We start from the raw sequence: 72,089 nt of genomic DNA, 5'->3' as shown, positions 1-72,089 counted from the left end.
TCACTTGTTTAAGTCACTAAACAGGTGAAGGGCATTTATAAAGTGCTCTAATAATACTACCCAATGGGAAAAAATGAAGCAGTCCCAATGAGAAAATATAATACACTGCCCAGTTCGCTATATACGTTAGTAACAAGTGCCCGGAGGGCACTGAACATCAGACTCACTGGGACAAAATAACCCCTTGACATATTCTCTATTCAGGCATATGGATGTGCAGAAAGCCGCTGAGGAACCAATGCAGAGCATGGGAGTGGTAGTGGCCCTAGTGAGATCATGTATCACGGTGTAATCCCTCAGGCCCTTGCTCCCTGAGGTGAAAAGGTGGTATAAGGGATCAGGCCAGAAGTAGAAGAAAAAAAGTCTCTCTTTACTAAGTGCAAAACAGAATCTGTAATACTGTACATCTAGCAGTAGTTTGTACACAGTACAGTTTCCTTTCCCAGATGATGAGGTATGGTGACTGGCAAAGTGGCAGACAATGGCACACGTCTCTTCCCTGAACTTCCGTCTAACAGCTGTAAGCTGGCACATGTGGCTGTAAGTATCCACTTGGTGAAAAAATACAGGCTTGTATGAGTTGGTCTGGCCTGGATGTGATCTAGGTAATGGGTGACTGAGCCATAGTCCATCACCTGCAGCAGGGTCTGTGTAGCTATGGTAGCGGGTCATTCTGCTTAATGTAAATGCTGTCGTTTGTGGATCATTCAGTCTTTCTGGAGTAGTGGTCTCACATATGAGCTAGTTCTCTGGCCCTAGGAGCATGTGCTTCCTCACGCCTCACTTCATAGCTAAGACTCCCCTCTCCTGGCAGGAAGTAGGGCCAACCCACTCCTACCAGGGAGAGAGGGATGTGGTGGTTAGCTCCATCCCTGGTGTACAGTGCAAACATTACATAACAAACAAAACTTTGCAGATAGCCACCAGGACTGGGGTACTGCAGATGTCATAGATGAGGTCCCTGCTCAGTTGGAGACTGTCACTACGCTTTTGAACTATTATCTGCAGGACTATATGAGTAGTACTGCAGAGAAGGAATCTAGATTGCTAGTTTTAATCTTAGTATTTTTCCTATCACAGGGCTTTTAAACTTAAAAAAGCCACAACAAATAGTGTCATATTAGGACAATTGAAAAAAGTCAAGTTAGGCTGGTTTCACTGTGTCATTTTCTGTTAAGACCTCATTCACATGACCGTAGCATTTCCGTGCTCGTATTGCAGCTCGCAAAAAGTGGGTCCACAATATACGGGCACCGCCTTATGTGCACACCGTATAATGGGTGCCGACCCATTCACTTGAATGGATCCGCAGTCCAGAAGATACGGTGCGGTGCAGAACAGAGGAGCAGATCAGAAGCCCACGGAAGCACTACAGAGTGCTTCCGTGGGTTTTCTCTCCACGCCTCTGCACCGCCAAAAAGTAGTGTATGCAGGACTTTTTGTCTAAAAAAAATGGATCTCAGATGGAAATGGCTAAAATGGATGCAATAGGATCCGTTTATTAACAGGATCAGAAGAATGGAAAATGAAACTGTGATGTGAGACCAGCCTTGGAGGGTCTGTAATACGGTAGATGGGTCAGTACACTGTCTGTTGCATAGTTAGTATGGTTGAAAAAAGATGTAAGTCCATCAAGTTCAACCACAAGATGGAAGACATGAGCCAAGTATCCCTAAAAGGGAAAAAAATTCCCTCCTAATAGTGCATGTCGATGAGACTGGATCAACATTCTCAACCAATGAGTCCTGTCTCCTCTCGGCTACTTTCACATTTGTGGCACCAATTCCTGGCAGGCTGCTCTGGCAGAGAACATCCTGCTGGAGTTCTCCAGATCCTCGGAAGGCGGTTTCAGCAGCCTACCCGAGTTCTCCGGATCCGGCACTGCTGGTTGCAACCGGAATGCCCGCTGACCCCATTAACTGTAATAAAGTCTGGTGGAGATGCTTTGTGTGATGTGCTTTGTGTCCGGCTGATTCCGGCCATTCTCTGCCAGAACTGGCGGTTGGATCACCCTGCTGCAGATGTGAAAGTAGTCTAAGATGCCTCTTCTCCAAACTAGATCATGCTTTTAATTTTCCTTATTTCACACGGGCCGACAGAGTAGGCAATGATTAGGAATGAAGACCATTCTTTCTAGATCATTGCCCACTCTACATGCAGCAAAGATCACTTCAGTATGGGGATGAATGATCGTTACTACATTTTTAGTTCCCTATGCAGTTTCCTTGTATGTCAGCAGCACATCCCTATTAACACAGGTCAATGGGAGTCATATACTAATGTACTATGCCAGTTTTTGGCATAGGAAAGTCGCACATTTTGTTAAAAATGCCATTTTGTGACAAAACATGTGACTTTTTTTGCTTTTTCAGACACTCTCGCCACTTTTCCAAAAAATAGGTGGGGTGTGGGTGGGAGGAGGTGGGCCTCAGGCAGAAGATCTGCGACCCGACTCATTTAACAACATGTCATTCGGTTTGCATATTTCAGCAGAAATCTATTCCAGCGATAAGAAATTTTTTGGGAACTAGCATTTGTATGAACATTTGCTCCTGAGAATTGGCCAAGTCTTCAGCCTGTGGACAAGAACCCTGAGATCCTCTGTACATCTAATCAGTTTAGTTATTCCTCTTTGTATCTCTTCTAACTCCAGGTCCTCCGTTCTGTAAATCAAACTGCATATTCCCGATGAGGCGGCACCAAAGCTTTGTGAAGTGGCGATATTACATCCCTGTCCCGCGGGTCCATGCCTCCTTTAATTTACAACAGTATCCTGATTTTCTTAGAAGCAGCTGATTGACATTGTGCTGGTATTTAGTCTATGATCTACAAATACACCCAGATCCTTCTCTACCTGTAGAGATTTAGCAGTTCTAAACTTCAGCGTGAAATCACATGTCACCATGATATCTTGGCCAGGGGTGCACCTCCAATGAGGCCAGGTGAGGCGGCTGCCTCAGGCAGCGAGACCTAGAGACAGGCGGGGCAGTGTCATGGCAATGAGAAATGAGCGCTTCCATTGTTCTCCATATTCACCTGTATCACTTTAACAGTAGGGCCGGGGGGGAGGGCGTTCTTTCCATTTTCGCCTCAGGCAGCAGAAAGGCTAGGTGCACCCTAATCATGAATGACACAAATGCCATTGTTTACTTAAAGGGGTTGTGCAGGGCTTTTATATTGATGTCCTATCCTCAGGATAGGTCATCAATATCTGATCGGAAGGGGTCTCACACCCAGCACCCCCACCGATCAGCTGTTTGAAGAGGAGGTGGCGCTTCATCCAAGCTGTGCTTCCTCTTCATTACACTGCCCGTTGTCTCCATGTAGCGCCGGTGCAGTGTAATTACAAGTACTTGCTCCATTCAAGCAAAAAGAGCGAGTACTTGTAATTACACTACGCTTCCAAGATGACGCGCAGTGCAATAAAGAGGAAGCAGAGCTCGCATGGAGCGTCACCTCCTCTTCAAACAGCTGATAGCTGGGGTTGTATATTGGATATTGGTGACCTATCCCTCACACTGTTTAGTCTGTCTGCGCGGTTAATGGCGGTGCGGCATTCGCCATCCCATGCCGCCATTAACAATGCAGACCTACTAAACAGTGCGACCGTGCCATGTGGTCCCACTCTAACTCTCCCAGTTTTACTAACATAGACAATGCATGCAAATTATAAGTATTCTGGTTTCATAAACTGGTTTTGACAACTGGTTTAAAAAATTTCAATTTTTGAGGGATTACATAAGACCATAGAGTCGATATTAGGAATATTTGTTAAAACGTTAAGTATTGCCTCCTTTAGTTGATGATTTATTTTTGCATACACATATGGCACCCACTTGTCATGACTGCTGTACAAGCCAGGGCGACAAGAGGTTTATTTATTCCTCTCCATATTGGCAAACAGTTTTATCTCTAGATATAGAGGCTGAATGATCTTACAAATTAGACAAATATTGGTTTAGGATAGCAAATGATTTTAATGTGCCCCTATCTGCTTGTATGTCAATTATCTTTTAGGCATGTATGCTGTCAATGAACTCATAACCTGTTCATAGGCACAATTCCATCCGAATGATCGGCCCTGCTCTTAGCTGGCTCATATTTTCTAATAACGACTTAGGCTACTTTCACACTTGCGCTTTTGCTAGATCCGGCAGGGTCCATCAAAAACGCTTCCGTTACTGATAATACAACCGTCTGCATCCGTTATAAACGGACCCGGTTGTATTATCTTTAACATAGCCAAGACGGATCCGTCATGAACTCTATTGAAAGTCAATGGGCGACGGATCCGTTTTCTATTGTCAAAGCAAGGAAAATAAAAAAAATGGAGACAGCACGTCCAAGGTGAAAGTTTAATCCAGATGCAACGTTTCGACCAGTGGCGCCTTTGTCAAGCATGCACTTGGATTAAACTTCCACCTTGGACGTGCTGGCTCCATTTTTTTTATTTTCCTTGCTTTGATTGTTATACTATCTTGGGGAACTTACCTATCCCCAGTGAGACGTGCACCCAACTCTGCCAAATCTAAGGAGTGCTGTTCATCTACTATTTGACCGTTTTCTATTGTGTCCCCATTGACTTGCATTGTGGGTGATGACGGATCCATCTTGTTCCGCATCCCAGGACGGAAAGCAAACCGCAGCATGCTGCAGTTTGCTCTTCGGTATGAGAAAGGAATGCATTTTGGAGCACTCCGTTCTGTTCAGTTACGTTTTGACAATGAATGGGGACAAAACGGAAGCGTTTTGTCCCTTATGATGGATCTCAATACCGGAAAATATTAACGCTAGTGTGAAAGTAGCCTTACTCTATGTAATAATTGGTGGTTTGCGGGTGAAATTATGTTAAATGTAGCAGTACTGGTAGGAGGAAAATGTCTCCATTTCTAATCAAGGATGAAGCAATCGCTCTAGCTTAAAGTGGACTTGTTCCATGATAAGAATTCTTTACGTGCAGCTTTTAAATGCATTTAAATGGCTTTTCCAGGAGTAAAATATTGATGACCTATCCTCAGGACTCCCAGCACCCCTACGATCAGCTCTGGCCAGCTCACAGCATACCAAGCACAGTGCCATACATTGTACAGCAGCTGTGCTTGGTATTTCATCCCGGGCCCATTCCCTTCAAAAGAACTGAGCTACATATAGCCCATGTGACAGATGAACCTGAAGTCACTGGTCTAGATGTAGACATAGGTGGTAGATATTGGGGAGAAAGAAGGATCGGGTTGGATTTCAACATACCTGATCCTTTTTATCAGTGTAGGTAGGATGATTATTCCTAATTTTCCAATGAGAACACATGCACTGTCGCATTTTTATGAAGGAGTTGGGAGGAATAGCTGACAACGATATGAAACGTATGGCCAGCTGGCCAACTGATAACTTAGAGATTAGACCTCCTAACTCCATTTAGTAAGAAGTTCAATAAACATGGATTATGTCCTGCGACTGGGACCACTGGTCTACCTGCATACACTAAATTGTACCCTCCATCCCATGATTTTAGAAGTTTGGGATCCTGGAAAGAAGGAATCCATGGAAATGGAGTGGGTTGTGGCTGGAGGGTCACTCTTCAGACAATACTTGGTTTTCACAACGTCATGTTTCTTAGATGGCACTTCAACCTTCTTCACTTGGTATCCCTGGTTTCATTATCAGACTTACTTTTATTCTCTAGGTCAATCACAAGTTTTTACATGTGACAACACTGAACAACAAAAAGGACATAGACTGTTCTGAATGACTAAAGGCCAAAATGTCTCGAAAGAGACTACTCTAGAAACTGTTCTTTTAGCCGTAGACCAACAGGGTCATTATTCTATATCACCATAGAACAAGTCTAAGTGTTTTAGCCAGCTAATCCATTTGGGCCACTATCATGTGGTGCCATAGAGAGTAAAGGGTCTTCAAAAAAACACGCTTCCATGAGTGAGTACGAGTTTCTACATGTAAGACTCATTCCATGGCATTTTAGCTAATATAATGATGAAATCAATTCGATATAGGTCAATGCTCAAAAACTGTTATGTAAACTGGTCACTATAAATTCGATAAAGGAGCCTTCCAGCAGGCTGATTTTGTGCTGTCACCTGACCATGTTGACCACAGCTGGTCCAAGTAGTCAATATAGTTTGGCAATCCTTTTCAAGTTGCAAAGTTGCGTAGATTTATAACTATATATAACATTCAGATAAACCAATATATGGATATTGCTTTATCATAGAATTATACTTATTAGGCATTATAATTATTCTAGTTTTAATGTAGTTGAAGATATACATCATCGATACATGTGAGAAGATCATATTGGTAAAGTCAGATTGACCACCATTGTTTTCCAGAGTGAAAGGACATTATAGAATCTCAAACACCTCACATCATTGTAAGCAGAGGACCAGAAATCCATTAAAGGGGTTCTCTGGGCTATATATATTGCTGACCTGAAACTACCAGTGTACGGAACAGAAGCAGTAGGCTCCGCACACTGTCAGCTCCCATTCACTTGAATGGGTGCTGAGCTGCAGTACTCCTGCACGGCCACCACACTGTGTATGGAGCTGTCTGGCTCCAGCTCTGTACACTATATAGTTCACAGCACTGCGGTAACCCAAAACAGCTTATCGGTGGGGTGCGGGGTGTTGGATGACCACCAATCTGATATTGATGTCCTCCTACCCTGTCGATAAACCATCATTATCTGTAGCTTGGATAACTCTTTTAATAGTAAACTCTGAACACTTAATGGAGCCTTCTAAATTTCAAAATGAATGATGATACAAGCTCACAGGATCATCAGTGTGATCTCCTCACATGTATCAATGACATATCAGAAGAACATTTTGTCTGGAATTCTCACCCTTCCATATCCTTGCCTGATCTTTGAGCCATGATGCAACCAATATCTGTTGACACCAGTAGTCAGTGAACAGGGGCTGAAGTAGATGTGGGGCGGTGAGGTGAGAAAGTCACACTACTACTGTTAAGTCCAGAAGTCTAGTTTGAAACTGTTAGGTCCTGGTCCCATCCCCTGACCAGAAGTGATTTACTCTATCATGGTATTTCATTGCATCACACTGTACAGCAGTGGTCTCCAACCGGTGGCTCTCCAGCTGTTGCAAAAACTACAACTCCCAGCATGCTTTGACGGCCTACAGCTGTCAGGGCATGCTAGGAGTCAGGCTCGGACTGGCCCACAGGGGTACAGGGGATTCCCCCGGTGGGGTCCTGGGCAAAGTGGGCCTCTAGTCTCCCACCCTCTGCACAAGTGGCACATAACACATTAGACATTTTGCACTACATACATGTAATCAATGTACAGCACCTCCACCAGCCTATGTTCATATAAAAAACTGGTTAGATTATTTATTATATTTGAATGTATCCGTATGGTGGGCCCCCAAAATAAGTTTTTCTGGTGGGCCCTAGGTACCCCATTCCGACACTGCTAGGAGTTGTCGTTTCATTCATTCATCCCTACAGCTAAATTCACAGAAATGTATAGCTATATTTCTCTCTAGACAGTGGAGAAAGACATTTTGAGGGGCATCACATACCATATGTATCTATAGGGGAACATGTGCAGGATTGTGATTATGATTATTATGATTAATTGTCTCATGTGAGCTACTGCCCACCCACAGAAAGGAAAGAAAGTTCGCCAGATGAGTGAGTAGAACCGTTTTAGAAAGAGTTTTACTTGGATAACCCTTCCATTTCAAGTGAATTCCCGCTGTGGATCTTTTTGTTTTGCAGCATGTGAATGAGGCTTTGCAAGATCTATTTCACTTTGTAATATGATGTAGATGTCAACCCCCCTCCCCCCCCCCCCCCCCACGGTGGAAAATCAGCATAGTATCCGCCACATGTGAATATACCCTAACAGCTGCCAAGAGAGAAGGCCGTATAAATCAAACAGAAAATAAATCATGGAATGTTCCATCAGATGCCGGATGTACAGAAGCATTGCTTCTAGGGTCGAGAGAGAGGTGGTGGGAGAGTGAGGAGGAGAGAAATAATTATTAAAACATTTTTTTTTTTTCTAAAGTGAGAGACTAAGAGAGAAAAACTATGGGGGGGATTTATCAAAACTGGTGTAACGGAAAACTGTCTTAGTTGCCCATAGCAACCAACTTGTCCTTTACACCAGTTTTGATAAATCTCCCCCTATGAGTCCTAGGTGCCCTCAGAGCATCAAACACAAATCTTCAGACTAAATGGAACACTTTCCATTGCATAGAGTCCATTTTGGCACAAATCAAGTCGGTCGCCCAACTCGAGCTGGAATTTAATTTTGAGTGATTTGCTCTTGTCTAGTTACTACAGCGCAATGCTATAATGGCCGTCCTAGACTACTTTCACATCTGCATTCTCGCTGTCCCGTTTTTAAAATCCGTAATACAACTGGCTGCATCAGTTCAGAATGGATCCGGTTGTATTATATCGAAAATGAAGAAATCGGATCCGGCACTAAAACTATTGTAAGTCAATGGGCGCCAGATCTGGCATGTCCAAAAAAAACAGATCCAGCATGTTTGGCTGGTCCACATCACGTTTAAAATAAAAAATCAACCTAACAGAGGTCTCAACTAAATCTAATTTGGCCTCTATTTCTGAAAAGTTTCTGGCGGGATTTGAACTCACAACCTTCTACATTACAGCCAGAAATAGAGGCTAAATTAAATTTATATATTTTAATTTTTTTTTTGTAATTGTAAAAAATGTATGGTACAAAATAAATGTGTAATTCCAAAAATAATAATATATATATAGATAGATAGATATGATATATATAAATGCATAATATGTGGGAAACTACTACTGATGTTTTAGCCATAATATATTTACATATATTATAATTTATTATATATTCTAAATATATAATAATATATGTAAATATATTTCGGCTACAAACGTATATATATATATATATATATATATATATATATATATTTAAATTTAATTTAGCCTCTATTTCTGAAAAGTTCTGACAAGATTTGAACTCAACCTTCTACATTACAGCCAAGAACCTTAACCACTACACTATAGAGCTGCATGGCCAGAACTTAAAAATATATATATATATATATGAGACTTCTGCTGTATAGGAATACTTACTAGTAGTAAGTATTACTATACAGCAGAAGTCTCATATTTTTTATTTATTTTTGTAACTGGCCATGCAGCTCTATATAAGACTTCTGCTGTATAGGAATACTTACTTCTAGTAAGTATTTCTTTACAGCAGAAGTCTCATATATTATTTTTTTTATTAACTGGCCATGCAGCTCTATAGTGTAGTGGTTAAGGTTCTTGGCTGTAATGTAGAAGGTTGTGAGTTCAAATCCTGCCAGAAACTTTTCAGAAATACAGGCTAAATTAGATTTAAATACACTGGGTGTTCCAAAGCACTGACTCAATATATGGACATATATGCAGCAGGTGCCTGGTTTAATGCTCAGGTTCTCCCATTGACTTCCATTTTGCCGAGCATCGCGAAGTGTTCTACTCGAGCACACGAGCACTTTGGTGCTCGATCAACACTAGTCTCAATGAATACAGTTTATTGCTGGTACTGGCAAGAGTCTTGGTGGTGAAAATGTCTCTTCTGTCTTATGAGACAAGACGTCTCCACCGTTCGCTTTCCTTACTAACAGCTACAGCAGGGGTCCTCAAACTACGGCCCGCGGGCCACATGCGGCCTGCCGAGGAATCTGATCCGGCCCGCCGGGTCTGTTTAACAGTTAACCTTTGAGCATGCTCAGGCTCTGCTCTCCTCCTCCTGCACCCTGGCTCCCTCCCTCCGATGTCAGCTCTGCTCCGGCGGTACGTGACTGCTCACTGACGTCACTCGCCTGCTCCTCTCAGGCGACGCAGGTGACGCTGGTGCGTGACCTACAGTGAGCGAGTTAGCGCCGCCGCCGCCCACCCGCTGTCTGCTTCTCATATCACCGCCCGGAGCAGAGAGAAGAAGCCTCAGGCTCAGGGACAGCCTGGACAACTGTGGGTGCGTCAGTGTGGCACTTAACATTTTAATATTAACAATGGGGAGACAGTGTGTGGTGGGCATTTTTTACAATGGGGGGGGGGGTGGCGGGGCCGATGCGGGGGACATGAAAATGGCGGCCACTTGTCTGTGGGGGCCATGAAAATGGTGGCCACTGTGACAGTGGAAAAAAAAAAAAAACGGGCAGTTAGCTGGGTTGGCATGCTCTCATTTCATACTCAAAGAGACTTGGATAACAAAATGCCAGTCTGCCTGTCAACAGGTCAGTCAGAGTGACACTTGGATAATGAAATATCAGGGTGCCAGTCTGCATTTCAATAGGTCAGAATCTGACCTATTGAAATGCAGACTGGCACCCTGATATTTCATTATCCAAGTCTCTTTGGGAAACAATTGAGAGCATGCCAATCCAGCCAACTGCCAGTTTTCTTTCCATGGGGCAACCATGATAATAAAATAGCATCCTACTTATATACGCATTTCCTTTTAGGCCCGTTATATAGGGAGAACCCCGTCCGTTATATAGGGAGAACCCCGTCAGGGACTGATCTTGTCTTCATAGAAAAGACTGCAAGAGGTAAGTGTCCACGTGGGGGGGGCAGAGGCCTGTAAGTGGGGGTTCTGGTTTGGAATGGCTATATAAGCAGGAAGATCCTATTTTAGTGTCATGGTTGTCCCATGGAAAGGATCTTCCTGCCTATATAGCTATTCCAAACCAGAACGTCAACTGAAGTGTAAAATAGATTACTGATTAAAGGGGTCTCCTTGATAGAAATACTAAGATTTGATAAGCGTTTCCTTTTCAGTGTTCGGATTTAGAACGTATCAATTTGGCCCGTTATATAGGGAGATATAACAGAACCCCATCAGGGACTGAGCTGGTCTGCATAGAAAAGCCTGCAAGAGGTAACTGTCCACACTACCCCCATTGTCCTATAGGTGCAGGTCCCACCGCTGGGACCCGCACTGATATAGAGAACAGAGCCCCGAAAGTGAAGGAGGGCGCATAAGCAGCCGCCGTCCATTCATTTCTATGGGGCTGCCGAAAATAGCTCGGCTATTTCCGCCAGCCTCATAGAAATGAATGGGAGCATGGGCAGTGCATGCGCAGTACACTCCCATTCACTTTCGGGGCTCTGTTCTCTATATAGGTGCGGGTCCCAGCAGTGGGACCTGCACCTAACGATATTCCCCTATTGTCCAAGATGGGAATACCCCTTTAAAAAATATAGTCCGGCCCTCCAATGGTCTGAGAGACAGTGAAGTGGCCCCCGGTTTAAAAAGTTTGAGGACCCCTGAGCTACAGGGACAAAACAGCTGCAGCCAATGAAGAACGTATTTGACCCCCCTTGTGGTATTCTAGTCCCCCCTATGATACACCGAAACACTTGTCATAAGTGTGAAAATGTTTTCATAGAAGTGAGGGATCAGTTACTGCACATGTATAACCTGCAGATCCTCTCCTCCTACAAAATAATTACTCGCCAATGGGTGAAATCTGCGGCAAATATCAGCAACAAAAGAAAAATCCTGCCAAATTCCGCACCGTTTGGAAATTTTGAGGAATGAGATTGATCAATCAACTATTTTGCTGCCGCAGATTTTCCACAAAAACAATTATGCCGTGTAGCCATTCCCTAAGGGTAAGTTGCTGAAACACTACGGATTTTCTACAGCCGACAGGGTAGGTTCAGAGAGAGGACTTTGGGCGTGGGTTTCGGAGCAGACTCTTTGCCGAAAACTGGTGCACAGTTTTTGCTGCACAGTTTTCAAGACCGCATCAAGAATGTGCAGGTCCATTCTTGGAACGGTTACCACCCAGACCCCTCGCAAATCCGAAGCAGGAGCATGCTCATGGCTTAGCCCCATTCAATGGAGCTAAACCTTGAGCGGGTCTGTATGAAAACTCATGGCAGAAACCAAACCTCCGTAAGAACCTACCCAAATTCCGGAAATCGGAAATCTGCAGCAGAAAAAAAAGGTGGTGATATATATCCTGCACTAATTCCGGAGGGTGTCCCAATATCCTGCACTAATTCCGGAGGGTGTCCCAATATCCTGCACTAATTCCGGAGGGTGTCCCAATATCCTGCACTAATTTCGGAGGGTGTCCCAATATCCTGCACTAATTTCGGAGGGTGTCCCAATATCCTGTACTAATTTCGGAGGGTGTCCCAATATCCTGCACTAATTTCGGAGGATGTCCCAATATCCTGCACTAATTTCGGAGGGTGTCCCAATGTCTTGTACTGTTTTTAGGGGATATCCCAATACCCTGCACTGTTTTGGGGGATATCCCAATGCCCTGCACTGTTTTTGTGTGTGGCGGGTATAAGAAGTACATACCATAAGACAGGGGTTAGGGGTTTTCCCTACAATGGATCGGGATAACGGACTGTGTGGATACACACATTACATTGTGTCCTTGTCACGTATACATATATGCAGAGGATATTTCTGATGGCTATTTCTCACCATAGACCTACAAGCGGTGAAGCCAACCTTCTGCTCAGCTGGTTCATGTTCTTAGCTGCAGATTCACCACCCTTCTCTGTATCCCTGTGGGCCCTGCAGGCAGATCATGTCACTGCTATTTCTCATCCCGCAGATCGCCATGACAACAGTATGTAATGGTGTAAGCAAAGCCTAACAGACAGCACTGGGAGCACTGGGCGGGAGGCAGCCGGCTCCTTCCCATAGGGATTGGATTGAAATGCTGTAATTCTAATTTAGAGTCATTCATTCATTTAAGTGCATGACTGTCATAGGGGACAGCATGTCCTTACTGTAATACAACCTCCATCCTCCATCCTCTAGCGCTGCTTTGCTTGTCCTACCAGCACGCACAGGGGCAAGGACGCCCGTAGCAGTCAGTCTTGTATGGACTCACAATTCCTTTCGGGGCGCTGTCATTTCTATGTGCATTGTTGCATTTTTATCCTGTTGTGGTCATTATTGGATTTTTATACTTTTTTATACTTTTTTATACTATTTTATACTATTTTATACTTTTTTGTACAACCAAAATGAAGGACTATATCCAGGGCGGGGTCGGACATGGAAAGAATCAGTGTATGATATCATAGACGTGATAATTACAGTATATGAATGCATGTCTAACGTATCCGCTATGCGCTGTTGCTCCCTGTTTTCATCCCCTTTTTGGGGGTTCTATATTGTTTTTTATTTACTCCCTATTTTTATATATATAGAGGCCTATTCATGTGACCAGATTGTGGTTTTGCGTTATTCCGTACTAGGGTCTCTAAGGGCCAGTTCATATAAAGTTTTTTTGGGCTTTTTTTTTTTTTTGCGCAATAACTGCACCACAAAATGCCTCTAAGCAGCCTCCTGTTCCTTTTTTCTGCAAGTGTAAAAAAGAAGCATCCACGCTGATTCCTCCATTGAAATGACACTGTACGTGTCTGCGCGCTTTTTGGGCGCTAAAAAAGCTGTTTTGTATTGAAGTAAACACCCATTGGTTTAAAAAAATGCGTTGAAAAACCGCAAGACTTTAAAACGCATTGAGAAAAAAACACGTGCCGATTCCGCGCTGAATTTTGTCGACGGATTTCAAAATCCGTCGTGTGAACATAGCCTTAATCTTGACGGCTGCGAGCAATTTCACGGATGACATCGTTATGGGTGCATAGCCGCACCCTATGGAGGTTTGCTAGGGGTACAGCCACACTGTCAGGTTTCTTGATGCGGTTTTGGAAGTCGCAATCGGGAGCGGATCCTAAAAGGAGAGGATGTATAGAGGGCGGATACAACTTCGCTTTTTTGAATTCACTCCTGGTTTTGGCTCAAGAAACTTGACCGTGCGCCGTACCCTAAGAAACTAGTATATTGTCCTTCAAGGAGCGGATGTCATCTTCCTATAGTCCATTCTTTCGATTCTCAAGGTCCCAGCGCAGGGATTTATGGCATTTATAGCTTTGTTTAACAAGATGTCATGTTTCCCCTTTAAGAAGTGAATTTAGGTTCTGCAGACGCCTACAGTCCCTCTACGGCGGAGAGAAGCAAGGGGACGCCGGCTTACAGATCCTACGCTACATGCTTTCCTACATGGTGTAGCTGGTTACAGCACTGCTGTACATGCTGATGTGGCAGAGGGGAGTTTGTCATTTGGCACGTCTTGATATTGTGTTACACAGGGCGGCAGCAGTTAGACCCGGGCTGTGTAAACTCAGTGAGTGAACATGATTACCAGAGAGTGACATGATTCCTTGGCTCTGCTACATCTGTTTAGAGCAGGCCCACTAGAGCAATGCTGAAGTCTCGCTTTCTAGTATAGCATTGTCATCTGCACGGGCTGAGCACTACGAGTATGAATGACAGGAGTAACAGAGCAACATCATACTGCACATTCACTGAACATAGTCATTAGAGGTGAGCGAATTTCATATTTTGAAATTCGTTCACGCTTCGTTTATTGGTAAAAGTGGAATTGCGTTATGGATTCCGATACCAAGGACCATAACGCAATTCTGTAACGGAATCCATAACGCAATTCACCTTTTACCACCAAACGAAGTGTGAACGAATTTCATAAGCGGAAATTCGCTCATCTCTAATAGTCATAACTAGTACATGTACAGTATATGTAGAATTATCTATCTATCTATTATCTATCTATTATCTATCTATTATCTATCATCTATCTATCTATTATCTATCTATTATCTATCATCTATCTATCTATCTATGAATTATCTATCTATCTATCTATGTCTGAATTATATATCTATCTATACCTCTATTAAATATCTATTATGAATTATCTATATATGGATCTATCTATTAATCTATGAAATATTAATCCAAGAACTATCTATCTATCTATCTATAGTCCATTTATCCATCAATGTATGATTTATCTATCTATCTATCTATCTATCTATCTATCTATTATATATATATCTATCTATCTATTATCTATCTATCTTCTATCTATCTATCTATCTATCTATCCATCAATGTATGATTTATTTATCTATCTATCTATCTATCTATCTATCCATCAATGTATGATTTATCTATCTATCTATCTATTATCTATCTATTATCTATCTATCCCTCTATGAAATATCTATCTATGAATTATCTATATATCAATTATCTCAATGGATCTATCTATTAATCTATGAATTATTAATCCAAGAACTATCTATCTATCTATCTATCTATCTCCATCATCCATCTTCTGACTAATACACAAGTGCAAACATACATAAAATCACCAGACGCAGCAGTGAACGTGTCATTTAACTCTTTACATATCACAATAAGATAAAATACCTTTACTAGATGAGGAAACCTAAATCACAAATGACAAACCCAGCTCTGCTGCCTCTGCACATACGCATAAAGTTGAGCCCATCGATGCACTGATGAGAGCACGCAGCACCATGCACAAAAAACAAATAAACCTTACAAATCCCTATAAAACGACACAAATTGTAAGAAAGCGGTCAGCAGCAGCGGCAGTGAGAGCGCCCTGGCAGTCCTTTCCCAGGGACAGATGTAATGCCCGGTAGCTCAGATAGAAATCCTGGAGAGGGGGCGATGTTTACAGCCCAGCATGCCTGGAGCAGCGTGCATGGCTATATTCAGCCGCAGGACAGCAGAATACACCGCAGTGCTGAATCCAGGGAGGGTGGCATGCCAGGCTGAGGAAGGGTGATTGCAGGAGTGAAATGAACTGATTCCTTGCATTCTATTCTTTTTTTCACAATGCACCTGCAGCCGGGGATCAGGGAGGAAAACGAATTGCATTTGTTTAGTGTCAATATTGGGTTTTTATTAGGGAAGGGAAGGGGTCTGTGTTGGGGGAGCGGTGACAGGCAGAGTGCTTACCTCCTGCTTCCCTGTGCTCTGCTCCTCCGCCCGGCCCTGTAGAATGAAATGCTGCTGTAAGGACTGTGGGGCTATTATCTGCTGTTTATTCCTGTATCCATAGAGACATCCTGTAAAACATCAAGGGAGTGTAATATAAATATAAGTGACCAAGGTCATTCACAGGCAACGTGCCCTCCTGGCTGCTGGAGATCCTCACTGCAAGTCCCTGGATGGGGATCTGCTCCAGAGGGTGTGTCAGAGCAAGACAAAGGCAGAGAAGTAGTCACAGACCTCCACTCATCAGCTGGCGAGCAGGTTCATCCCCGGGCTACTGACTGCGCCGCGCAGCCATGACGTCACAGCAAGACTGCATCAGTCTGTTTATTCCAGGCTTACCAGGGTGGGGTTTACAAATTGTAGATAGAGAGATAGATAGATAGATAGATAGATAGATAATAGATAGATAATAGATATATAGATAGATAATAGATAAATAGATAGATAGATAGATATATAATAGATAGATAGATATATAGATAGATAATAGATAGATAGATAGATAGATAGATATATATATAATAGATAGATAGATATATAGATAGATAATAGATAAATAGATAGATAGATAGATAGATAGATAATAGATATATAATAGAGAGATAGATAGATAGATAATAGATAGATAGATATATAATAGATAGATAGATAGATAGATAGATAGATAGATAATAGATAGATAATAGATAAATAGATAGATAGATAGATAGATAGATAGATAATAGATAGATAGATAGATAGATATATAGATAGATAATAGATAGATAGATAGATAGATAGATATATATATAATAGATAGATAGATAGATAGATATATAGATAGATAATAGATAGATAGATAGATAGATAGATAGATATATAGATAGATAATAGATAGATAGATAGATAGATATATAATAGATAGATAGATAGATAGATAATAGATATATAATAGATAGATAGATAGATAGATAGATAGATAGTCATAAAATAGATCTAAATAGATAGATAGACATTAGTTATATAGATCGTCATAATATAAAAATAAATAGATAGGCATGAGATGATAGGCAGGCAGAAATGATAGATAGATAGATAGATAGATAGATAGAAAGATAGATAGATAGATAGATAGATAGATAGATAGATCTAGGCAGCACAGCAGTAAGAAGAGTAAAAACGGAGTGCCCATTACTGTAGAGGTGATCCACCAACCATAGATAGAAATTGACTGAACTCCACGGCACTTCCAAAATCAAACTAGTGTTTATTCACCAAGTGACAGCGACGTTTCGGTCCACTCAATAGAACCTTTCTCAAGCAGTGATGATTGAGAAAGGTTCCATTGAGTGGACCAAAACGTCGCTGTCACTTGGTGAAAAAACACATGTTTTATTTTGGAAGTGCCGTGTTCAGTCAATTTCTATCTATGGTTGGTGGATCACCTCTACAGCCACTGGCACTCCGTTTTTACTCTTCTTACTGCTGTGCTGCCTGCCTTTTTGCTTTTTTTGTTTATTAGATAGATAGATAGATAGATAGATAGATAGATATTAGTAGATAGACCTGATAGATAGTCATAAGATACATATAAATAAACATGAGATAGATAGATGATAGACAGACACAGACAGAAAGATAGGAAGATAGATAGATAGATAGATGATTAGGTAGATGTGTAGATAGATAGATATAGATGTACATGAGGTAGACAGATAGATAGACCTACATGAGCATGATAGATAAATACATTTTGAACGACCCTTTCACTTTTTCACATTTTATTATTTTGCCGCCTTCTGCTAAAATAAAATAAAAAAGTTTCCCCCCATCAATCTGCACTCACTACTCTATAATAAGTTAAAACAAAATTTTATGAATTTTAAAATTTATTAAAAAGAAAAAAATTTGGACATAAATATTCAGATGCTTTGCTATGACACTTGACATTTACGTAGCTCTGGGGGCCTTCCATTTCTCTTAATCATCTTTGAGATGTTTCTACACCTTGACTGGAGTCACCTGCGGTAATTTCAGCTGATTAGACATAATTTGGAAAGGCACAGCCCTGTCTATATAAGGCCTCACAACTGACAATGCATTTCAGAGCAAAAACCAAGCCATAGGGAGGAAAGAGCTGCCTGTAGAGCCCAGAGATAGGATTGTGTGGAGGCTCAGATCTGGAGAAGGGGACAAAAACATTTCTTCTGCACTCAAAGTTCCCAAGAGCACACTGGCCAACATAATTATTATATGGAGGAAGTTTGGAACAACCAGGATTCTTCACAGAGCTGGCCACCCCAACAAGGGGAGGGGGGCCTTGGTAAGAAAGGTGACTAATAACCCAATGGTCGCTCTGGATGAGGTCCAAAGATCTTGTGTGAAGATGGGAGAAGGTCAACCATCATTGCAATACTCCACCAATCTAGGCTATGGCAGAGTGGCCATAAAGAAGACACATGAAAGTCCACCTAGAGTTTACAAAAAGCACCTAAAGGACTCTCAGACTGTGATAAACAAATGTTCTCATGTCCAAGAATGTTTAGTATATCCTTCTAAAAGTGGTCTTCTCAGTGTCTACCACAAGGGGCTCCCGTTATGGAAGACTGAAGCCATCTTTGTAATACAGCTAAATGGCTGCTATGTCATTCTACATTTTCCTTGCAGTGGCACCTGTCAAGATCAGCCGATTGCCCCAGAGTCCTCATATTGAAAGGGGATATCTCTGATGAAACAGCCACATTCATTCCTTATGGAAGGAAGCTGGAGTAGACTTAGACTGGCGGTGGATGCGCCGGAGTTATGTAGAGGCCAGCGCAGCGCATGGGTTATTAGAACCGGCATCTAAAACGACGGTCTTAATAATTGACCGCCTATGTCTATAAGCAATTTGGGACATCTGTTTTTCTAAAATCTGTGCCTTACATCTATAATGAAACCTCATACACAAGAAGTTCTAATATCCTTAAAAGGGTTTTCCAGGCTCCTGATACTGATATCTGTTTGGTGAAGGTCCAACACCCCACCCCCACCGATCAGCCGTTCTCTTCATCCTCCGGCACTAGAATTAGAGCTATCAGTGCCACAGGAAGAACAGCTCCGGTCAAAGTGTAGTGGCTGTGCTCAACTACTATTGAAGTGAACAGGATCTGTGCTGCAGTTACCCTGCATGGCCACTACACTTTGAACGGAGCCGTTTCCTCCTGAAGCACTGATAGCGCTAATTCTAGTGACGGAGGCTGCAGGGAATAGCTGATCGGTGGGGGTGCTGGGTATCAGACACTCACCAATCAGACTCTAAAGGGGTCGTCTCTCACTTCAGCAAATAGCATTTATTATCTAGAGAAAGTTAATACAAGGCACTTACTAATGTATTGTGATTCTCCATATTGCTTCCTTTGCTGGCTAGACTGATTTTTCTATCACATTATACACTGCTCGTTTCCATGGTTATGACCACCCTGCAATCCAGCATTGGTGGTCTTGCTTGCACACTATAGGAAAGAGCGCCGGCCTATGTGCACTCCCATGGTCCCGGCCACCATAAAAGGTCAGCGCTTTTTCTTATAGTGGGCAAGCACAGACACCGATGCTGGATTACAGAGGTCGTAACTATGGAAACAACCATAATGTGATGGAAAAACAAATCAAGACAGCAAAGGAGGCAATTCCACTTGCAGAAGTGAGAAAACCCCTTTAATGACCTTTCCTCGGTTCACTGCCTGACCCTGTCAATCAAAGCAGCAAGGTAGCGGCTGGCCACAGAAAAGAACGGAGGTTGGGTGCAACAAGAGCAATGGGGATACTCTCATTGCACCAAAAGCTTAATTTGCATATTAAGAGAAGGCATCCTACCTCCGGAGCAGAGCTTTGAATCAACAAAAGGAAAAACAGCGTTTTAATCAGGCAAACCACAGCTATGTTTCTATGCAGAAAGCTGGTGACAAATTCTCTTTAAATCATTGCAACCCCTTCCGGTATTACTGTATTAACCCCCCTTTGATGTTGTTTTAGTTATTTGTAATATTCTGTAATACTACCCCTAGTTGTGGCCTCTTTAAACATAGCCCCCCCCCCCCCCCCCCCCCAGTAGTAGTCTCTTTAAATATGATGTCAGTAGAAGTAATGTATGCCAATTTACATATATTGTTATCTACAAAAGCACAGCAGCATTGGCTGGACTACTGCTCATGCATACTACGAGGTCTCCCAAATGAGAAAGAGCACCACCGAAACCCCTACAAACCTCTCAGCTATCTAGGCCAATTTTATCTTGAGATCGGTTTTCTTTTCCTTTTGGAAGGACAACTGACTTGTACATCTTTTTTCCTCTCCTTTTGATTCGGGTGGAATCAATTCATACACAAATCAAATTTACTCATCTCTAGTATAAACTCATCTGATGACTACACTCACCTAAAGAATTATTAGGAACACCTGTTCTATTTCTCATTAATGTAATTATCTAGTCAACCAATCACATGGCAGTTGCTTCAATGCATTTAGGGGTGTGGTCCTGGTCAAGACAATCTCCTGAACTCCAAACTGAATGTCAGAATGGGAAAGAAAGGTGATTTAAGCAATTTTGAGCGTGGCATAGTTGTTGGTGCCAGACGGGCCGGTCTGAGTATTTCACAATCTGCTCAGTTACTGGGATTTTCACGCACAACCATTTCTAGGGTTTACAAAGAATGGTGTGAAAAGGGAAAAACATCCAGTATGCGGCAGTCCTGTGGGCAAAAATGCCTTGTGGATGCTGGAGGTCAGAGGAGAATGGGCCGACTGATTCAAGCTGATAGAAGAGCAACGTTGACTGAAATAACCACTCGTTACAACCGAGGTATGCAGCAAAGCATTTGTGAAGCCACAACACGCACAACCTTGAGGCGGATGGGCTACAACAGCAGAAGACCCCACCGGGTACCACTCATCTCCACTACAAATAGGAAAAAGAGGCTACAATTTGCACGAGCTCACCAAAATTGGACTGTTGAAGACTGGAAAAATGTTGCCTGGTCTGATGAGTCTCGATTTCTGTTGAGACATTCAAATGGTAGAGTCCGAATTTGGCGTAAACAGAATGAGAACATGTATCCATCCTCTGATGGCTACTTCCAGCAGGATAATGCACCATGTCACAAAGCTCGAATCATTTCAAATTGGTTTCTTGAACATGACAATGAGTTCACTGTACTAAAATGGCTCCCACAGTCACCAGATCTCAACCCAATAGAGCATCTTTGGGATGTGGTGGAATGGGAGCTTCGTGCCCTGGATGTGCATCCCTCAAATCTCCATCAACTGCAAGATGCTATCCTATCAATATGGGCCAACATGTCTAAAGAATGCTATCAGCACCTTGTTGAATCAATGCCACGTAGAATTAAGGCAGTTCTGAACTCAAAAGGGGGTCCAACACCGTATTAGTATGGTGCTCCTAATAATTCTTTAGGTGAGTGTATATGTCTATTGAGATAATATCGGTCAGCTTTTGTAAGTGCATTATATGTTACTATTGCCTCCTTTTTCTATCAGATTATTCTGGTAGCAGATCGGCATGATAACATTAGACATTCTCACAATGTGGATTGTTTAGGACGCTCAATGACTAATACGTGATCACAGTGGTAAACAGAAGTAGAATAAAAGAATATACAGGAAAGGCCTTGACGCAGCTGGTACCATTCATGTACCATGCAATGACGTTATTGTCACTTCTAGAACAATGCCTATGAACAAATTCGATGTCTGTCTATTCATCCTCTACTTATGACATACAGCCTGCTTGGTGTGATCCTGCTGTCATGATTCTGCCTGTCAATGGAGCTCTTCATTGTCTTGGCAAAGCAGAGGCTCTCCACCCATTGCTTGCTCAAGAATGATGTTACTTTTTGTATTAATTAAACCTCTAATAGCATTAATGTGACCCGCGGATATTTACTGTACAAGGGAAAAAAACATCTAAGACCCTCCTCGAGGCTCCAATCCATGCCTTCACACTAGACCAGAGAGGCCACTACCTACCTGTTGTCTCCTTCATTGACCTCAAATAGAAAGGTATTGGGATGGGACCCCTGGGATTCCCACCTTCACTTGTTATAATGTTGTGGTCCCTGTAGAAAGGGACATCATGATATATTTTTGGTCTTCCTGTATGGTAACTGAATTAGTACTTACAGGGGTTGGGTGGGTTTCGGAAGCCCTTTCCTCTTGTGCAGACCTGCGAAATGAAGGCTCCCTGCGCTCCCAATTAAACTTCCATTTTGACCCTGCTGCAGCAAATTGCTGGCTGCAGAGGTGACCTGCTCTGCTTGCATCATGTCAAATGGTCATGTGACACAAGAGGAGCAGGTCACGGAATCAAAACTGAGGTTTATATCCTTGGAAAGCAGCAGAGCCGAAGTGAGGAGAGAAGGAGCGGGGACCCAGTGGCAGGGAGCAGGCAAGTATGCTTCCCAAAGTTGCACAAGCCCTTTAATATCATTATGGGAACATGTCATACTAGAGACACTGGGATGAATTTGGTGCATCTTTACACTATTTGGTCTAACTTTTGCTGATAAAATGTTAGATAGAATTAGCAAATATTAGACAGGATTAGCATCTACCACTGTTTCTGCAAAATAATATTTTCTGGCATTACTTCTTACTTTACCCTGATCCCCTGTGCGCTGTTGGCAGCCATTTCCCAACATGGTATACTGTCATACATCGTACAAATAAGGCTGTGTTAACATCACGTATCCATATGCCCCTATTCACGCTTTATTTTTATTTTCTTTGCTGTATAGAATAGCAAAGATGGAAGACCATACTATTATATACAGGTAGACCAAGTAAAAAAACACATACCACATGTATTTGCAACGTACAGTACAGACCAAAAGTTTGGACACACCTTCTCATTCAAAGAGTTTTCTTTATTTTCATGACTATGAAGGCATCAAAACTATGAATTAACACATGTGGAATTATATACATAACAAACAAGTGTGAAACAACTGAAAATATGTCATATTCTAGGTTCTTCAAAGTAGCCACCTTTTGCTTTGATTACTGATTTGCACACTCTTGGCATTCTCTTGATGAGCTTCAAGAGGTAGTCCCCTGAAATGGTCTTCCAACAGTCTTGAAGGAGTTCCCAGAGATGCTTAGCACTTGTTGGCCCTTTTGCTTTCACTCTGCGGTCCAGCTCACCCCAAACCATCTCGATTGGGTTCAGGTCCGGTGACTGTGGAGGCCAGGTCATCTGGCGCAGCACCCCATCACTCTCCTTCATGGTCAAATAGCCCTTACTTTCAAAGTTTTCCCAATTTTTTGGCTGACTGACACCTTCATTTCTTAAAGTAATGATGGCCACTAGTTTTTCTTTACTTAGCTGCTTTTTTCTTGCCATAATACAAATTCTAACAGTCTATTCAGTAGGACTATCAGCTGTGTATCCACCTGACCTCTCCTCAACGCAACTGATGGTCCCAACCCCATTTATAAGGCAAGAAATCCCACTTATTAAACCTGACAGAGCACACCTGTGAAGTGAAAACCATTTCAGGTGACTACCTCTTGAAGCTCATCAAGAGAATGCCAAGAGTGTGCAAAGCAGTAATCAAAGCAAAAGGTGGCTACTTTGAAGAACCTAGAATATGACATATTTTCAGTTGTTTCACACTTGTTTGTTATGTATATAATTCCACATGTGTTAATTCATAGTTTTGATGCCTTCAGTGTGAATCTACAATTTTCATAGTCATGAAAATAAAGAAAACTCTTTGAATGAGAAGGTGTGTCCAAACTTTTGGTCTGTACTGTATGTCACTGTTTGCCTATATAGTGACATAAATACCAGCTTTCTATCCGAGGCATAGGTCGAGAAAATCTCCCAACATTGGACTGGGAGTTAAATTCAGCCCTGGGATTTTAAACATACAGGTAAATATGTTTGTGGGCCCCCACCTCAGTGATAATGGCATGTTTGTATGGACGTTACATTCTGCACTACCAGAAATACAGGAGAATACAGCACTACATGCCACTTATATCCAGTCATGTCTCCTCTGATGTAGATGTTCTCTTTCCTCATCTTCTCCATTGGAGGCAGACCCCTATGATGACATCTTCCAGCCACATCTCTTCTCTGCAGAGCTTACCACACAGAACATCTTAGATTTCTCACTTTTCCACCATACCCTCCTCCTGGTGCCCGAACAGTGTTATCCTACTGCTACCCCTAATACTGTGCCCGCTGTGCTCCCCAATGCCCGCAAACACACTTCAGAAAGAATAGTACCATACAGATAATCCCCCCTATACTAATAGTGCTCCCAGAGTACCCTTATTCCCTACAGTGATAATGCTCCCTGAAGCTGCCCATTAGTAGTGGTTCTCTTCCTATTGTGCCCAATAATAATAATCATTCCCCCACAGAGCCCTTGATAGCAATGCTCCACAGTGCCCTCAGTAGTGAAAAAGTTTCCCAAAGTACCCCCAGTAGTAATAAGACGCCCTAAAGTTTGTTCAGTGGTAATAAGGCCCCTAAAGTGCCCCTGTAGTAATAAGGCCCTCTAAAGTGTCCCCAGTAAAAAAAAAAAGGCCCCCTAAAGTGTGCCCAGTAGTAATAAGGCAATATTAGCAATAGTACCCCCTATAGTGCTCCCAATAGTTATGATTTCCGTTATAGTGCCCACATAGTTATAATGCCTTCTGTATTGTCCTCAGTAGCTATAATGTCTCCCTTTATTGCTCCTAGTAGTTATAATGTCCGCCTGTCGTGCCCCAAGTAGTTATCATGCCCCCCCTCCTTTAAGATTTATGGTGGTCACAAGCCTTGAGTGCCAGGATATCTGATACACCCCCTTCTCCGACCACACAAGACAGCTCTAGTAGAAGGTCCATTGACAGGGCCTCTTGTGTGATGCACATTTCTTCCTAGCTCCAGATATCTAATGCAGTAATTATGGCTTCCACTTCCACAGAGTTTAAAACATTAATATTCAACGATTGTTCTTTTAACTGGAACTCTACTTTCATTATTTTATAAAAATTGATAAATAGAAGGTACGAGGGGGGTGAGCTATGACTTATATGCTCTCAAACATCCTTCTCCCTTCTCCAGTGTCAGGATGGTGCCAGTTTGGCCTTGAGCTAAAGAGTTGAGTAATCTCAGACAGTTTGGTTGCTAGGAATACACTGTCTAACATTTGTTGTCAGGCAACTAATCTTCTGTGGAAACAGAAGTGACAAAGATGGTGGGCTGCACTCCAACCAATCAATTATATCTATTTCGTACTGCTTTAATTATCAGATTTTGGGCCCTGCCTTGGCCACCATATTATCAGGCAACTATTATTCACGTAGGGATTGTCCAATTTAAGTTGTCCAAAATACGGCTTGGCATGCAAGACTATCTTCACTTCATAGTAACATAGTAACATAGTACATAAGGCCGAAAAAAGACATTTGTCCATCCAGTTCGGCCTGTCATCCTACAAGTTGATCCAGAGGAAGGCAAAAAAAACCCTGTGAGGTAGAAGCCAATTTTCCTCACTTCGAAGTATTAATTCTTGCTCTGAATCTTCAATGCCTTGGGCCCATGTTGGCCCAATGTACACCAGCAATTTGGATGCAGAAATCACAATTTATTAATAAAGTCACTTAGAGTACATTCACTCGACAGTGAAAAACATCTGTGTGACCGTTTTAATGGCCGTCACATGGGCGTTTTTAGAACTATAGGGATATACACATGGCTGTTTTTTTTTTTTTTTTTAACAGCCGGTGAATAGTGGCCGTCAGAAAATAGGACATGTCCTATTTTTGGCTGTATTCATGGCCAGATAGACCCCATAGACATCAAATGGACAGTTTGTAACAGCTTCTGTTAATGGTTGTTAAAAAAGGGTATACTGTGAAAAAAGGGCCTTTCAGGGGTTAAACAAAATAATAATAATAATACCTTAACCACTTGCATGCACTGTAACACTTGCTCCTCACTGAAGGCAGCAGGACCCAATGCTCCACATGGTCATGCTGGGAGCGCAGGTCCTCCTGCCTCCAGTGAGGAGCAAGTATTCCGGTGAATGCAAGTGGTTGAGGTGAGTATTGTTTTTGGTCGGCACTATACTGGGGGCCACAAAGAGGAGCATTAACTATACTGGAGGCCAATTAGAGGAGCATTAACCAAACTAAGGGCACTAAGAGGAGCATTATATATACCTTGGCCACCAAGAGGGGCATTATTCATACTGGGATGCACTAAGAGGGGCATATGATTTTCAGAGGGTACTATGGGGCCATTTCGCGTCAGTGTGTGCATCCATTTTTTCGGCAATGTATCTGTTTTTAATGGCCATTAAAAACAGATACATCACCGAGAAAATGGATGCACACATTGATGCGAAATGGCCATGAAAAACTGAAAGTATGCCCATTTTTAATGACCATTTTTTTTCCACTTTCGTGTCAATGTAGCCTAAAACTAAGAACACTAAAATAAACGGAAGCTATAGCATATTTTTATGGAAATGTCGGTCTTTTAAACTTGCAGAGTCATCTGGCCTTTATCAGTAGTGACATTATTTCCTCTGGAAGTGGTATCAAATAAACATAGGACCACAGGAACCTGCTTGCATTTCCAATTGGCAATATTTAAAAAAAACTTTGAATTTTTTTCCTTCTATGTCCAAGAGATAGGGGTCATTTTACTTGTTTTACATTATAATAATATACAAACCACAGTCAGGTGCAATGGTGTATTGAGTTGTTTGTCGTTGAGGTCTGCTCTAGAGTCTTCTTCTAGACGGGCAAAACATAAGACCACAAAAACTTGGTTGGATTTCCAATTGGCAATAATTAAAAATATATATTTTCTGTCACTGTCCATGAGATAGGGGCCATGCAACTTAAACGTTTTACAATATGATGTTATACATACCGTAATCAAGGGTGATAGAAGTTTGTGTTATTTGTTTGTCATAGAGGTCTACTCTAGAGACTTCTTCTAGATGGTCAAAACATAGGACCACAGAAACCTGACTGCATTTCCAGTCGTCAATATCCATGAGATATGGGCCACCTTTTTGGAGGTTTTACCTTATAGTGATATATTGTACATACTGTAATCAGGGGTGAGTTTTAAGTTATTCATTTGTCATTCATCGTTGAGGTCTACTCTAGATTATTTTTCTAGATGGGCAAGCAGTTTCCTTTCTCCCTGAGAAAAAGGTCTACAACACAGAGAACAAATTTTTTATGGGAAAATGCCTTACCCATCACCATCTAGCTTTACACATTAGAAAAGTAGGCCAAATCCATGGACTTTGGCGGAATCAGCCAACCATCTAATATGTAAGCTCTTGTGAGCAGGGCCTTCTTGCCTGTTTGAATTATTGATTTGTTTGTAACTCTGTAATTTCTGATTTTGTTTGTACATGTACCCTTCTTATTGTAAAGTGCTGTGGAACATGTTGGCACTGCATCAATAAAGATTATTACTGTATTATGGGGGTGTTTAAAAGAAATGATCCATTGTTTGTGTGGAGAGGGAATGTAACAGCGGCGGTCCCGGGCGCCATGTTCAGCGGTGATCTGCTGCCAGTGTTTCCTTTCAGTCCTGGCCACAGCATGCTTGCTGCTTGTTTCCTGCAGCATTTCCTTAAAGGGGTTCTGCACTTTGTTTTAACTGATGATCTATCCTCCGACACCCGGGACCCCCGCCGATCAGCTGTTTGAGAAGGCAGCGGCGCTCCAGCAGCGCCTCGGCCTTCTCACTGTTTAGCGCTGGCCGAGTGACGTCACGACTAGTATCAACTAGTAGTTCACTTGAATGGAGCTTAGCCCCGCCCACGCTAGTTGATACTAGTCGTGACGTCACTGGGCCGGCGGTAAACAGTAAAAAGGCCGTGGCGCTGCTGGAGCGCCGCTGCCTTCTCAAACAGCTGATTGTCGGACCCCCGATCAGATGCTGATGATCTATCCAGAGGACCCCTTTAAGGGCTGGTGCGCGTCACTTCCTGTGTTTTATGGGTTGGATCATGTGACCTTGCCAACCAATCCTAGCCCTCCTGCACATATATAAGTGGCTCAGCCCCCTTTCCCAGATGCCTGTTAAGGTCCTTGTGTACTTCTAAGGTTCCTGATATCCGCTTGTGTTCCTGTGTTCCTGACTCGTACTTGTATTCCTGGACTCTGCTACCTGTTTGATCCCTGCCTGCTTGCCTTGACTCTCCTGTTGCCGACCAGGATTGCCTGACCTGTACCTGTGCCGCCTGCCCTGACCTATTGCCTGTCTTACTTCACCTTTGCCTCATCCTTCGGTCCTGCACTGTTGCTCCTGATTACGACTCTGCCTGCTGACAACGCCTGTACCTCTGGTACCTTTCACCTGGACCAGCTGCATCGTGTGCCTATCCTGCTCAAGAGGTAGCGACCTGGTGTTCCCCTCGGTAAAGTCTATCCCCACCATCAGGGGTACTGTAAAGATCCAGGGGTTCACTTAGACAACGCCCTTAGAGGAGGTAGGACACGTGGCACAGTGGGTTCACACCAACTGGTTCGTGACAGGGAAGGCTATGTTCACACTGGCATTATTACATTTCATTAGTGGTTAGACAGTTTTTTCTGTCACTTTTTAGAGTAAGAATAGCTAGTTATGCAGCAGTATTCTTGCCGTCAAAAACCCAGAATCTCAGTCATAACCCCAAACCAGGACAGGAATAGGTGACCTATATCTACTTAGATTTCTAATGCAAGGTTTCTTTAAAAAGCTTAAATCTTGATGGCCTGGGTTCTATGAAAAGTGTTTAGGTCACAACTGCGGCTAAAGCTCCTTCCAAAGCCAATTATGGCAAATTATTTGCAGTCAAAATGAAGAACACAGTGATGGAACCACGATGGAACTGACATATGATAGATAATAAGATAATAAGGGCTTCATGATGATGTATGAGTGCATATGGAAGTATGCTAGCTGTACGTTATATGATAATGTAAGAGAATGTTATAGGGTATACCAGTATATGGCTATGTGCCAATACTACAGATTTGTCCCTATGACACTGGCTGACCTGTTACATGTGCACTTGGCAGCTCAAGACATCTGTGTTGGTCCCATGTTCATATGTGCCCGCACTGCTGGGGAAAGTGATAAAATTAATACATGCAAATGAGCCATTACTTGCCCCCGTTGCTCCTAGAGGTTCATTTGCATATATTAAAACATGATTTTTCTCAGCAATACGGTCACATATGAACATGGGACTCTGCTCTCTCTGCAACTGCCGGACCCTTTGTACTTTAATTGACAAGGCCAGGCATGATAATGTTTTCACTGCCTGGCCCTGCCAATCAAAGTGCAGAGGGTGTGGCAGTTGCAGAAAGAGCTGAGCCCATTGGTGTAATGCCAACACCCCCGTTGCTCCTAGAGGCTCATTTGCATATATTAAAACATAATTTTTCTCAGTTATGTGGTCAAATATGAACATGGGACCAAGACAGATGTCTTCAGCTGCCAAGTGCACATGTAACAGGTCAGCCAGGGTCATAGGTACAAATCTGCTGACAGATGCCCTTTAACCATTGTACGGTATAAAGGGAAGTTTCACAAATTTCTGTTTTCCTCTTTGATTTACTTTTAAGATCTCCATAGACGAAAGAAAAGGTTATTTGGAGCATTTTTATGACTTTATATTGTATGTTGCAGGTCGTTTTGCAGGTTCCTTCAAGAAATGTGAAAACCAAATAATGACCAAAGTTTAAATTGGCCGAGGGGCAGGCAGAGCCCTGATGTCCACTGCGAATGGCAGAATTTACATCTCATTACAAATCACAGAGGTAAATGTCTTCACCAGCCTTGCCTCTTATCTGCTACTATACTTCACTGTTCACGTTGGCATCAATTCAGAGCTGCTTGTTCTATGACTCCGATTTGTTTGACATTTATAAAAATCTGTTTTATGGGTTGTTTGTTTCAGTCTCCTTCATTGTAATGGATGTCATTTCATGTACATCTCATTACAATGTCTGCCAGATCTAATGGAATATGGATTTTTATGTGCCTGATCTGCTGCACTAAAAGGTCTTTTCCGCTGTTAATATCTTTATAAGTCTTAGGTTGTGTTCACATGTAATTTAAGTAGAGGTAGAAAAATTAACAGCTGCCTCCAAAATCAGTGCCTTTTGTACAAAGATTTCAAAATACACGGGTTTTTTGATGCAGTCTTTGGCAGTTTTAATCGTCTTTTGGCTTGATTTTTCAAGCCATTTTTTTTCACATTGATTTAAAACTTAAAATCGTTATGAATGTTTTTTTGCATGGTTCTGCTTGCTTCTACTTTATGGTTCCACCTTATTAAGAAAAATCGTAAACAGAACTCTGGAACATTGACGCATGCATACTGGGAAACCGGGCCCAGATTAAATTTGGCTGTGGAGTCCTATGAGATCTGTGTAGCTAATAGTGTTTTACTCTCTCACAGTTACTGGATTCACATCTACACTGCTCAGTACTTCTATAATGTCTTCCATGCTGCTGCTTTTCTGTATATCAGAGATAATGATAGGGCAGTAGGATCTCATTTTCGATGTAGTGTTATTCTTCGTGTACACATGCATGACAACACCTGAAACAACAGGTAGGCTGGAAAATTTCTGTATTAGGGCTCTTTCACACTTGCGTTGTCCGGATCCGTTGTGTACTCCATTTGCCGGAATTACACGCCGGATCCGGAAAAACGCGTAAGAACGCATTATTTTTTATTTCCGGATGCGTCTTTCCGGCTTTTTTTGTAAGAGACTGATCTGGAAATCCTGAAGCCGGATCCGTACGAAAGATCCGGAAAAAAAAGTTGATGTTGGCTTCAGGATTTCCGGATCAGTCTCTTTTCGCGCCAGCCAAGTCCTTCCTACTTCCTGGCGCAGGCGCAGACGCAACTTCCGGATCCATCGTTGCGTCGTAACAACTGAAGATGTTAGGATGGATCCGGAATAATACATTTCAATGGGCTATTATTCCGGATCCGTCGATGCGGAAAGTGTTCAGGATTTTTGACCGGAGCAAAAATGATGACATCCTGATGCATCCTGAACGAATTTCTCTCCATTCAGAATGCATGGGGATAATCCTGATCAGGATTTTTCCAGCATAGAGCCCCGACGACGGAACTCTATGCCGGAAAACAAAAGCACAAGTGTGAAAGAGCCCTAAGAATGCAAGAATACATTTGGTGCAGTTTGAGTATAGACTGTATTCATACCTGCATATACACATAAAACACAGAGCGAGACATCTGTTGGGAAGCTAAGACTGCATTGATTGTCTGCCAAGAGACTCCCATTATCTTTGACCTTCTTTGTCCATGATGGTAACTGTTGGCCAGATAATATCTTAAAACTTCCTGGAAGAAGCTGCAGGATTAGAGCCATAAATCACTTCTAATTTAATATCACTCTGGTAGATTGGATATCTTATGCGGGGGCCAAAGTAAACCTTTTATGATATGGCTCTCTCTCTCTCTGCATGTGTTCAGTTGGAAATAGAGTAAGTGAATACATTTACATGAGTTAAGAATAGTGGAAAGCATTTCAAAATATCTCCTAAGTGTGCGGCCACATGGAGCAGCCGTGGTGCGGTTGGGATGCAGCTAAGTAACGGGCGACCGTACAAGCCACAGCGGCATCGTGTTATCTAACATTGTCCTGACAAAGAGGGCTATACGCCCTTGAAAAGCGTAGACAAATAAAAAAGGTTTTTACTGCACACCTCGCCTGATCCATCCAGCCCAGCAGCTGATAAAATGTTCCAGAATCTTATTTTTAACCTATCTGGACAACCGTACAAGCCACAGCGGCATTGTGTTATCTAAGGCGCACTTGTACAAGCATCACGACCCCTTCAAACAGCTGATTGGCGGGGGTTCCGATAGTCGGATCCCTGCCGATTTGAATTTGATGACCTATCTTGAGGATAGGTCATCAATATTATTCTACGGTAGAGTGGCAGCGAGAAGGCTCAGGAAAGTGAGGTAGCTAGCTGGATAACAGTTAGAAAGCGGGGTAGAGGGAAGAGTGCCATGGAGGCTAACCCTGATCTGACGCACCCCAACAAGTTTGCAAGGTTGGCAGATAAGGGGGATGTCAGTTCAGGGAGAGCACTGCTGCAGCCGGACTCTTCTTCTGCCAGTCAGGGGAATGTCAGCTCCAGTGAGCAGGGGACCAGGAGAGCAGGGCAGGCCAGACAGGTGCTGGTAGTGCAAGAATCAATTATTAGGGGTACAGATAGGGCGATCTGTCACAAAGACCGGGATCGTCGAACGGTGTGTGTTGTCTTCCTGGCACTTGAGTTCGACACATCGCGGATCAGGTTGACAGATTACTGGGAGGGGGCTGGAGAAGATCCAGCAGTCAAGGTCCATATCGTAACCAATGACAAAGTTAGAAGTAGGTGGAGCATCCTTAAAAATTATTTTAGGGATTTAGGTCACAAGCTTAGGACTTTAAAGGTAGTGTTTTCCGAAATACTACCTGTACCACGAGCCACACATAAAAAAGGTAGCAGAAGATTAGAGAGGTTAACAAGTGGCTCAGGAACTGGTGTAGGAAGGAGGGGTTTGGGTTCCTGGAGAACTGGTGTAGGAAGGAGGGGTTTGGGTTCCTGGGGAACTGGGCCGACTTCTCTGTCGGCTACAGGCTCTATCGTAGGGATGGGCTGCCCCTCAATGGGGAAGGGGCAGCTATGTTAGGGGAGAAGATGGCTAGAAGGTTGGAGGAGTGTTTAAACTAGTGACTGGGGGAGGGTAATTAAGTTATAGGATGGGAAGATATTGCAGATAGAGACCTGTGGCAAGGTAATGGGACTGGGAGAGTAATGGATGGAGAACAATTCAGAAGGAAAAGTGTAGGGTAAAGAATATACATAAACCTCTTAATTGTATGTATACTAATGCCAGAAGCCTGACTAAGAAAACTAGCGAATTGGAATTAGTAATGCGTGAGGAGGACTATGACATAGTGGGAATAACTGAGACATGGCTAGATGATAGCTATGACTGGGCCGTTAATGTACAGGGTTACAGTCTGTTTAGAAAGAATCGCCAAAACTGGAGAGAGGGAGGGGTCTGCCTTTATGTAAAGTCCTGTCTAAAGCCCCCAGTCCGAGAAGGTATACGTGAGGAACATGAACATGTGGAGTCACTGTGGGTAGACATACATGAAGGCAAAAACAATAATAAAATTCTAAAAGGAGTTTATTATAAACCACCTAATATACCAGAGTCCACAGAAAATCTGCTACCAAACAAGATAGATGAGGAGGCAGATCATAATGAGGTTGTTATTATGGGGGACTTTAACTACCCAGATATAGACTGGGAAACTGAAACCTGTATATCTCATAAAGGAAACAGGTTCTTGGCAATAACCAAAGACAATTACCTTTCCCAACTGGTTCAGAACCCGACTAGAAGGACGGCCATACTGGACTTGGGGACACCTGGGAAATAGTGATCATAAAGTAATAACCTTCCAATTGTCATTCAAAAGAGTATTTCTTCAGGGAAGAACCAAAATACCAAAGTTCAAAAAATTTTGCCAACTAAGAGAGACCATAGGTCTAACTAACTGGGATAAAGTCCTCAAAAATAAAAATACAGCCACAAAATGGGATATTTTTAAAAGCATCCTAAAATCCAATTGTGAGAGGTACATACCTTATGGGAATAAAAGGTTAAGGAACAAGAAGAAACCAATGTGGATAAATAGAACTCTAAAGAAAGCAATTAATGACAAAAAGAAAGCATTTAAATCACTAAAACAGGAGCGTAGCGAGGAAGCACTGAAAAACTAAGGAAAAAAATTGAATATGTAAAAAACTAATAAGAGCAGCTAAACTAGAGACAGAGAGAATAATTGCCAAAGAGAGCAAAACTAACCTTAAAATGTTCTTTAATTATATAAATGGTAAAAAGTATAAATCTGAAGGTGTCGGCTCTCTACAGAGTAATGAGGGGGGAGTTGCAGAGAGCGATGAGGAGAAAGCAAAGCTATTAAATATTTTTTTCTCCACTGTATTCACTGAAAAAGATAAACTGTCAGATGAAATACAGAAAGGAAAAGTAAATTCCCCATTAAAAGTGCCCTGTCTGACCCAGGAAGAAGTACAGCGGAGTCTTAAAAAGATTAAAATAGACAAATCACCAGGACCAGATGGCATACACCCTCGTATCCTAAGAGAATTAAGTAATGTCATAGCCAGACCCTTATTTCTGATATTTATGGACAATACTGACAGGGAGTGTTTCACAGGATTGGCGCATAGGAAATGTGGTGCCAATATTCAAAAAGGGTCCAAAAACAGAACCCGGAAACTATAGGCCAGTAAGTTTAACATCTGTCGTGGGTAAACGGTTTGAAGGTTTTCTAAGAGATGCTATCTGGGAGTACCTCAATGAAAATAAGCAAATAACACCATATCAGCATGGCTTCATGAGGGATCGGTCATGTCAAACTAATTTAATCAGTTTCTATGAGGAGGTAAGTTCTAGACTTGAAAGCGACAAATCAATGGATGTTGTATGTCTAGACTTCTCCAAAGCATTTGACACTGTACCGCATAAAAGGTTAGTATATAAAATGAGAATGCTTGGACTGGGAGAAAATATCTGTATGTGGGTAAATAACTGGCTCAGTGATAGAAAACAGAGAGGGGTTATTAATGATACACACTCAGATTGGGTCCCTGTCACTAATAAGGTACCACAGGGGTCAGTATTGGGCCCTATTCTCTTCAATATATTTATTAATGATCTTGTAGAAGGCTTGCACAGTAAAATATCAATTTTTTGCAGATGAAATTAAACTGTGTAAAGTAATTAACACGGAAGAGGACAGTATGCTGCTAAAGATGTAAGGTTATGCACATGGGAAGGAATAATGCAAGTCACCTGTACATAGTAAATGGTAAAACACTAGGTAACACTGACATGGAAAAGGACCTAGGAATTTTAGTGAACAGCAAACTAAGCTATAGAAACCAGTGTCAGGCAGCTGCTGCCAAGGACAATAAGATAATGGGTTGCATCAAATGGGGCATAGATGCCCGAGATGAGAACATAGTCCTACCACTTTACAAATCACTAGTCAGACTACACATGGAGTACTGTGTACAGTTCTGGGCTCCTGTGAACAAGGCAGACATAGCAGAGATGGAGAGGGTTCAGAGGAGGGCAACTAAAGTAATAATTGGAATGGGTGGACTACAGTACCCTGAAAGATTATCAAAATTAGGGTTATTCACTTTAGAAAAAAGACGACTGAGGGGAGATCTAATAATTATGTCTAAATATATCAGGGGTCAGTACAGAGATCTCTCCCATCATCTATTTATCCCCAGGACAGTGACTGTGATGAGGGGACATCCTCTGCGTCTGGAGGAAAGAAGGTTTGTACACAAACATAGAAGAGGATTCTTTACGGTAAGAGCAGTGAGACTATGGATCTCTATGCCTAAGGAGGTGGTGATGGTGAGTACAATAAAGGAATTCAAGAGGGGCCTGGATGTATTTCTGGAGTGTAATAATATTACAGGCTATAGCTACTAGAGAGGGGTCGTTGATCCAGGGAGTTATTCTGATTGCCTGATTGGAGTTGGGAAGGAATTTTTTCCCCTTAAGTGGGGAAAATTGGCTTCTACCTCCCAGTTTTTTTTTTGCCTTCCTCTGTATCAACTTGCAGGATAACAGTCCGAACTGGATGGACAACTGTCTTTTTTGGCCTTCTAATCTATGTTACTACTGCACAACCACTTTAATAGTAACATAGTATAATACCTGGTATTTTCCTAGTACTAGTGGGGCACTTGCGTTTATAGGTGTATGTGGTGTCAGTTATGTTTGCTCACTCTATACTGTCGTTATTAGTGATGGACGAACATCGGCCGTAACCTTTCACGAACGTGCGCTCGCGATCAAATGTTTGTGAACCGCGCGTTCGCGGCGGGCCCCATTCACTTTAATGGCAGTCGAACCTGAAAAACCTTCAGGTCATATTTGCAGCCACCAAATACTTACTAGAAGTGCACAAATAGTCCCACAACATGGACAGTGACATACCAGAGGGGGATCAATGGCAAAAATTCCCACAAAAAATTGGTATTTTAATCAGGGGCCATTTTTATGTGCCCTGATGGAGCCTAGAAATTTTTTATTTTAGGCCACGGGAGTACGGTCCCCAAAAATTATGCATTCACTGGACAGAAAAGAACAAGTGATTTTGTGGCTGGAGGTACATTAGACTGTCAGTGGATAACAATTTTACTGCAGGCCAGTGGAGTACAGGCCCCAAACATTAGGCATTCACCGGACAGAAAAGAACAAGTGATTATGTGGCTGGAGGTATATTAGGCGGTCAGTGGATACAGTTTTACTGTAGGCCAGTGGAGTACAGGCCCCAAACATTAGGCATTCACCGGACAGAAAAGAACAAGTGATTGTGTGGCTGGAGGTACGATATTAGATGGTCAGTGGATAACAATTTTACTGCAGGCCAGTGAAGTAGAGGCCCCAAAAATTAGGCATTTACCTGACAGAAAAGGCCTTTTATGCCGCTGTATATACATAATAAAAGGATCATTCTTTGTTCTGGGTGGTGGCGGATATGTGTGGGCTGGCATGAGCAAATTCAATTACATGTGGTCGTCACAGGTGTTGAATTCCTCCGAGATCTATGCCTCATTTATTTTTAGAAATGTGAGGTAGTCCACACTGTTGTGAGCTAGGCGAGTGCACTTATCGGTCATGATCCCCCCTGCTGTGCTGAGCGTCCTTTCGGTTAGGACACTGGACGAGGGGCAAGCCAAGAGTTCCATGGCAAATTGTGCCAGCTCTGGCTACAGGTCAAGCCTGCACACCCAGTAGTCCATGGGTTCCTCGCTTCTCAGAGTGTCCACAAGTGACCAACACATCTTCAAACCGCCCTCTTCTTGCAAGAGCGGTAGGATTGGTACCTGCACCTGTTTTGCTGTGGGTGGAAATTCCTCTGCCAGAGCTTGCAACAGCAGAATGCAGCATCTCTCGCAGCAAGGCCTGGAAATGCTGCATTCTGACAGCCCTCTGTGATGCTGGTAACATGTCTGCCCTTTTGTGTTTGTACCGGGGGTCTAAGTACGTTGCCACCCAGTACTAGTCCTTGACCTTTATGCTTTTTATACAGGGGTCCCTCTTCAAACACTGAAGCATGAAGGCCCCCATTTGCACTAAATTGGAAGCGGTGGAGCGCCCTGGCTCCTGCTCATTGCCCAGGATTGCCCAGGAGAATGTCATCCTCGGTCTCCTCCTCCAGCCATGGACAACACCATGGATCCCCGAAAAGTTTAAAGTCCCCCTCAAAGCCTGCTCTTCTTGCTCCTCCTCCTCCTCCCCCCAGCCACGATCCCCCACTGACTCCTCTTCTGACTTGTCTCAGATGGAGAAGCCCCCCTGGGAATTCATTCAGCATTGCGACTTCCTCATCTTCCAGCTCCTGCTCCTTGACTGCTTGATCAATGACACAACACAATGCACGCTCCAGAAAGAAGGCGTAAGATATGATGTCACTGATGGTGCCCGTGTCTGTGGTCAAATGTATCTTGGCACTGACACTGTGTGCCAGAGATATATTCAATTGCCGCTGAACGTGGCCATATAGCTCTGGGATTCTCTTCTGGAAGAGATATTTCCTTCCGGGGACCATCCATTGCGGTGTGCCAATGGCCACAAATTTTCCAAAGGCCTCAGAGTCCACTAGTTTATATGGCAGTAGTTGGCGAGCTAGCAGTTCCGACAAGCCAACAGTCAGCCGTTGGGCAAGAGGGTTATCCGGCGTCATCAACTTTTTAGCCTGCCTTCTGCCAGATGAACACGACGACGGCATGGTGGAAGCTGGAGTGGAGGAAAAATGGGAGGAGAGAGGAGAAGGAGAAGAGGCAGGACGTAGAGCGCCGGGAGTGTGGCTTTGTGGGTTCTGACGGCGTTGCTCTCACTGGGCTCAGTGATGGGAGGACAGGTGCCCTCTTAAGGCGGTCGTCCCTAGGTGAGTGTTGGGCTTACTGTGACTTATGCGTTGACAGCACAGGCTGCAGATGGCAACACTATTGTCAGCAGCCAGTGGCGTAGGGATCGCCATAGCAACCATAGCAGTGGCTATTGGGGCCCTACGCCACTGGGGGCCCGTCCGGATCGCATTCATTTATATATATATATATATTTTTTTATTAACACACACACAGGCACTGGCAGCCAGGCCCGACCGCCCGCCCAGTGTAGTGGGTGGGGCGTGGGCGGTCCGCGGCTCAGGCCTGGCTGGGGGGAAGCCGCGTCAAGTCAGGACTCAGGACTGGAGCAGGCGGGCCCGGGGCAGAAGATGAGGTAGGTGGTGGAGGGGGCCGGAACAGGTGCGTACCCATAGGTGTGCGCACGAGGTGTGCCTGGGCACAGCCTAATCACACCCCTGTGCTCCGCCTCCTGCACTGCCAGCCATGCACGTGCGGCGTGACGGAGTGAAGTGACGTCACGTTACGCTGCCGCCGGCTGCCTATTTTGAATGTGAAGAGCGGGAGCCTGCCTGCCCGCCCCCCCGCGCCCAGTGTGCCTAACTGGCCATGCCCAGTAGGCCAGAAGTGAATGGATTCTGATCTTTTGTGCACTGCCAGCAGTCTGCCACAGTAAAAAGAAAAAGTCTGGCGTGGAGAGGAGTCCTGACTGTCCCCAGTAAGTTAGTGAAGTGTCAAGTGATAGATAAGGATTATTAGATAGTAGTATACATACTAGTACATACTTTGCACAAGTTTATTATTTACAACTTAAAGGGAACCTGTCACCAAAAAATACTATTAACAGCTTAATAAGCGATTTTTTTGGTGACAGGTTCCCTTTAAGTTGTAAATAATAAACTTGTGCAAAGTATGTACTAGTATGTAGTACCTTATAGTGCTGCATAGTAGTTTCCTAATGCACTTTTTCTTCGTTTAGCCGCATCTAGCCTCCTTGAGAAATCGATGTTTTATTCAGCCGCTGCCCCCTGCTTCAAGTCAGGTTTGAAGTCAAGGGGGCAGCGGCCTAGGCGTCTCCAATCCTGCTCTCCCCGCCGCCTTTATTGACACGCCGGATCTCAGTGCCGGGACCGCGCTCTCAGCCCGCATGCGCAGTAAAGGGCTGCTGTAGCCTGTAGCGCGATCCCGGCTCCGGCTCGTACACTCAGCCGGCTTCAGTTTCGCTACTGCGCATGCGCCCAGCATCTTCTGTAACTGCGCTAGTATGTAAGGCTGGCGGGCGCATGCGCAGAGCGCAGTCCCGGCACTGAGATCCGGCGTGTCAATAAAGGCGGCGAGAGGCGGGGAGAGCAGGATTGGAGATGCCTAGGCCGCTGCCCCCTTGACTTCAAACCTGACTTGAAGCACGGGGCAGCGGCTGAATAAAACATCGATTTCTCAAGGAGGCTAAATGAAGAAAAAGTAAATTAGGAAACTACTATGCAGCACTATAAGGTACTATTAACAGCTTAATAAGTGATTTTTTTGGTGACAGGTTCCCTTTAAGCTCACTTACATAAGGAACGCGGGGTCCGTCTTACAATAGTTGTCGGCCTCCACCCCCTGTTGGGGGTCAGTCACTGTCAGGGACACTGTTATGGGGGGGGGCCCATAATTTTTTTTTGCTATGGGGCCCATGCATTTCTGGCTACGCCCCTGTCAGCAGCTGACACTTTAAAAAAGCTCACACTGTGGAGCCATGTGCCGGCGTCCTGGGAGCACAAGATGTGACCGTGCATGGTGGATGGCTCGCTCCAGATACATTTGCAGACTGCTTTTTGCCTCCTGTGCACTGAGAGTTCTGCCTGCTTCCTCTCCTTCTCCTTCCTATCTGCTGCTCTGTCTCTCACTCGGAACTCCCCTCCTCATCCTCTCTTGTGGACACCCACGTGATGTCCATCCACACGTCATCATCGTCACCTTCACCACCACTGACATTAGAGATCTCGGAGTAGGCAGCAACAAATGGGACCACCCTCCTTGGGCTGATCTGGGTAATGTTCTCAGACCGCTGGGTGGTGGCCGTTGCTACGTCCTCTTCCTCATCCGATGCCAAGAATGGCTGCACATCGGTAAGGTCTGGGAATGGATGGGAAAATAATTCCTCTGACTCGAGTGGAGGGGCTATGGTGGTGGTGGTGTCTTTGGGGGTGCACACAGTAGAGAGTGAGGAGGGTGCAGATACAGAGGATGAGAAGGGTGCAGAAGCGGAAGGCTGAGTGAACCACTCAACCAACTCTGGTGCATCCTTTGACGTAATCGCACATTCTCCAACTTCCCACTTAGGCAACAGCCTGGTGCACCCGCCCAACCCCTACCACCCCGCCTCTTCCTCTGCCTATCATTTTCAAAAATGACCCTGTGCCAAAGTCCCTAGAGAAGAGCAGTATTTGGTGGAAGTCGGTATATCGCACCCCTCAATAAGTATTTTGTGGAAGCAGGTATATAGAACCCCTTAATTAGTATTTTGTAGAAGCAGGTACTGTATATCGCACCCCTCAATCAGTATTTTGTGGAAACAGGTATATAGAACACCTGAATCACTATTTGGTGGAAGCAGGTATGGCGCACCCCTAAATCTGTATTTTATGGAAGCAGGTATATAGAACCCCTTAATCAGTATTTTGTAGAAGCAGGTGTATCGCACCCCTCAATCAGTATTTTGTGGAAACAGGTATATAGAACCCCTGAATCAATATTTGGTGGAAGCAGGTATATTGCATCCCATAGTCCGTTTTTTGGGGGGCAACAGGTATATCACACCTGTTGCAAAAAGTTGTTTCAATAACGCTTGCCGCTCTATATACCTGAGGTATCGCAGCAGAACCGCAAACAACTGCTACACAATACAAATGCACTATGAGAATATCTCCTTATGCTCGCATGTTCGGCGAATCGCGAACGAGCAAAATTCGCAGCGAAACGTCTGCTGGGAGAACCGCAGGGCCATCTCTAGTCGTTATGGTGAGGACAATATACAGGAAATATTTGGTAAAAATATATATCCTGGCCAACCCTGCTCCAATGGCAATCCACACCCCAACAAACCCCACCGCACAAGTTATATTCTGAAAAACCAGGGTCTGCCAAAGCTAAAGTTTCCTTAGTGTACAGACACATGGTAGATCAGTGCTGCAGGTCTGACTTCCGGCTGTTGAAGGTGTTGTGGTGCTTGTGCAGCATCCCCCTGAGGAGCCGGTGCAGAAGATGGGAGTGGTAGTGGCTTTGATGAGGTGTTGTGTCACGTTGTACTCCTTCAGGCCATTGCACCCTGGGGATCTGTGCAGTGGAAATGTAGTTTCAAGAATCAGGCCAGAAGTGAACGTATAAAAGTCTCTTTTTACTTAGTATTAAATGCAACTTACTGTACATCCAGTAGCAACGAATTCTAAGTGCAGTTTCTGGCACCAGTTGAGGAGGTATGGAGGCATGTTGGATGACTGCAACTTTGCACTTGTGGGTATAGGTGACCACTGTAAGGTTCAGACTCTAACTTTATCTGGCTTAGTGGTGGTTTGTGTGATGGTGTCTGAGCAGTAGTCCCTCACCTTGCAGCAGTGTCTGCAAAGCAGAATTTTGCTCACAACTCTGCTATCTTTTCTCTCACATACTTTTTTGGAGCTGTATTTAGTAGCTTTTTTCTCTGGAGAATCCTATATTGTTTCAAGGAGCAAGGGGTCTGCAGTGTGCCTCCTCTCCTGTCAGTAGCTACACAACAAATTCCCCTCCTGGCAGGAAGCAGGACCAGACGACTCCTAATTAAAGCAGAGGAACAGGGTGTTAGCCCTGTTCCTGCCAATCTATGCCATTTATACCTCTCTTGGCTGGTACTTACGGCCAAAACATCACATGCATCACATAATAATACATACCTATAAAACAATTGTACATACCCTCAGGTCTGCGGTACTGCACTTGTGGAGCTGCTCTTCAAAGTTTACTTGCAGGCCGTCTCCTATGTAGTGGTGGCGCAGTTCACATCAACGCTGGTTATTTTCATTTCTTTTCATTTCTGCTTCTTAAGAGGAGCAGAACAATAAAAATAATGGAAGTGCTGTATGTAACTGAGATGAATGAAGCTTAATAGACTCCATTGACTACAATGGAAGTTGTTCAATTTCCATTCTGGAACCTTTTTACCAGACAAAAAAAGTCCTGCATGCAGGACTTTTTTGACCAGTCTTTTTTTGACGGAATCTGCAATGGAGACCCCGATCGGAGCCTCCAACACAGATGTGAACAAGCCATAAGTGGTTTTCTATGCATTTATACAGTATATCTAATTATTGATAGGGAAGACAGGTGTCACAGTGTAGGGGGGAGCGGAGGAACACCAGAATGACAACAGAAGGAAAATGACCAGGAACTAGGCCTCAAGGCTAGGGAAAGGGAAATGGAGACCACCTAATGAAACCCTAAACCTAGCCCTGACTCTTGTCAGTATGAATAGACCCTGAAGGTGGGAATATTCATACACCGTAAACCTAGGTCCTAGTAACCCTGAAAATCCCTAGGATTAGTGACAGGGTCCGAGACTACTGGTTCCTTCCCAGATGAATGAACCAGCGTCTCCCTGAGGCCTAGTAAACAATTAGCAAATGGGAGCAGCAAAATACCAAGAGAACTACCAACTACCAATGGATGAGCAGGAACTCAGATGAGGACCACACACCAGCTCTTCCAACTGCAGGCAGAGAATATCAACCGCATGGTATGAAGTGTGAGTCCAGACTAAATAGAGGAGCAGTAATGACCACAAGCTACACCTGAGAGAAGAGGTATGATCATTACCAACAACAACACTGCAACAAGTGAAAACAGATAGGCTGTCAGATAACATAACGTGCAGCCAGTCTCTCAGATCTTCCAACCTCTGTCACTGAAGGGACCATGACAACAGGATTTATAAAATGCTGTTTAATAGATAAAATAAGAATTTTAAATGGTGCATATTTATAAGGTAATATCTGCAGCGTCTTTGAAATATGCCAAATTCTGTCACTGGAGCTTTTTTCTTTGACCTTTTGTATCACATAGTCCACAAGTGACCTCTTCCAGATTTTGCTGCCAACATGGTTCTGGCAATTCGGATGTATTAGGCCTGTGTGAAGATGCCAGTTGACACAGGAGCACTGTCCCTATATTTGTCTTCTGGCCTGAGCAAGGAGATGGATTTCTTCTGACCAGAGAGTTTGCATAGAATTTAGATAAAGGTCGCTGAGAGGGGCTGATCCATTTCAAGTAGTTCATTATTAAAGGACTATTAGTTTTTGCAGTTTACATATTGAGTTGGGTGAAAAAAAGAGCATCTGGCCATTGAGCTAGGAATCCTAGTTAATCCTGACCCTAGTTGGACATGTCCAATTTCAATTCCGTATGTCACTTTTTAATTTTTCTTTCATATAAGAGGAGCTAGAAGTCCTATTGAAGAAATGTAAAGACAGACTTAGATCCTTAGATGACCTCTAAGGGTAGAAAGGTAGAGGAAATAAATTCTCATGTTTTGCTTAGATATTCTGGGTTTCTCCCACCATCTATACTGTACTGGATGTATCATTTTGAGTTTGATTGGGATGGGGAGGATTTGAGGATGTACAATATTCTTTTGTCTGAATAGGTTTTGGTTTGTGATATAAGTTTTCAATAATTAATAAAAATTTCAAATATAACTATAAACCAATATTTTTCATAAAACTATCAAACTATGAAATACATTGCACTTTAAAGGGAGTCTGTCACCAGATTTTGACCTAATAGACCGCTTACATAGCGCTCTAGCATAGCAGTCTATGATTCTAATGGTACCTTTGATGTTTGCTTGTGAAGTTCCCCCAAGGCAAAAACTGACTTTTATTCATATGTAAATTAGGGCTCGTAAGTGCCCAGGGCGGCGCTCACCTCGTTGGAGCCCAGGCTGTTCTGCCTCTTTTCGTCATATCCCCGCCCCAGCCTCTTCCTCTGCCCGCCCCGCTCTTCCTTTGCGTCCTCCTTCTCTGCAGCGAGATCCCGCGCCTGCGCTATCCATTGCTTGGCCGGGGCATGCGTACTGCAATGCCCATTGTGGGTGTCTCTGGTCTGCCTCCTCGCCGCTGTTTCTCGCCGTTGGCCGGAACATGCGTAGTAGCTACTGCGATGCCGTGCCCACAATGGGCATCGCAGTGCGCATGCCCCGGCCAAGCAATGGATAGTGCAGGCATGGGATCTCGCTGCAGAGAAGGAGGATGCAAAGGAAGAGCGGGGCGGGCAGAGGAAGAGGCTGGGGCGGGGATATGACGAAAAGAGGCAGAACAGCCTGGGCTCCAACGAGGTGAGCGCCGCCCTGGGCACTTGCGAGCCCTAATTTACATATGAATAAAAGTCAGTTTTTGCCTTGGGGGAACTTCACAAGCAAACATCAAAGGTACCATTAGAATCATAGACCGCTATGCTAGAGCGCTATGTAAGCGGTCTATTAGGTCAAAATCTGGTGACAGACTCCCTTTAAGAGCTGACTTCAAAATGGGAAGAACCCTATAGCTATCATCCAACTTCTAGAAAGTGGTGGAGACCCAGCCCAGGTTGACACAGTAGCATCTAGATTAAGTGTTGGGATGGCTTCCTCTCTTAAAAATCAGCTCTAGGTGAACTAAGGCAAGCAGGCATCTTTCCCATACCTTCACTTCCATAAGTTTTAGGCAGTGAACTCAATGGGTTTTTAAAAGACTTTGGGCTAGATCAGGGAGTGGAGTCAAAAGACTCCCCTATATATTAGTGTATTGTCGACCAAACCTGCCAATAATAGCAGATTAGGCCACCAGTCTAATATGTATAGGGAGCGTCCAACTTTTTCCGTTGTACTCATAGCTGTAGTCGGCTATCTCCGGAACTCCCATACAAATGAGTGGAGCAGTCATGTGCATGTGCAACCGGCCGCTCCATTCATTTCATGGAGGCTGCAGGGGGTATTCTCAAGATCATGGGGGTCCTAGCAGTAGGATCCCCACCGATCTAATAGTTATCCCCTATCTTCAAACAACCGGAAAATCCCTTTAATATGTTTGCCTGATCCTTTTGTTCTCCTGGGAGATAAGCTGCCAAAAGTGTCTGGCGGTGGCAGCAGCTTTCTCAGTTCTTCCCACTGATTACACATACACGCCAAGCCAAACATGTGTGTGTATGGGGGAGCCGGGAGGGAGTCGGAGAGATAGCTATTAGCCAAATGATCGTCTGGCCAACAACAATTGAATGTGTATGGCCACCATAAGGGATTATCCATTTTTCACCCCTAACTTTCCTCATGGAGGTTTGGACTTTCTCAGAAGCAATCCCCCTTTCCCCTTGTCTCTATCCCAGAATAGTCATGGATCGCAAAACATGATGTGTAGACAAACAAGAGAATCGTAGTGCAGTAGTAAAGCAGGAGACAGAAGTGTAGTAGTCATGTGTAAGCTGAGGTCACAGCAGGTGGAGTTCTTGCAAAAGGCTTTTAAGACCTCTCATAGGGAAGAGCCACAAAAAGCCTTACATAACCATAGAGATGTTGAGCAGAGGTTGAGCACTATTTGGATTTTACATGTTTTGGTCCTTTAATAGAGCAGCAGGAGCCTGGCAGCGAGAGGAGAATAGAGCATTAGGAGAGCAGATAAGTGGAAAGAGTCCTGTTATAGAGTCTTTCTTTATGTTGACGATGGATCCTTCTATATGTGTTTATCCACTCAAGCCAGTTCCTCTAAAGCAGTGATTCTCAACTCCAGTCTTCACGACCCCCCAGCATATTATGTTTTCAGGATTTCCTTAGCATTGAGCAGGGGTGGACCGGCCATAGACCCTACAGGTAAATTTCCTGGTGGGCCAATGCATAGGGGGTAGCCTGAGCCCTCCTCATGGCCATGATCTGAAGCTCTCAGCATTAACTAATGCTAGAGACATCAGGTCTTATGCACCTGGCAGACGGCCTCGGGTCTTCTCCTAATTTCAACTGAATGACCATTTTCAGATGGTGATACAGTTCAATACTTCAGCGGTCCAGCAGTATTTTGTGCTGCACTGTGGTATTAGGTTCTGCTGGTGCGGTATTTTGACCTGCACTAAGGTATTGCTGGTCATGCCTTCAGTTAGTTTGGATTCTCTTACAACATGGGGCCACTTTTTTTTTTTTTTTCAGGGCCACTTTAAGTTTCCAGTCTGCCCTTGGTATTGAGCACGTCATATAGTTACAGGTAATCATTCTGTGGGATATTCTCAAATCATGACATCGGACTGGAGCTGAGATGCTCAACCTGCGGCCCTCCAGCTGTTGTAAAACTACAACTCCCACCATGCCCTTCTGTAGGCTGATAGCTGTAGGCTGTCCGGGAATGATGGGAGTTGTAGTTTTGCAACAGTTGGAGGGCCGCAGGTTGAGCATGCCTGCTTTAGAGGAACGAAAGGTCACCACAGACATGTTCATTATTCATCCTGTCTAACAAGTAACAAGAAAGGCAAACATTTACAGTGACGAAAGGATTAGTTCCTGCATAGTCAGATCATCGGTGGCCATAGTGATATATTGCAGATTTCATTGCATGAAAAGATAAAATGGGCTGCATTTTTTTTTGTAGTGGTATAACAGTGGTCCAAGGCCAAGTACAGATGTGGGCCCCTAAATTCAAACCGGATGTCTGCATAGTTTCTTTTTAAAGTAAGGAAATATTCTTTGCACCTTATTTTACATATTCACGTGATATTTACTGATAAATATGAATTAGGTGGAGACAGTAACATTGGGTTTAACATTGCCCAGGATCATAATAATTAAATTCCTGCAAGCCATGAATTAAAAAATCCCTAGAGTACTTTCTTATATGCAAAAACAAAGACGAAGCTAGTCAGCACATCCTGTAAAATGAAGTCAATGCGCGGGTGTGCGTCCCCATGGCTGAAAATGCAAAAGTAAAAGCAAACACAATGCAACAGCACTCTGCAAACATAGAACTAGCACTGTATATATCTAGTGAATATAGCATTAGTTCAGATATTCTATGTTTGCAGAGTGCGGTTTAGGCTACTTTCACACTGGCGTTTTGGTTTTCGTTTGTGAGATCCGTTCAGGGCTCTCACAAGCGGTCCAAAACGGGTCAGTTTTGCCCTTAATGCATTCTGAATGGATAAGGATCCGCTCAGAATGCATCAGTTTGCCTCCGTTCAGTCACCATTCCGCTTTGGAGGCGGACACCAAAATGCTGCTTGCAGCGTTTTGGTGTCCGTCTGACGAAACTGAGCCAAACGGATCCGTCCTGACACACAATGTAAGTCAATGGGGACGGATCCGTTTTCACTGACACAATATGGCACAATAGAAAAGGGATCCGTCCCCCATTGACTTTCAATGGTGTTCAAGACCGATCCGTTTTGGCTATGTTAAAGATAATACAAACGGATCCGTTCTGAACGGATGCATGCAGTTCTATTATCTGAACGGATGCGTTTGTGCAGATCCATGATGAATATGCACCAAATGCGAGTCTGAAAGTAGCCTTAATTGTGTTTGCTTTCCCACATATATGAAATCTCAGCTGATAACAGTGTCATCTGCCTTCACGGTCACTGTGTGTTATATATTATTTCTAGATCCTGTTGGCGGTGTTCACAGGTATCTGCTGTCACATCTGATGAGCTTAGCTCCTTGAGAACAAAAAGATCAGCCTGGTCCTTACCTCCGCCAACATCTGCTCTCAATAGAGAGTTGGGGGTTCGAGTGCCGAGACCCCCACCAATTTCTAAAATGAGGAGATAGAATCCCTCAGACAGAGCTCTGTCGCTCCCTGTTGCTAAAGATATGTTCAGTAGAAAGTCCATGAGTCCACCTCCAGTTCATCTTCAGCAGTGAGGAGAGAAAGTGCTCTTTCTAAGCGGTTTCATCTCCTCATTTTAGTGATCGGTGACGGTCTAAGCACTCTGACGCCCATCAAACAAAGTCTTGGAAGTAGGTAAAATTGGCAAGATGACTGGGTCAGAGAAAGTGGCGTGGAGTGTTTCTGGTACGCAATGGTTAGTACTTACCAAAAATGACACAAGAAAGGACAACCGGTGAACTGCCACTCAATGCCATAACTCCCAACTTTCATAAAATGCACAACACAGGTGCAAATGTTTTTTTACATTACGCCACAACTATAACCCCACCCGATTCCTACCCTTACACAGATAACCCCACCGAGTGCCCACCACACACTAAGGATGGCCCCCATACAGTAAAGGTACCCTCAGACAATAACGACACTCCCTTAGTGCCCCTCAGACAGTAATGATTCCCCTTTAGTCTAATGCCCCTTTAGTGCCCACCACATAGTATGATGACTGTTTAGTGCCTCCAACATAGTATGATTCCCCGTTAGTGCCTTCCCATGCAGTATGAGGCCACTTTAGTGCATCTTCCCTCTGTATTCTGCCCCACATAAAGTATTATGCCCCTTAGTGCCCCCATGAAATATTGCACTCCCTTAGGCCCCTTTCACATGAATGATACGGATAAGGTCCGGATGCGTTCATGGTGCATTCAGGAAAACTCGCACCATTTCGCAAGCAAGTTCAGTCTGCGATTGCGTTCAGTGGTTCAGTTTTTTCACGCGGGTGAAATGCGCATTGATGCGTTTTTCAGGCGCGTGATAAAAAAACTGAAGGTTTACAAACAATATCTCTTAGCAACCATCAGTGAAAACCGCACCCGCACTTGCTTGCAGATGTGAAATGTTTTTCACGCAGCCCCATTCACTTCTATGGGGCCAGGGCTGCGTGAAAAACGCAGAATATAGAACATGCTGCGATTTTCACTCAACACACAAGTGATGCGTGAAAAACAATGCTCATGTACACAGCCCCTTTGAAATGAATGGGTCCGGATTCAGTGCGAGTGCAATGCGTTCGCATCACGCATTGCGCCCGCGCGGAAAACTCGCTCTTGTGAAAGGGGCCTTAAAGCCTCCATGAAGTATTATGCTGCCCTGGTGCCACCATAAAATATTGTGATCCCTTAGTGCCTCCATGCAGTATAATACCCCCTTTGTGCCCCACTCAGCGTGATACCCCCTTAGTGCTCCCATGCAGTATGATGTCCCCTTAATGCATCCTCTCGCTGAATTATGCCACCTTAGTGACCCATGAAGTACAGTTCCCAAAATCCAGGACAGTCCTGTTGGATCAGGGACAGTTGGAAGTCATGCCCAAAAGGTCATGTGCATGTAGGGAGCGAAGGCTAGTCTGCCTGGTCCGATCCCTCAGAAGAACTACTGAACCACAAATTGCTGAAAAATGTATGCTGGATATAAAAGGTGTCACAACACACAGGGGGAAATCTATCATAGACTTGTGTTTTATGCCGGTCTTTGATATCCCCTGAGTTGCCAGACGATGTGCCCAATTTTTTAATTTTTTTCGTCATAAAATAAGCACATCCTCCATCTAAGCAGAAATCTATGCCACGGAAAACTGGCGTAAATGAAGGTAAGTGTGGCGGTCCGATGAACACGCCCCCTCCTCACCCCCTTTTTTGGGCAGCGTACAAACGCCATAATATATTGTTGCAAGTCACAAACATGGTGTTTGCAACTTTTTATCCTCCAGAAAACTAGCGCGGGAGATGATGCGTCTTTGAAGCAGATTTTAATGTTATGGCTGATCAGTAAAACACTTTAAAGGAATAACTGTCTGATCATTTTACAATCCTATAAAATCAAGTACGGCCATCTGCAAATCATATCGGTGTCTTGAATGCGGTGGTGTTTTATGGCCTGTGAAGGATTATATAATTTTTCTCCTCTCATTGTGGATTTTTTACAATATGTTTTTTATGGACACAGTAAAGGAAGCTAAATTACATCGAGCGCACGCCCAACCCAACATCATTATTTTTTTTTTCCTTCTCCAAAGCACGCTGCCAAGAAGAGCACAAACATTTCGAACAATGCAAGACAAGTGAATATGTTTTTGTGCTAGTCGTGAAAGCAAAGCTTGTCACTAAGGCGCCCATCCTGCTGCGGGGAAATGCATCGAAGTTTTACAAACTCCTAGCTGAACGATAAAGCAGTCGCTGATAAAAATCTGAAACACAACACAGGGTTTAAGTAATCTCTTAAATCCATAATTGCAGCAGTGTCTGTGGGAACTCCGCTAAGTCCCCGGTGTTTAGGGAACTATCTTCACGCCATATGAAGTTTGAATAGATAAGACCATAGCAGAAACTTCCATGAGGCTTTCTTCTAGGCATTATCAATAAGTTAGATCTGGGGAAAAATCTGTGAGAAAAGAACCGTGTCCCTGCAGAGCAGCAGATGCTGGTAGAATGGCAGTAGTGGTCCAACGTGGCAGAAAAACGTGTCATTAAAAAGTAGAAATCCATAAATGAATTTTAAATAATGCCTTTACCATATGAGGGTAATAATATAACATATTTGGGAGAAAAAAAAGCATCACAATGGCGGATCGCGGCTGCCGCTGTTCTGTTAGCCTTTCACGACAGCCTAGACCCCCACGCAAGCTGTGGTCTCTCCATAGCCGGATAGTGGTGGATGCCTACCACACCCCAATGACTATAATGGGATCCGGCCGCTCCCTGGCATAAATGCCGGGATTCAGCTGGACAAAAATGGCTGCATGCAATGTTTTTTGTTTGGCCAAATCTCGGTATTTATGCCAGGGAGGAGCTGTATCCCTGGCGGATCCAATTGCAAGTGGCATTATCTGGCTATGCTGAATCCAGAAAACACCGGCAGGCTGTAACAGCAGAGAAGAGCCTGCCGGTGCTCTCTGGGTTCAACATAGCCAGATTATGCCACTTGCAATAGCTTTGCCGCAAGTGTGAAGTTAGCCTTCGTTCATTAGTTCCTGCAAAAGTGTGCTATAACTCATTGTCTACCCATGTACTGACCTTTGCCTGTTTACTGGATTCTGCACTCCACAGTTTGACTTGACCTGTGCCTGACCTCCATATTGACCCTCTGCTGCCTGCCCTGACGTCAGACTGTTTTTACATTATAGCATGTACTCTGCCTGCCCTGACTTCGGCCTGTCCCTAACTATGATTTTTCCTGAACCCTCAGTGATTTAGGCCAGTGTCTCTGTCCCCCGTGGGTCAGCAGTCATTTCCACAGAGTACGGCCATCTGCCAATCATATCAGTGTCTTGAATGCGGTGGTGTTTTATGGCCTGTGAAGGATTATATAATTTTTCTCCTCTCATTGTGCATTTTTTACAATATGTTTTTTATGGACACAGTGGTACCACCCAAGTGGTTATCCTGCATCGAAGTCCAGATCCCCTTACAGGGGTTAAAGAGTAAAAACAAGTGAACTGCCAGGATAATGCCTTTAAGACTAGCCCTAAATCTGTTGGTTGACACAGTGGTTCCAAACTTACTGACATAACAAAATTATTTTTCCACTGTCCTTATCAGTGAATAAGAATACTTAAAAAAAAAAAAAATTTGGAAACCTATCCACACCCAGTCCTGGGCTATACTGTATACACAAGTACATTTGTATCCATTCCACGCAGTGCTCTGTAAACACAACAGCTGCACAAATCACTTGCTACAATGTATTAATCCGAAGTCCATGTATTATTTTTTATTTTTTGGGGGTTTTGTGTGCAACAACAATAACAGAATTTAAGATAAAATGTGCTCAGGCGAGTAGTTATGATGGTTGCACCAACACCCTTGTGCCTGGAAGGGTCCAAAAGCCCCTCTGCAGCATAAAAAAACACTAATATGGAAATGTATTCTACACATATTAAATTTGTTACGAACTTTTCAAAATATTCTAATTCGGAAACTTTTGTCATTTGTCCCACGCAAATTGCTCAAAATGGTGGGCACTGTTTTACAGATCAAAAGACAAAGAAGCAGGCTTCTGCCACCAAAAAAGGATAATTTTTGGACCTTTTTTAATGAAAAAATAAAATCTGACAATGCAGTATGCTATTAAACAGGCTGCTTGTTACCACTGCCTACCATCCGTTTACCCATAGCCATGTATGTCACTATCACTCTGACATTACTAACTTTATCTTAGTGTTAAAGTACTTGAAAGAGGTCGGAAACAGTCCTAGGAGACCTCAGAGTGTCATACACAGCTTTTCAGGGCAATTGGGGAACTTTCGATTTAAAACGAATTTATTCAGTCCGAACCAAATCGGCCTTGAAAATTTTGGTAAACTTGCTCATCTCTACACTAATATTATGAATGACATATGGTAGGGTGGCTTGTTGCAAATTTTGTATTGAGGCTTGGAAAAGACATCTGAAAATTTTCCACTGATGGGCTTTCATGTCTACAGTCTGGTGGTGAAGGCTCAGGTATGTGTCTACCAAGCTTCCCTATGTGTATTACCAACCCTATGAGAAGTAACATTTTGATCATATATACAATTGTCTTTACTATAAGCTTAGACAGAATTTCTTTACCTAACCTTTGCTATGTGGTTCAAAGGATAGCAAAGGAACACCAGATGTGCTCAAATTTAAAAACACCAAACAAGCATGAGAACACACGTGTGAATCCACCCGACCAACACCTATTATTCATTCTACGTATGAGCTGACAGGCATTTTTCTTGTGTAATGAAAACACATTTTCCAGTCTGGAAAAACCTAACAGATCATTTAGTGATTATACTGGCCCTTGTTAGCAGAAAGGAGTATTCTTTTTATATAGAGCAAAGTCCTTCCAAATGTCCATGTCTGAGCTTAGCAGATGAGTGCAGCATTGGGCTTCAGATTACCCTGGGTAAAATATCTGCTACAGGGATCTCTGACTAATAGCTGTGTTGTGGTAACCGTGGCTGTAGTGTCCATTATTCTAGGGTGCATAGAGTGTCTTAACTTGTTTCCTCCTTGCAGCAGCAGGGTCTGGATCACTTTAAGCTTAGTTATCTTGCTCTCTCTCTCTCTCTCTCTCTCTCTCTCTCTCGTTGTAGCCATATAATCCTCCTCCTTACTTGTTTTTATCTCCTGGAGCTTGTGGAGGTAACTGGGGCTCCAGGGCTTGGATCTGGAGTCTGAGAGAGAGGAGTCAGGACCACATTGAGTTTGCTCCTTTCCTGCTCCTTTTCTAGAGCTGGACTCTGAAACTTCTGGAACATGGGGGTGGAGCCAGCCCACATCCTAGGCTCCAGAGAGGGCTGAGGCAGGATGGTTAACTCTAGCAGGTGCGGACTGGGAAATTAAAGTGGCCCCGGAAAAAAATTAAATAAAAGGGGCCCCATGTTGTAGGGATGGGCAACACTAGTAGGCAGGGTCAGCAGTACCATAGCGCAAAGAAATTCCCTTTGTTGTGACCATCAATAAATGCCATTTTCTGTCCTCCTCCAGTTGTCTCTGATTAAAATATGGCGGAGGGGGCTTAAGAGGTGAGATGTGGGCCACAGCAGTTGGATTCAGGAGGATATTTATACCACTGAGAGCTCATTATATACCCGGCCAGTGGCAGAGAAGAGGGCACTTGGGTGGTCCCCTTGGTATTGGCCTATGAGGAAATTTCCCTGGCATGGCCACCCCCAAACTCTGGCCATGCCTGGCCCATGCTGGAGCAGCTGAGTGTGCAGTCCAATAAATTAGCATTACAAACAGTACAAACATTACAAACCAAGTTGTCTGTGTTTTGTTGGTGGATCTAGCATGATCATGCTCTACATGGACATCCATTTATTTTAACCCTTTCCAGACCAGCGCCATACGAGTACTGGTCTTTAAAGATGGCACCCGCTCCGCTCAGACACCCGTGGCTAATGTCTGCGACTGTCGATAATGCCGGTCGCAGACATTTTACACTTTAGTTGCCGTGGTCAATCCTGATCACAAAATCTGAGCGCTCTAAATACCGGAAGAGCGCGAAAAGGCCAGATAGCAGAAAACTCCTAGCAGGCCACATTTGGTTACATTTCACACCTCCATTCAGACAGCACGGATCCGGCAGGAAAACCTCCCTGCTGGGGGTCTAAGCCATTCCCCAGTTCAATAAAATCTAGCAGACAGCATGGAACCGGCAATTTATAAGGAATTATGAATCGCCCGGGCATCACAGGCGCAAACCGGATACATATTTGTGTCCCGGTGGCCGCGATGAACATGTCCATGGTCTTAGTTTGGTGGTGGGATGCCAGGAAAGGGAGATATACATATCTCCCCACAAAAAACACAATAACGGTACCATGCTTGGACTCTACTGGTAGCCAGAACCCAGGCGGATCCATCTACCTGTGACCTTCTGGCCTGGAGCTATGAACCCTAAAGGGTTTTGTGAGTCATTTGCTGCCAGCCCAGCAGATGGGGGGTGGACCCCTCCCAAAGGCGGGGAGGAGAGGGATCAGTTACAGGATAAAAGGCTTGTGCCAGCAAGTGTGCGTGTCTTTTTCTGAAAGGGGGTCACATCGTGCAAATGTGTTTAGAGAGACTTAGAGACTGACATCACTGCCATCCATGTGAATACAGCAAAGGAACATTCATCTACCTGGTAACTGACCTGTGCTCTGTGTAATCCTGTTTGTACCATATTACCTGTATTTGTAACCTCAGACCACTGTATATATTCTTAGTGTATATTGTGTTATCTAGTGTGCCCTTAAGGCGATTAAATATATAATTTAAACAAAGGCAAACCTATCATTATCATTGGCTTGAAACTCCCGACTAGCGTGTAGCGTGTTGTGATTACAGCCTGCTCAATGTCAGTCGTCTTGGACAAAGGCATGGTGGTAATTTGGTTGTTGGGAACTGATAGACAATAAAACACTTCAGTAAGCATACAACAAGCCACCATTATATCCATGGCCGTCTTCCCACCAATAAAAAATATAGTGGGAGATTTATCAAAAGTGGTATAAATAATCCTATATAATAAAAGCGCAGTGTGAGTGCGCTGTGTCCATGTGTGTGTCACCAGTTTTGCACTGGGCGTGCGCGGCAGGGCAATCAATGATGACAAAGCGCTCCACAAGCAGCCGCACCGCCCACAGCATCGCGCCGACCAATCAGGACACGGCGCTGACATTCTGCTTCAAATAACAGTTTAACCCCTTACATGCCACAGTCCTTAGGGACCGCTGTCTGGAAGGGGCTAATCATCAGGCCGCTGCTCTGCCCTGGCAGCGGCCCGATGCTTGAAGGGTTAATGCCCCCCCGCACACAACACCCCGCCCCCCTTTCAAGATGCAGAGTGTGCAGCACCCCCTCCCCCCCCCCTTTCAAGATGGCAGAGCGCGCAGCACCCCCTTCAGGATGTCAGAGCGGCAGAAGGGTAGAAGCTGAACACCATAAAAAAAATAAAAAAATAAAGAAAAACTATGATGGAATTGCAATTTTGCCCACCGCGCTTCCCAAAAAATGGTGTAAAAAGTGATAAAAAAAAGTCATATGTATCCAAAATTAGCACCAATCAAAACGTGCCTCTTCCTGTACAGCTACAGTCCTGCCATTGGCAGAAGCGTTCTTCCAGCCAATAGCAGCGCTGGCAGGCAACCCAAAACACTGATGTCCCCTGCCTCACTTTGGAGTAGACAGGTGATGACTTTTTCATCGTTTGTCACCGCCATATTACACCTACTGCCCCCACCCCCTGCAGCTCCGGAACTGCGATGCGCATGTGTAAGGAATCAGGCCAATACCAGCGATCGGGGCTGCAAGGGGCCGGAAAAACCTCCCGCAGCCCTTAGTTAACATGGTTGCCTGCTCGGCAGAGCAGCCTTTGCACCCCGGTTCCTGAACGATTATGCCTGGTGGCCGGGTGTTTGTTGCGCCGTACTATTATATTGGGGCTGCGCTGTGTCAGGTTTTTCCGGCCCCTTGCAGAGCAGTGGCCCGATGGTTAGCCCCTTCATACTGCGGTCCCTAATAGTACAGCGCAGCGGGACGTGACTTGCAGCCAGCGCCGTACTAATATAATAGTACGGCGCAACAAACACCCGGCCACCAGGCATAATCGTTCGGGAACCGAGCAGGCAGCCATGTTAACTAAGGACTGCGGGAGATTTTTCCAGCCCCTTGCAGCCCCGATCACTGCTATTGGCCAGATTCCTTACACATGCGCATCACGGGTGTTTGTTGCGCCATACTATTAAATAAGTACGGTGCTGGCGGCAAGTCACGTCCCGCTGTGCTGTACTATTACGGCGCTGGTCGGTAAGGGGTTAAAACGGCCAACAATGAGGGGACAACACAAAGTAAAGTAATAGAAAACAACAACACTGGACACTAACTCTGTAATCTACATAAAAACCATTAACTAACCAAATAAATAACATTATACTGTACTTAACTATCAATGATAACGTTGCAGTAAGGCCCCTTTAGTCCATGGCAAACTCATCAGGATCAGGACAGACAGCAGCAGCAGCAGCGGGTAATGGTAAAAGTGGAGTATAAGACCTACACATAACTCAGCAGGGTCAGGACAGAGAGCAGCAGCAGGTACATGGTAACGGTAGAGTATAAGGCCTACACATAACTCAGCAGGATCAGGACAGACAGCAGCAGGTAAAGGTAATGGTGTAGTATAAGGCCTACACATAATTGCATGATCAGGACAGACAGCAGCTGGTTCTTTGCAACAGGAATGTGTTCCCAGGAATGGGCCCCCACCAGACATGGGCAACACCACAAATAAACCTAGACACCTCTGACAGCAGCAGGTTCTTCGCCTCGAGCAGGAATGTGCTACCATGCATACAAAATGCAATATTTTCAGCTGAAATTGTTTCTTTTCAAAGGAATTTGAACTTTGTAAAGCCCACAATAAATTAGTACAAATTTAGCTCCACACGTCACCCGCACCAGTCTGCTCTCAGTTTCCATATCGGGCACATCGAGTCTGGAGCAGAACTCTGTGGTAACGAAGCCAGCCATCCAGTGTGCTGATTCCTGCAAGCTTGAGAGAAGCAGGACTGGCGGGGAATAGCAGCGGCTCTCTCACCCTCCTTTTGTCTGTGGTTTTTAGGGATCCCTGGTGTTGTCCGTGGCTGGGAGGAGGAGACCGAGGATGACATTCTCCTGGGCGATGAGCAGGAGCCAGGGCGCTCCACTGCTTCCAATTTAGTGCAAATGGGGGCCTTCCTGCTCCAGTGTTTGAAGAGGGACCCCCATATAAAAAGCATAAAAGGACCAGTACTGGGTGGCACCGTACTTAGACCCCCGGTACAAACAGAAAATGGCAGACATGTTACCAGCATCAGAGAGGGCTGTCAGAATGCAGCATTTCCAGGCCTTGCTGCAAGAGATGCTGCATTCTGCTGTTGCGGGCGCTGGAAGAGGAACTTCCAACAACAAAGAAACAGGTGCGGGTACCAATCCTACCGCACCTGCAAGAAGAGGGCGGTTTGAAGATGTGTTGGTCACTTTGGATAGGATATGAGATCATTCTTGCAGCTAACACATCGACAGCTGCCCTCCGGATACAGCCTAAAGGAACGCCACTACCGACAAGTGTGCTACTACATAGGGTTAACGGCCGATGTGGACGCTCTAAGTAGCGAGTAACCCCTGGACTACTGGATGTGTAGGCTTGACCTGTGGCAAGAACTGGCACAATTTGCCATGGAACTCTTGGCTTGCCCCTCGTCGAGTGTCCTGTCCGAAAGGACGTTCAGCGCAGCAGGGGGGATCGTGACCTATAAGCGCACTCGCCTAGCTCACTTAGTGTGGACTACCTCACATTTCTAAAAATGAATGAGGCATTAATCTTGGAGGAATTCAACACCTCTGATGACCACGTGTAATTGAATTTACTCATGCCAGCCCACACATATCCACCACCACCCAGAACAAAGAATGGTCCTTGTCTTATGTATATACAGCGGCATAAAAGGCCTTTTCTGTCAGGTGATTGCCTAATTTTTTGGGCCTCTACTACAGTGGCCTACAGTAAAAATTTTATCCAGTGACCGCCTAATGTACCTTCAGACACAAATCACTAGTTCTTTTCTGTCAGGTGAATGCCTAATTTTTGGGGCCTGTACTGGCCTACAGTAAAATTGTTATCCATTGACTGTCTAATATACCTCCACCCACATCATCACTTGATCTTTTCTGTCAGGTGAATGCCTAATAGTGATGGACGAACATCGGCTGGGATGATTCGCGAACGCGATCAAATGTTCGCTAACCGCAAGTTTGTGGCGGGCCCTATTCACTTTAATGGCAGGCGAACTTGAAAAACCTTCAGGTCATATTTGCAGCCACCAAATACTTACTAGAAGTGCACAAATAGTCCCACAACATGGACAGTAACATACCAGAGGGGGATCAATGGAAAAATTCCCACAAAAAATATGTATTTTAATCAAGGGCCATTTTTATGCATCTTAAAGGTAAACTCTAAAAAATGTGCCCTGCTGGAGCCTAGAAATTTTTTATTTTAGGCCATGGGATTACAGGCCCCAAACATTAAGCATTCACCGTACAGAAAAGAACAAGTGATTATGTGGCTGGAGGTATATTAGACGGTCATTGGATATCAATTTTACTGCAGGCCAGTGGAGTACAGGCCCCAAAAATGTATCATTCACCTTACAGAAAAGAACAATTGATAATGTGGCTGGAGGTACATTAGGCGGTCACCGTATAACAATTTTACGGTTGGCCAGTTAGATTACAGGCCCCAAAAATTATGCATTCACTGTACAGAAGAGAACAAGTGATTATGCGGCTGGAGGTACATTAGGCGGTCACCGTATAACAGTTTTACTGTTGGCTAGTTAGATTACAGGCCCCAAAAATTATGCATTCACCGTACAGAAAACATCAAGTGATTATGTGGCTGGAGGTATATTAGATGGTCATTGGATATCAATTTTACTGCAGGCCAGTGGACTACAGGCCCCAAAAATGATTCATTCACCGTACAGAAAAGAACAATTGATAATGTGGCTGGAGGTACATTAGGCGGTCACCGTATAACAATTTTATTGTTGGCCAGTTACATTACAGGCCCCAAAAATTATGCATTCAACGTACAAACAAGATCAAGTCATTATGTGGCTGGAGGTACATTGGGCAGTCACCGTATAACAATTTTACTGTTGGCCAGTTAGATTACAGGCCCCAAAAAATATGCATTCACCGTACAGAAAAGATTAAGTGATTATGTGGCTGGAGGTATATTAGATGGTCATTGGATATCAATTTTACTGCAGGCCAGTGGAGTACAGGCCCCAAACATTAGGCATTCACCGGACAGAAAACATCAAGTGATTATGTGGCTGGAGGTATATTAGACGGTCATTGGATATCAATGTTACTGCAGGCCAGTACAAATACATGTCAAATACATATGTTTAAAAGAACTAAAAATATAAAATTGGATTAAAACATGGCTAATGAAATCCCCCCTCTTGAAAAAAAAAAACAATGGTAATAGGTGAAATTTAATTAAACGTGGTTGTCAAAGGTGTTGAATTCCTATGAGATCCATGCCTCATTCATTTTAAGAAATGTTAGGTAGTCCACACTGTCGTGAGCTAGGCAAGTGCTCTTATCGGTCACGATTCCCCCTGCTGTGCTAAACGTCCTTTCGGACAGGACACTAGACGAGGGGCAAGCCAAGAGTTCCATGGAAAATTGTGCCAGCTCTGGCCACAGGTCAAGCCTGCACACCCAGTAGTCAAGGGGTTTCTTGCTTCTCAGAGCGTCCACATCAGCTGTTAACCTGATGTAGTCGGACACCTGACGGTCTAGGCGTCCCCTGAGGCTGGATCCGGAGGGCGGCTGTCGATGGGTTGGGTGCAAGAATGATCTCATATCCGAAGTGACCAACACATCTTCAAACCGCCCTCTTCTTGCATGCAAGGTAGGATTGGTACCCGCAACTGTTTCTATGTGGGTGAAAATTTCTCTTCCAGCGCCCGCAGCAGCAGAATTCAGCATCTCTCGAAGCAAGGCGTGGAAATGCTGCATTCTGACAGCCCTCTTTGAAGCTGGTAACCAGGAGCGTTGCTAGGGTCTCAAAAGATCCAGGGCCCAAGCACCAATGCATATGGCCCAATTCTCTAAGTTGAACAACCGCATCCCCCCCCCCTGCAAACACTAGCACTGAAGACATTTTACTGTACTTGCTATACAGCAGCACATACCTGTCACATCCAAGGCCTCCCAGGTGACATCTCCTCTGATGTACATCTTTTCTGTCATCATCTTCTCCATTCAGTCCGGACACTTCTCTCAGCTGCCTCGTCTCTGCAGAGTGTGACGAACAGACAATCTTAGCTTCCTTACTTTTTTGTACCCTCAAATACTATCCTGAAGAAAAATTTGTGCCCCCCCCCATAGTAACAGTACTCCACATAGTCCCACCAATAGTAATTCCCTTCTTGAATGCTCTCATTATTAATACTGTCCCCTACTGGACCCAACAGTGATAATGCTCCACAAGAGTGCCTCCATTAGTAGAAGAGCCCCCCAGTATTAATGATACCCTCACAGAGCCCCCAGTAGAAATAAGGCCCCCTATTATTCCCCCAGTGGTAATAAAGCTCTCTACAGACCCCTCAGTAGTAATAAGGCCCCCATAGTGCTCTTAGTAGAAATAATGTGGATCCCTCCTATAAAGCTCCCAGTAGTAATAAGAACACCTATTGTCCCCTGGATTTAAAATGCCCCCACAGTGCCTCCTACTGTTATAATGCTTGCCCTGAAGCACCCCAAATATTTATAATGCAGCCTGCAGTGCCCCCTGTAGTTATATCTCCCCCTACTGTTATAATGCTCGCCCTGAAGCGCCCCCAATATTTATAATGCCGCCTGCAGTGCCCCCTGTAATTATATTCCTCCGTTTAGTGTCCTCAAAAATTATAATTCCTCAGCACCTCCGCCCTACAGTCCCATGTAAATAACACTATTTCCCTCCCTCCGCCATAGGGTCCCATATAAATACCATCACACCATCTCGCCAGCCCCCTGAAATATACAGTCCCATGTAAATAACATCCTTCTCTATCTACAGTCCCCTCCAAAATACAGTCCCATGTAAATAATATCACACCATCTCTCCTGCCCCTTGCAACATACAGTCCCATGTAAATAACATCACCCCCTACCGAGCCACCTTTAACATACAGTCCCATCTAAATAACATTACCTCTTCAATATTTAGTCCCATATAAATAATATCACTCCCCCCCAGACACCTTCAACATACAGTCCCATGTAAATAAAATCACCCCCTCCCCAGCCACCTCCAACATGCAGTCCCATGTAAATAATATTACCCCTCAACATACAGTCCCATGTAAATAACATCACTCTACCCCAGCCACTTCCAAATTTCAGTCCCATGTAATTAACATCACTACACCTCACTGTCCCATGTAAAAAAAACTTCCCTCCCTTCAGCCCTAATATACAGTCCCAGTTAAATAACTACAACTCCCAACATTGCTCCGCCTCTCACACTAAGTAATCTTTACTTACCTCTCCTCATGTAGCAGATCTCACTTCAGCCTCTTACCAGGGCTTCTCTTCACTGCTGAGCGTCCTCTCCTGCACTGGTCACATGATGGTGACATCATCCCAGGTCCTTTTCAGCTACTGCATTTAGAACTGATCACATGACCTGTGAGGTCATCACAGGTCCTTCAGCTCTTGCAGTGCATTAGATTCAATTGTATTGCCGTCCTGAAGACGGCAATACAGTTATATCTAAAAGGCAGGCAGGACATTCGGGGCCTGGGACAAAACATCAGGGGCCCAGGACACAAATGTTTTGACCTAGCAATGCCCCTGCTGGTAACATGTCCGCCATTTTGTGTTTGTACCGGGGGTCTAAGTACATTGCCACCCAGTACTGGTCCTTGCCCTTTAGGCTTTTTATACGGGGGTCCCTCTTCAAACACTGGAGCATGAAGGCCCCCATTTGCACTAAATTGGAAGTGATGGAGAACCCTGGCTCCTGCTCATCGCCCAGGAGAATGTCATCCTCGGTCTCCTCCCCCCATCCATAGACAACACCAGGGATCCCAGAAAAGTTTAAAGCCCGCTCTTCTTGCTACTCGTCCTCCTCCCCCCAGGCACCATCCTCCTCTGACTTCTCTTCAGACTCCTGCTGACTTGTCCCAGAGGGAGTAGCCCCCCTGGGAATTCATCCAGCATTGCGACTTCACATCTTTCGGCTCCTGCTCCTCGATGGCTTGATCAATGATACGAAGCAATGCACGCTCCAGAAAGAAGACGTAAGGTACGATGTCACTGATGGCTCCCTGGCTGCGACTGACCAGTTTGGTGATCTCATCAAATGGCTGCAGAAGTCTGCATGCGTCACGCATGAGCAGCCATTGGCGCGGTGTGTAAAAAACCAAGCTCCCCAGAACCTGTGCTGCTGCAGAGTTCATACAGGTAGTCGTTAACGACACGTTTCTGCTGGAGCAGCCTATCAAGCATATACAAGCTGGAGTTCCAGCGCGTCGGGCAGTAACAAATCAGACGTCTGGCGGGCAAGTGGTGTAGCCGCTGAACGTCAGCAAGGCGATCCATGGCCGTGTAAGATCTTCTAAAATGGACAGAGATTTTCCTGGCCTGCCGCAAGACGTCCTGGACCCCTGGGTATTTGGCAACGAATCGCAGCACGACAAAGTGCAGAACGTGTGCCATGCACGGCACGTGTGTCATTTTGCCCCGTTTCAGCGCGCTCAGCAGATTGGCACCGTTGTCTCACACCACTTTACCAACTGTCAAATTGAGCGGGGATAGCCACTGATCGGCCTGTGACCGCAGAGCTGAAAGGAGTGCAGGACCAGTGTGGCTCTTGGCTTCCAGGCACAACAGCCGCAGCACAACATGGCAACGTCTCACCTGGCACGTCAAATAGGTTCTGGGGAGCTGGGGGAGTGCAGTGGAAGAGGCGGTAGCAGTGGAAAAGGAGAAGTCAGCCGAGGAGGAGACGGAGGATGGAGTAGGAGGAGAAGAAGAAAAGGCAGGCCTGCATGCAATCCGTGGCAGTAACACCAAATCCACACGGGTGCCACGGGTTGCATGCTTGACAGCCGTCAAAGGGTTCACCCAGTGGGCAGTGAAAGTTATGTACCTTCCCTGCCCTTGTTTGCTAATCCACGTGTATGTGGTCAGATGTATCTTGGCATCGACACTGTGTGCCAGAGATACATTCACTTGCTGCTGAACGTGGCCATATAGCTCTGGGATGCCCTTCTGGGAGAAATATTTCCTTCCAGGGACCTTCCATTGCGGTGTGCCAATGGCCACAAATTTTCTAAAAGCCTCTGAGTCCACCAGTTTATATAGCAGTAGTTAGCGGGCTAGCAGTTCCGACAAGCCGGTGGTCAGCCGTTGGGCAAGAGGGTTATCCAGCGTTCGAACATTTTGGCCACGGAATCCTGCTATTTTCCAGATGAACGTGACGACGGCACGGTGGAAGGTGGAGTGGAGAACAAATGGGAGTAGAAGGAGAAGAGGCAAGACGTGGAGCTTCAGGAGTGTGGCTTTGTGGGTTCTGACAGTGTTGCTCCCACTGGGCTCGGTGATGGGAGGCCAGGTGCCTTCTTAAGGCGGTCGTCCCTAGGTGTTGGGCTTACTGCGACTTATGCGTTAATAAGGTTGCAGATTGCAAAACTATTGTCAGCAGCTAACACGTTAAAAAACGCCCACACTGCGGAGACATGTGCCGGCATCCTGGGAGCGCCAGATGTGACCGTGCATGGTGGATGGCTCGCTCCAGATACATTTGCAGTCTGCTTTTTGCCTCCTGCGCACTGCGAGTTCTGCCTGCTTCTCCTCCTTCTCCTCCCTATCTTCTGCTCAGTCTCTCCCTCTGAACTCCCCTCCTCTTCCTCTCTTGTGGGCACCCACGTGACATCCATCAACACGTCATTATCGTCACGTTCACCACCACTGACATTAGAGATTTCGGAGTAGGAAGCAACAGCGGGGACCACCCTCCTTGGGCTGTTCTGGGTACTGTCGTCAGACCGCTGGGTGGCGGCCATTGCTACCTTCTCTTCCTCATCCAATGCCAAGAATGGTTGCGCATTGGTAAGGTCTTGGAATGGATGGGGAAATAATTCCTCTGACTCGAGTGGAGGGGCTATGGTGGTGGTGGTGTTGTCTTTAGGGATGCACACAGCAGAGAGTGAGGAGGGTGCAGATACAGAGGATGAGGAGGGTGCAGAAGCAGAAGGCTGAGTGAGCCACTCAACCAACTCTGGTGCGTCCTTTGACGTAATCACACGCACCTTCTCCACCTTCTCCAACTTCCCACTTAGGCTCCGGCCTGGTGCACCTGCCCGACCCCTACCACCCCTGCGGAATGGCCGGCCTCTTCCTCTGCCTGACATTTTCAAAATGACCCTGTGACAAAGTCCCTATAGAAGAGCAGTATTTGTGGAAGCAGGTATATAGAACCACTTAATGATTATTTGCTGGAAGTAGGTATATCAAACACTTTAATCAGATTTTTTTGGGGCAACTGGTATATCACACCAGTTGCAATTAGTTGTTCCAATAGCGTTTGTCCCTCTGTATAGCTGCGGTATCTCAGCAGAACCGCACACAACTGCTGCACAATACAAATGCACTATAATATACTTTCTATGTTAGAAAGTATATTATAAGTATATTTCACCCCTCAGTATATCCCCCCTATCGATATCACACCTATACCAGTCCTTAAAAAGACTTTTGTGGCCCTATTAGCTAGCGTTTGCTGTCCCTGCTCCACACAGCAACCTCTCCCTACACTGGCTGAATGTAACATGGCGGCCAGATCAGGTTTATTTATAAGGTAGGGGGTATGTCCATGTGCTGAAACGTCTCAATTGGCTGTTCTGTCCCACCTGATGGATGTGTCATGGGTCAAAGTTTGGCGCAATGCAAAAGAATATGGCGCCGGCGGACATCGCCATATGTTCTCATGTTCGGCGAATCGCGAACGAGCAAAGTTCGCTGCAAAATGACCGCCGGGCGAACCGCAAGGCCATCTCTAATGCCTAATTTTTAGGGCCTGTAGGGCAGGAAACATTTTGGAGAGTTTCCCTTTAAGACGCATAAAAATGGCCCCTGATTAAAATACATATTTTTTGTGGGAATTTTTGCCATTGATCCCCCTCTGGTATGTCCCATGTTGTGGGACTATTTGTGCACTTCTAGTAAGTGTTTGGTGGCTGCATATATGACCTGAAGGTTTTTCAGGTTCGCCTGCCATTAAAGTGAATGGGGCCCGGCCGATGTTCATCCATCACTAGTGTCCATTACAGAAATAGACGCCACATTGCCATTTTTCATGTTCGTGAGGCCTAAGTGAATGAAAGTTGTTTCAGCATTTTGCCTAAGACGACACTTTTAACTGCGCTCTTCTCATTAGGATTAATGTATCTAGCTGACGAATTCCCCGTTTTTCTTCCAGCACAGTTGGCAGCGTCTTTTACAATGAGAACTCATACATTATCTTAACATAAACCTCTCCCGCTTGGCGACCGCAGTAAAATATCCTCAGTGTCAAACATCTTAAAATGTTTTTATTATTTGGGTGTTGCGTCATTGGACTGCTCTTCATGCCAATATTTCTGTCCAAAGTATTAAAGCGTTATATCTTAAAGGGAATGTTTCCCCTTTCGTTTTTAGAATTAAAACCAGAAAAATTTAATTAAATAAAGTGGCTAAAACCAGTGAATCCCCTTTTTCTGATCGGTTTTTATTTCGTTATTTTATTTTATGTACGTAATCATGGGGACAGTCATTTTTCCTGAACTGCTAACAGCATTCAGAAATCTGCTTCACATCAGCCACATAGGAGCAATAGACAGGAGATGTTCATTGACTTCTTTGGCAGAATTTTGTAGGCATACTCTGTGACCTGTGTAGAGGTCATTCTGCAGGGAGGTGGAGTAGGTAAGGGTGACCATCACCGACTACAAATGATGGATCCTCTATGAATTATGTGTTTATCTATGTCTGAAGTATCTGAGTATATCTCTATGAAATGTCTATGAATTATCTACCTGTGTTTCTATGAATTATCTATTTATCTATGTCTGAACTATCTATCTATTGTGGGGATTTGCTCTGGTAGACAGGTTAGCGGGCGCAGTATAGAGGCAAAGAACCAGGATGTAAATCAAACTTCAGTGTTTTATTCACAAAAACATAACAGTCTTGGTGCTAGTTCACATGCAGCAAAAAAATAACACAGTGTTCACCTGGAATCCTAGGTGTCAGTTCACCCTCGGCTGAATGTTCAGCCACAGAAAAGTTCACTGGCCTCTTTCAGGAGGCCTGCACGCCTGTTTGCAGTCTTCAGCACAGAGACTCCACAGCTTCACTGTCAGATGGAGGTAAAATCCACACAGCTGAGACCGCTGGCTGGGTTTTTATATCCCAGCCAAAACCCGGCCTGGAGCGTGGGGAGCAGCCACCCACCCTGCACTTTGGCTGCTCCCAGTAAGAGCCGGCCTGGATCGGCTTTACAGCCATACTAAATAACAAATAGTGTCAGTCAGCACTAACTGCCGCTGACACTTAAAATTACCGGCTCTTACCTCACCGAGGCCAGGAATCTCGGGGACACGTACCTTCCGTCAATGACGGACCCTTGCGCCTTCCTACACTATCTATCTATTTATCTACCTATAAATTATCTATTTATCTATCAATGTATGAATCATCTATCAATTATGTATGTATGAATTGTCTATCTATCTATCTATCTATCTATCTATCTATCTATCTATCTCTTGATCTAGCTATTGATCTATGAATTATTTATCCACTATTTATCTAATATCTATTTATCTATTAATTATCTATCTATCTCTCTACTGTATCTATCTATCTATCCATCTATCTATCATCTATCTACCTATCTATAAATTATCTATCTATCAATGTATGAATTATCTATTAATTATGTATCTATGAATTATCTATTTATCTATCAGCATCTATATATGAATTATCTATCTATATCTTGATATATCTATTGTTCTATGAATTATTTATCCCTGAACTGTCTGTCTATCTATCTATCTATCTATCTATCTATCTATCCATCTATCTATGTGATATCTGTCATTGTAATCATGTCTTTGCTGATTATGAAATGACTGCTGAAAAGCGATCTCTACAAACTGTTAGCCTATTATTAGCTTCACTGTAAGAAATGCAGAATTTTCAGATTTTTTTTATTTTAAGAAAAAAGTATAAAGTGCATTCAACAGTGCTATCTAATCATATGATTATGGCTTGCGGCTTGTATGCCAAAGCGTCCTTGATAGGAACGAAAAAGTCCTGGGTCCGGACATTTAAACCGCAAGTAAACCGCAATTATATCCAGGACTTTTTCGTTCCTATTAAGGACGCTTTGGCATACAAGCTGCAAGCCATAATCATATGATTAGATAGCACTGTTGAATGCACTTTATGCGGACTATTGAATCAACATAAAGACTCAGTTAGTCTCATTAAGAAGAAATCCTCCCCTACCTATTCAAGGAATTCTTTGCATTTTTCATATACATCGCTTGCTTTCCCCATTTTCAATATTTAATGTGTGTCAGCATGTACGTGTTAGTTTGATGTTTTATAATAGTTTTATGATATTTTTACAATAGTTTTATAGTGTTTTATTGATATTTTTTTTATTTTAAATATACCATACATGGTAACATTGAAAATGAAAAATTAAACAAAAAAAAATATATATTTAACATAAACCGTGATTTGAACAGTAGTTCTTTTTGTGATGAAACAATCCCTATCACATATTGCGGCAAAATGCATGGGGGGTGGGGAGACATCTCACATTATCTTTGCCTATTATGCACCATTAGTGTGAAATGAAGCCAAACCTACATTACTGAGGTTTTCCACAAACTACTCACGTACGAGGGGAGCACCACTCAGCACAGAATGGGGCGGTATGTGGGCATGTGATGCATGTTGCCGCAGCCTGTAGATGAAGCATTGTTTGCATCATTGCCGGGAGCGACCACAGATGACAAGTTGCAGGTTCGGCTGCACACCTTTCCTTTTGTGAAGGATGATTCTCTTGGGGTGACTATCCAGAATAAGAGTCTGATCCTCACAAAAATTTGTTTGTAAAATTCGGCGAAGCAGCCGAATTGAATTTTAGAGAACTTCGTTCAGCGCTAGATTGCCAAACTCGCACATAAAATACTCGGATTATGAAATATACATATTTATGTATAGATTTTTGACTCCCTCTTCCCTACTGAGTCAATGCATTTATACAACGGTCGGTCGGGAGATCGCTGTCAGCTGGATGCTCACTATCCCTCACTATCAGACATAATATCAGTAGATCTAATTTGCTTGGAGTGTTGCTTTAAACAACATTATTTTTTAAACTTTTATCTATTTCCCCAAACAAGTATTCCACAACCAGATGTCCAAAAAATCTGATCACAAAAAATGTCTCTATTTTAAAAAGAGATGTCCTACTTCACCACTTGGGAAACTTTAATGAAGTATCCATATTGCTGGACTCTCCCTCGAAACCTTTTGGGAACAAGAATATTCTTGTATAATAAAGTAAAATTGCTGAAAACATCTCAGGACAGAAGAATTATCTTTATCGACGGGGTATATCAGCAGCTCTAGTCTTGTTAGTAAGTTATCTTCTGACTTTAGTGGAAAACAGGAACATAATAATCTTAATTTATAGGAAGAATTGACACCCTTGGGCCATTACATAGAATTATTATAGGCTCCTTGGATTAGCAGGGGAAAACATCTGCGAGAAGGTTGAGGAAGAACATCTCCAAAAGACTCAACATCTGTTAACCAATTCAAGACCAGGCCATTCCCCTTTCCTGACCAGACCTGTTTGTTTTAGCACATTCGTCTTTGACAGCCACAATTTGTTTTTCCATTGAGTTGTGTAAATAATTTGAATGCGCTTATTTTTCGGTGATACATGGGGTTTTGTTTTTACGTAATTTTTTATTTGGATTTTTTTTCTTCAGTTTTTATACCTGGGAAATGTTTTTCACACTTGTTCACAATTTTTAATAGCTCAAAGTGAAACAATTTTTTTCAATTGCGGTATGACCCCTTTTCAAAAAAGTCATTTTGACATACAGTATAAGATATGGGATTCTGGTTGTCGGGGGTACGGATAGAAGTTGTGGTGTGGCATGCGGTGGTAGTTTTTTTCAAATTTTTATTTTTTTACTTTACCCTGCGTGACCCCCTTCCCCCTATAAATTCATACCTTTGGGGGGAATTTAAACATTTTCATTTTTTTATTGCTGATTTCTCATGTAACTGTTGCTGATATATTAGCACCAGTTACAGCTCCCAGAGACATTGTACAAGGCAAGTTAACCTCACTGCAGAGCTGGTCTGGGTCTGATAAGACTCAGCAGCTCATGCAGACATCCATCCACCAGCAAGCACATGATTGCTAGGACAGGAGCAAGAAGCAGCATTGCAACTTCCTGGTCTATACACACAGTGCTCATTGACTGTGCATATGGCAATAGAGATGGCAGGAACAATAAGAAACCAATCCAAGCCTTCTCTATCGGGAGCTCTGCTGTCACTGACAGCCGGCTCCCCACTCTTGCAGCTTCACGATTAGCAAGCAGCTGCAAACTCCGGTCAATGGTCCTCCAGTTCTGCAGTTCTCATCAGATAAGATTATCTTTATTAGAGCTGCCAAAAATTACAAGGAATCGGCACTCCAATACAGCCTTTATTACACATACGCATCATACACACCCTTGAAAAATTATGATTTATGGCGTGCTGGTGACCCTCAAAAGCATTAGGGGCGAGGGCCTGCTGCTGATCTGACCATCTAAAACATTAGGGGTGAGGGTCTGCTGCTGATCTGACCATCTAAAACACTAGGGGCAAAGGCCTGTTGCTGATCTGACCATCTAAAACATTATGGGCGAGGGCCTGCTGGTGACCCTCTAAAACATTAGGTGTGAGGGTCTGCTGCTGAGCTGAACCTCTAAAACATTAGGAGCGAGGGCAGCCTAATAAGCATGTTTATATGATGGAGGAGGAGGAAGAGAAAAGGAAGATTGAACCATATACCCTTTTTTGTGGTGGAAGGGGTGCATGGGAATACAGTGTATTCAATACACCATAAAAGCCATAGTGCCTTTATGTTCAGCCGCTTTCCTCTGGTGGAGTATAGAAGTCAGGGGCAATCCAGGCCTTGTTCATTTTGATAAGAGTCAACTGGTCAGCATTTTCAGTTGACAGGCGGATGTGGTTATCAGTTATTATGCCCCCAGCAGCACTAAATACCTGCTCTGACAAAACGCTGGCGGTAGGGCAGACAAGCACCTCCAAGGCGTAGAGCGCCAGTACCTGCCACGTGTCCACCATGGACACCCAATAGTTGTAAGGCACTGAGGGATCACTAAGGACGCTGACACGGTCTGTTACCTACTGCTTCACCATCTTCCAAAATGTTTCCCTCCTTGTTACACTAGGCCGCGCATCAGGGTGAGGGTGCTGGTGGGGTGTCATGAAACTGTCCCAGGCCTTGGAGAGTGTCGACCTGCCTCTGTTAGAACTGATGTGTGTTGCCCTCGTCTCCCCTCCTCGGTTGCCCAAGGAACTATGTACTCTGCAGCCAGCGTTGTCAGCTGGAAATTTTTGGAGCAATTTTTCCAAAAGGACCTTCTGGTATTGCACCATTTTGCTAGTCCTCTCCACCACAGGAATGAGAGATGAGAAGTTCTCTTTGTAGCAGGGGTCGAGAAGGGTGAATAACCAGTAATCGGTGTTGGCCAAAATGAGTATAATGTGAGGGTCAAGGGAAAGGCAGCATAACATAAAGTCAGCCATGTGTGCCAGAGTCCCAACAGACAAGACTTCGCTGTCCTCATCAGGAGAATGACTCTCAATCTCCTCATCCTCTTCCGCCTCTTTGGACCATCCATGCTGAACAGATGGAATAAACCTGCTATGGGTACTACCCTCTGTAGCGGAGGCAACTGTCTTCTGCTCCTCCTTATTATCCAATTCGCGCTGAGAAGACGAACTGAGGGTGGTCTGGCTATCACCCTGTGTACTGTCTTCCCCCATTTCCACCTCTTCCACATGCAAAGCATCTGCCTTCATTGTGAGCTGCGAGCGTTTCAGTAGACACAGAAGTGGGATGGTTACGCTGATAATAGCGGCATCGCCGCTCACCATCTGTGTTGATTCATCAAAGTTGCGCAAAACCTCACAGAGGTCAGACATCCATGCCCACTCGCTGCTTGTGAAGAGTGGAAACTGACTGGAAAGGCGACAACCATGTTGCAACTGGTATTCCACTACTGCCCTCTGCTGCTCACAAAGCCTGGCCAACATGTGGAACGTGGTGTTCCAGCGCGTGCTCATGTTGCACAAAAGTCGGTGAGCTGACAATTGCAAGCGCTGCTGCAGCGTTGCCAGACCGGTGAAGGCTGTCGATGACTTGCGGAAATGGGCACACATGAGGCAAACCTTCACCAGTAGCTCAGGCAAATTGGGGTCGGTTTTGATAAACCGTTGAACCACTAAGTTGAAGACGTGGGCTAGGGATAGTATGTGTATGAGCTTGTCGAGCTCCAAAGCCGACATCAAGTTACGGCCATTATCAGACACAACCATGCCTGGTTGCAGGTTGAGTGGCGAGAGCCACAGCTCAGTCTGGTCTCTTATACCCTACAACAGCTCTGCGGAAGTGTGCTGTTTGCCACCTAAGAAAATTAGTTTCAGCACGGCCTGTTGCCGCTTCCCCACTGCAGTGCTACACTGTTTCCAGCTACTGACTGATGGCTGACTGGTGCTGCAAGATGAGAATTCAGAGGTGGAAGTGGAGGAGGAGGTGGAGGAGGAGAAGGGGGGGCGGAGGGTTGCAGCCACTAATGTAGGTGGTGGCGGAAATCCTGTTGGAAGTAGGGCCCGCAATCCTTGGCGTCGGTAGCACCTGTGCTATCCCAGGATACGACTCGCTCCCGACCTCCACAACGTTCATCCAGTGTGCCGTCAGTGAAATGTAGCGTCCCTGGCCAAAAGCACTTGTCCATGTATCAGTTGTTAAGTGGACCTTCCCAATAACTGCGTTGGTCAGGGCACGGGTGATGTTACGGGACACATGCTGGTGTAAGGCGGGGACGGCACACAGGGAAAAATAGTGGGGGCTGGGGACTGAGTAATGAGGGATGGCCGCTGCCATCAGGCAATTTAGAAAGGTG

At 44.2% G+C, this 72,089-nt stretch overlaps 1 protein-coding gene and 1 long non-coding RNA gene across 2 annotated transcripts in view; both read right to left on the bottom strand.

Annotated features, from left to right (window-relative positions):
* Positions 1-16,150, bottom strand: part of TPPP3 (tubulin polymerization promoting protein family member 3) — a 23,168-nt gene extending 7,018 nt beyond the window's left edge. Inside the window, exon 1 of the mRNA XM_040409701.1 lies at positions 15,869-16,150. The gene's annotated coding sequence lies outside the window, so the exon portion shown is untranslated. The remainder of the gene's footprint in view (positions 1-15,868) is intronic.
* A 24,469-nt stretch (positions 16,151-40,619) lies between these two features.
* Positions 40,620-64,516, bottom strand: LOC120980358. The gene is made up of 3 exons (XR_005774511.1): positions 64,451-64,516; positions 46,002-46,006; positions 40,620-40,779 (listed from the first exon to the last, which is right to left on the bottom strand). It is a non-coding gene; the product is annotated as an uncharacterized LOC120980358 (long non-coding RNA).
* Between the last annotated feature and the right edge of the window lie 7,573 nt (positions 64,517-72,089).

Source organism: Bufo bufo, chromosome 10 (assembly GCF_905171765.1).
Source record: "Bufo bufo chromosome 10, aBufBuf1.1, whole genome shotgun sequence".
NCBI lineage: Eukaryota > Metazoa > Chordata > Amphibia > Anura > Bufonidae > Bufo > Bufo bufo.
This window is presented reverse-complemented; position numbering and strand designations above follow the sequence as displayed.